The sequence below is a fragment of the Perognathus longimembris genome, chromosome 3 (genome assembly GCF_023159225.1).
Source record: "Perognathus longimembris pacificus isolate PPM17 chromosome 3, ASM2315922v1, whole genome shotgun sequence".
Taxonomy (NCBI): Eukaryota; Metazoa; Chordata; class Mammalia; order Rodentia; family Heteromyidae; genus Perognathus; species Perognathus longimembris.
The window spans coordinates 122,217,530-122,287,894 of record NC_063163.1 but is presented as its reverse complement, the minus strand read 5'-3'; the positions used below and the strand labels follow the sequence as shown (position 1 = coordinate 122,287,894).

Genomic DNA, 70,365 nt, shown 5'->3' with positions numbered 1-70,365 from the left:
GGTATCTCCCTTACCCATGGACCTTAAATTTTCTTGAAAATATTTAGCAAATACAATCCAAGTGTGGTATTTGTGCATGTGTGTGTGCGTGTGGTGTGTGTGCTTGTGCATGTATGCGTGCATGTTTGTGTGGTGGCGTGTTTGTGTGGTGGCGTGTGTGTATGTGTGTGAGTGTGTACTGTGGCCAGGATAAGTTTATCCCAAAGATACAAAGTTGTGTTTACATAGCAACCAATAAAACGACTTCATCATGTCGGTGGATACAGAAAGAAGCATCTGACAAAAACTAATGTTCCTCTCTAGACAGCTTTCAGGAAACTTGGAATATTGTGAAAAGAAATTGTCTTCACAGGGATACTTTCATTTGCAACCCGTTCAGCTAACGTATTAAATGATCAAAGGTTAAATGTTTCCTTAGAGGATGAGTGACTGAACTAGCAAGAGAATAGCCACACAATTATGGCTATGCCATGTATACACACATATATATATATACATACACATATACACATGTGCCAAATTCAATAATGAGCTAACAAAACACAAACAAGGTTGACTCTTGAGGGCATTTCAGCTTGAAGGGTGCCTGTGCCGCCCGATTCCGGAAGCACTTTAGAGAAGGCCAGGCCGGCCTCGCAGGGAAGGCCGTGGTGGGAGGCCCAGGGAGCCCAGTCCGCGGGGTGCACTGGGCTCGGTGGCCATCGGCATCATCCACCCACCAATAGGCCTTTGTCCGAGAGCAGCATTTCACAGCACACACGGGGGCCTCCCGTGCACAAAAACTCTAAAAACGCGTGGGAGATTAGATCAAGAAACAAGAGTGTGGCGAAAGAATCTCAATCTGTGACAAACAAATCTGCTGAAATGAAACGGCCCGGGGGTGAGGAGGACGCTGTGCTAACAAGGATGGACGGCCCGCAGCCTCCAGGCGGAAGGCTCTGCGAGGAGACTGCCTCCGTCCTCCAGCGGAGAAGCTCCTTTCCCCAGGAAGGCAGGTTAATGATTCTTAAGCCACTGTTCATTTGTACTAAATACTTAATAGTGCATGCACTATGAAGAGAGCTGATGTTGTTATAGAAACTGCTACCTTAGCTCTACAGAGGCGGTCTCAAAGCCAGGGGGAGCTGGAAGGACCCAAGGAATAACTCATCAGTGTGGATGCGTGCAAGGGGGGCACGGGTAGAGGCATTTAGAAGTGTGTGTGCGTGTGTGTGTGTGTGTGCACACGTGTGTGTGTGGGGGGGGCTTACCATATACACAAAAACCAAATGCAAAAAAAAAAGCAAACAATTTCTTTGTCTTCCCAAAGAAAATTCCTCCGGTTCCGTGCCCAAGCTACTTAAATCCCTCTGTCCCCACGAACCAAGCCTGACCCCGCCGGCCATCCCTGCCAGGATTCTAGTTAATGTACCAAAAGACAGAACTCTATGGCCCCTCGCAAGGGCAAAGCTGGTGAGTTCTGCTAAGTGGGGAGTCTTCCTAGCCGAAGGTTATTTCTTAACGTGCAGCTGCTCATGCCACTCTTGCTCTGAAGAGTCTCCGTGGCACCAATGAGAATGCAGAATGGCCCAGGAGACGTGGAAATGGGAAATCGGTGGGGTCCCTGCCGTTTCCTGTCTCCTGCCTCCCTCTCTGAAGGCCTCCTCTTTCCTCCCCACCTCGTCAGAAGTTTAGCGTCTCTGCAGTCCAGATTTCCCCATTCTCTGATACGCCCCGTGACAGTGAACGAATATCCCCAATTTTAAAATCAATTAGTGCATTCAATTTACGCAGTCTACTATAAAACACACACACACACACACACACACACACACACATATATATATATATATATATACTCTGCCTTTCCAAGCCCTTTATTATCTTACTTGTACATGTGTTTTAAAACATCTGAGATCTTTGGAAAGATGGCTTGAAAACTTCTTCAGAAATGAATTTATGTAATATTGTTCTTCTTAGATCACTCCTTTCCTACTTACTCAAAGAATTACTTTTATCAGCAAATTTTGTGCTTTTAATGGAAACATTGTAATTACCCGAGAAAGCCCAAATGCTTTGAAATTGATTTTAAATCAAAAGTTGAACCATATACATCCATGTAATGTGTGTGGTTATGATTTTGCAGAAAGACTCCATTTGTCATGGTTACATCCAAATAGCAGTATTAGACAAACTACTGCATTGTCAATATAACTTGCTGAATAGTTTTAAAGTGCTCAATAATTTACCCTTAGTTCACCCTGTTAGAAACGAAGTATCAGCTAAGGGTTTCGATTTCAATATAATCAAATTGCTATGATATATTTGTAAAAGAAAGTAGTGGTAAACCATTTTGTTCTTTAAAGATGTAAAAGCTTTTAAACCTATTTTTCTTTTTTTTTTTTTTTTTAGCGGAGGCGAAGTTTTCTGGCCGGGAAGAAGGTTCACTAGTCGGGTGAAGGAGGCCACCTCTGACACGGAAAGGCGTGAAGCCGCTGGCAGCTTGCTGCAGGGGGAAAGGAACTGCGTGCGTGTGTGCGGGTGAGCTCGCGCGTGGTGAAGCCTTCCCTCACTGATATCGCGGACCGGCGAGGGGTGGGGTGGGGTGGGGGGTGGGGGGGTGGGGGGAGAGCGCAGGGGTGGGGAGAGAAGCCTGCTCGCCTCACACCCCGCAAAGGAGGGGTAGAAAACCCGGAATTCTCCAAGACAAGGCAAATAACACTAGTTAGTGCTCACAAAAAATCAGGACAAGCGTGCGTGATCATTGAGCACAGTGATACATGACTTACATAAATCGCCTAGGTAGGTCTCATGACAGAACAATACACATAGTGTAATGCCACACTTAAGAAGGAGAGGCGTCAGTCACACCTAGGGGGGCTCCCGGCAGGTGCCAGGCCGTCTCCGGGGAGAGCCTGAGTGGCCACGTCCCATTCGTGGCCAAGGGGGTGGGTGGGGGGGAGGGGGGGCTCTCACCACACCCTCTGGCCACACCCACCCCTGCCCTGGATGGGGGCTCCCGGGGCTCTCTCCACACCCTGCCCCCGCCCTGGAGGGGGGGGAGGGAGAGGGGAGGCATGGGGGGGGCTGTCACCACGCCCTGCCTCCACACCTGCCCCCGTCCTGGAGGGGGGGGAGGGAGAGGGGAGGCGGGGGGGGGGCCTGTCTCCGCACCTGCCCCTGCCCTGGACCTTTGCTGTTATTTTTCACACAGTTGATTGTGGTCCTTGCTAGTGTCTTTCTCAGACTGAAAGCTAAGGCAGCAGTTAATGAGGTGCTCGTATAAGCTCAGCGTCTCCGTGAGCGGCTGCATGGGTGAACACGTCTGTGACCCGTGGTTTGGGGCGGAGCGTGAGCCTTGGATGGCAGTGCCCAGGGCCCACACACACCATGTCCTGGGCGCCTCGCGCTCCTCTCCCTCAGAATCCCGCTCGTTTCCACTGCGGTGACAAGACACCGAGCGCGTGTCCCGGAGCGGGGGCTTCCGCGGCTCGCGGCTCTGGAAGTCGGAGGCCCACGCTTGGGCATCGTCTTCACCTCTGGGTGACCGTGGGGGTGAGATGGGTGGGGTGGAGCCTGAGTGCTGGGTGGCCCGGCTGCTCTTCTTCCCTCAAACCCACCACTGCCCAAGAAAATGGCCCTGACCCTCCCGGAGACAGCCCCGACCTGGGGACCCCAGGGGCCAGCGGCCAAAGCGGCCTCCCACCCTCGGGGAGCCCACGGGCCCGGCGTAAACACCGGGGCTGCCGGGAACCTTTGTAAACCTCTCCTGGAAAGGAACAGAAGACTATGTTTAGGAGTCCAGGCTGTGAGTAGTTAAGTTTAGAATGTGCAACTAGTGCGACTTGGCCCTTGGGTCTTTTCTATCATGAGTATGTATAAAAAGTGTTATTCTCGAACACTGCTTTGTGTTGGTGTTAGCCTCAGCGAGTGTGTCGGGAGGAAGGAAGGCTTGGTGTACAAAGGTGAACTTCAAACCCCAAGTAAGCCGTGTTTCATTGATCTGCATCCTTCGCTGCGTTTTCCGTTAGGAAGAATGACTGGGACTTGGCTCTAATTTCTTTTCCTTACATTTTTGATGCTAATTTTCTCTTAAGACTTGAAGTGGATGTATGAAGCAGAGTGAGGTACCAAATAGAGTTTATGTCCTAAAACCATCCTTATACGGGGTTTGTGCCCTTGTTCGCTTAAAAAAACAATAGCCAGCTGAGTGCTGGCAGGTCATGCTTTAATCCTAGCTGTTTGCAAAGTTGAAGTCTGAGGACTGTGCTTCAAAGCCTATGAGACTCTTGTCTCTAATAACTGTCAACAGCCAAAAGTGGAGCTGTGGTTCAAGCGGTCTGTACAAAATAATAACGATGATGATGATGATGATGATGATGATGATGATGATATGATGATGATGATGAAGTTTTACTTGTGTTTGAATTCATTTCATTGTTAAAATTCAGCACTCATCAATAAAGAGCTACAAAAGTTATTTAACACTTGGAGTTAAATAACTGAATTTCTCTGTGAGGTTTCATAACTAGATATAACATATAGATTTCTCTGAATATTATTTTACAGGAAATCATACATCTTATGTATTATACCACACAGTAGCCATAATGTTACGAAGTTATGTATTTTGTATCAGGTGCTCCCATAGGTTCATGGAGATTGAAAAGGAAGAGGCAGAAGAGAGTTCTCACCGAAGTAGAAATTTGGAATTCAACTATTTTCAGGGGAAGGGCGCTGACTATAACTTTGAACTAATGTTTAGTCTGAGTACCTTGTAAAATAATCGTTGCTATTAGTCACGTTACATGAAAGAAGGGAAAATCAGACAGCTAACGCTCATGTAGAGATGATCTTGAGCTCAGTGCGTAAGCTCCTATCACACGCGGAGGAGACACGGGGACTGTGACCCGCTTTGTGTCCCCGAGGACAAACACGGCTGTGCCCAGAACAAAAGGACTGGGGCTTGAGTGTCTGCTTCAGAGCTGCATCTTCTGGGCTGTTCTTTTCCTGAAGGAAAGAAGGACCGGCCTGGTGCAGAGAAGCAGGGGTGTTTTGAAGATGTCAGGAAAGAGACGGAAGGAACTTGAGTTTCTCACGTACGAAAATGATTTGAACGGAACAGTGGGCCTCCGTAGTGAAAGCTGGCCAGGACTCCCGAGAGAAGCTAGACCTAGAAAACGCTCCTTTCCCAGACTTACGTGAACAAGCAAGAGTGCATATGGGCAACTTCCTATTCAGGGAAGATAATTTGCATTTTTATGCATCCAAATACTATTTTTCTTCAGTGTCTTTGGTTAGAAATAGGAATGAGAAGAGATGAGATTTAGGCAGATGAGAATGTAAAACTCAGATTAAGCGGATGAGATGAGTAGGTCTCAGTCATTGCCTCTGATAGAATGGTACACGGACAGAGAACATAACCCCCCTGAACTCCAGCGAGCCTTTCTCCAGTAGAGAAATCTCAAGTTGAACTCTCAGCCGTCACACCCCCCTCCTAGGAGCTGTGCTATCTCAGGCTGTGGAAGGAAGGACAGGCACTTCAGGAGAAAGCACATTAGTTAAGCATCAATTGCAACTTAATGGGCCAAGGTATTTGAATGATATTCTGCAATGACATTATAAATCTTTTCTCTAGGCTGTTGAGGGAATATGCTGCACCTCACTGAAAATCTCTGATGTGACTTTGATATCAATAACCCTTTTTCAGAAGAGCCAATTGAATAGATAGGTAGATTCTGAGAACAAATAGTCCAGAAGGAAAGCATAAATTCAGTCCTATAATGGGCTTCATATTGGGGCAAACATCGTCTGTTGTGAAAGAGATATGACAAAAAGAGGTAGAAAAGGGCAGGAGAGAGAATGAGAATTAACAGGAGCACATGAATCACAAGTGCTGTGTTATTTTTCTGCCTTCTCTACTAGATGCTCACATCATTCCATCTTCAATCAAGTGAATAGCAGGTGGCATTTTTATGTGACTGAGAGAGAAGACTAAATCAGCCAAGCGGGTAATAGCTAGCTGTAATCCTGGCCAGTATTACCGAGCAATGGAAGAACGGTGTCTGTATAACTAGGTTTAAATATGATGCACTCACCCCATTTTTCTCTCGGCTATCCTGTGCGGGGTGCTTGTGTGAGTGAAGGCATGAGACGAGGCAGGATCCACGACTCAAGGAGGAGAAGAGTGAGTTGTAAACTCAGAGGCACAGGAAAGAGGCATTGACATTCTCCTGTCCCCCGCTTAAGGCAGCACTGGCGTGAAATTTATGGGTAGCACTAAACATTTAGGGGAACGTGTCTTCCCACAGAAATGGAGTGGCTGAAGATGCTAGTGAGATAGTAATGATTAGTAGAAAATGTTTCTCACCATAAAGAGTTACTTATAAGTCAAGAGAGATAAATGGGCTATGAATGACGGGAGAGAAAGTTGCTTGCTCCTCTCATTTTATGTATGTATGTATGTATATATATAACTTTGAGTCAACCGGTAGTTCAGGTGTCCTCTGTGAATCAGATGCTTTAGTCAGTTCCTGCTGCTCTGAAGGAATGCCTGACACAGTAATTTATAAAGGAGAGCGGAGTGTGGCGGCAGATACATTTTTTAAAGCTTACAGAGTCACACAATCATGTAGAGTAGGATTGGAATATCGATGTCTTTTCTTCAAGGGATTTCTTCAGGGACTGAGGAAAGTCTAGGGTCCTGGAAGGGGAAGTCACAGAACCCAAATCTGAAGCAACCGACTCCATCACTGACACGAAAGAGGCTCGCCTGAGAGGGGGAGATGTCCTGCTGTGTCTCACACAGTGCTACTGGCAGGGGTACCACGGGCACCCCGACCGCCGTCCCCAGCAGAGACTCAGATGGATTTGCTACTGATACGCAGCCGTCCACCTGCTGGTGACCCTTTGCAGATCCTGAACCGTTCTGTGACTTTGCCAGGAAATGTCCAGGGGAGACCATTGCAGAAGCTTGGATCTACTCAGGAGATGATCTTGCCACTAAATACCTAATGGAGACAGTTACTGAGGCTGGATCTATTCCGGAGGTGATTTCTTAGGAGCCAGTCAAGGTTGGCTGTGGCTGGGGGGACGGAGGGGGGCATGTGGACGCGTGCTGTGTGGCATTTGTGTGAGCAGCCTACCCTTCACCTCACTGAAGTACCCATCCCAATTTGAGGAAGGGTATCATCTGTAGAGAAAGGACATATGAGAAAAAAATGATACAGAGTGACAAAACTAAAAGTAAAATACAGCAACTTCACAGAGAGAATCCTTGGGGTTTAACCCACGAGAGGCCGCCTCACAACGTGTACAGCGTGGCGGAGAGGGGGTTTGAAATGCACTGAATGCTAGTGTGCTTTGTAGGAGGCTTGCTCACTTTTGGATGTGCAGAATCCTAGGGCTTTAAATGTTCATTTTATCTTTGAATTGATCAGTAGGGAGGAAAGAGGCCTCCTGGCCGATCACAACTGTCTGATGTGTCCTATCGGAACTCTGAACTTGGTAGTTGGTGGCAAGTCACGCCACAATGAGCCGTGAGGCTGAAGGGCTCGGCTGTCAGGCGGGGACCAGAGGGCCGGTGCACTCAGAGGAACACAGTCACCCGCCCGCTTTGGAGTGGACGGCAGTTTATACAAAGCAAGCCAATTGCGTTTCTTTCCACTAGTGTTAAGTTTTTGAAACCTAATGTGCCAGATAGCAGTAAAAGAAGAAAAGATGTCCGGGTGCTGGTGGCTCACACCAGAAGCGTAGCTACCAAGAAGGCTGAGATCCGAAGGTCGTGGTTCGAAGCCACCTAGGCAGGAAAGTCCCTGCGAGTGTTATCTCCAATGGACCTCTAAACAGCTGGAAGTGGAGCTATGGCTCAAAGTGGTAGAGCACTAGTCTTGAGCACAAAAGCTCAGGGACAGCGCCCAGGTTCTAAGTTCAAACCCTAGGGCCGGCACATGCACACACACACACACACATGCACACACATACACACACACGCGAAAACCTTTGTGATGCACAGAATGAAGGTGGAGCTCTGTGGGGCACTTGGTAGATGACAGCCTAGCAGTGCCCTGGGTGTCGTAAGCCAGGGTCACCCCCGGTTTCCTTCATCACTGAGTTGCAAGTCGCTGGTGTACAAACTCACATTTGGGAATCTCTTACTGTTAGTGTGGGTGGAGAACTTACATGTAAGATCCCATCTAGTTCTTATTTGTTTTTTAATTAAATTTTATTGGAAAGGTGATGTACAGAGGGGGTACAGTTATGTAATAAGGTAGTGAGTACATTTCTTATCATATTTGTTACACCCTCCCTCATTTTCATTTAGTTTTTAAAGTAATATTTGGAAGGTGGCCACAAACCAAGTAGCCAGTCAGGGAAGAGGCAGAAATCCGAAATCAGGTGTAGCTGGACACAAAACACAGCTGTGCTTCTTCGCAGAGCTGTGAGAATGTACCAGGAAATACCATATGCACTTCGCTTCTTTCTAAGGGACTGATTGCATCTAAAATTATGCTCCTTTACGCCGTATCAGAAATTAAACATTTCCGAGTGTTAGAATAAATGAGAGTCCTTGTCTCTTTTCATAGGGGAGAAGTTGAAACCAAAAAATTAGAGGCTTTCCTTTCCATTTTCCCATCCCAGGCCATTCTCTGTAGTTCCGTGTTCAGTTTTAGATTTTCCCTTTAGATGTGTAGCGGAGGTGTTAACATGCACTTCTTCACGGTCACAATTTAGACGAATCACAGCTAACACCTCCCTTCACTTCGATGGCAGCCCTTCTAGTGGTACCTGGTTAGTGCTGTTAATACTAAGAAGAAACCATGAAGGTTTCAGGTGTGAGACAAATTGAAAATTTCTGCCTCCATTGAACGCTGTGGTTAATGGCACGTTTGTTCATTCATGACGAAGCCATCAGGAATTGCTTCATTACAGACAGAAACCTAAAAGTAGAATGGTGGAAATAATGTCAGCTGACAGCTTCATGTCGGGGGCAGTAACATAACAAAGGCATTTTACTCGGAGCATTGAAAGTTAAAATATTCAGGGCAGTGAATGCGAGAACCATGAGTTTTTATAGTCTGAGAGGCAGAAGAAAATACTTTATCAATGTAGCTGCTACTCAAATAACCAGGTCTTTAAAAGAGACAAGGTTTGCATACACCATGTTTTTTTTTAATACAACAAACTTCAAATGATACTACAGAAAGCAGGGTTTCATACTAATGGCATACTTTAAGGCATTTACAATATTTATCTAGCTTCTGACTGTTACCGTGGTTGCTTACATGATTTTTGCTTGACTCGGGTCAGTTAATACAAATATTATTGATTTGTAAAAGCTCACTTCATGTGAGAAATAAAGCAGGTGGATTTTAAAGGTGCTGGGAGGAAGAGTCCTTCACAAACATCCCCTGAGGCAGGAAGGAGCGACGTTTAGTTGACTGGGCCCCGACGTCGGTGGTCTTGGGGCTTCTACCGTCCTCTCTTGACTCCACAATCAGAGAATTCCCCCCAAATGAGGATTCCCCGGAGCGGAGCCCTGCTCTCCCGGCCTGGACTGGGAGGAAGGCCGCGGCGGGCGGGACCCCCCCCCCCCCCCCCGTGGGGACCCTCCCCCAACCTCGTCCCTCCCACTCTCCGCCACCGCAGGGCACCTGCGGGGAAGGGAAGGACCCGTCCCCATGGGACTTTGCCCGCCCGGTCTCGAGGTTCCCTCCTAATGTTGAGGTGGGATTCCTTTACTGCATTTGAGGGGGGTCAGGGGTGAATGCCACAGGAGGCTCCTGGCCGCGGTATATCCGGAAACAGCATGAGGGCGACAAGAGCCGGTGAGGCCACTGGAGAACGGCTGATAGCTAACCACGTGCAGAATGTCATTTCCAGCTTGGCTAGTTTAAGAAAGCGCAGTGGGAAGAGGGGATGCTGCGTCTCCAGGGGTCCCAGCCAGCGGCTTGATCAACCTGGAGGAGCCCATGGCGCTCTGTGTTTATCAGATACAAAACCGTAGAAAGCATCAGCGCCGGAGTCTAAGCACTGTCCATTCGTTCCTTGTGTCTCTGCCAGGTGTGGTTTCTTTCTGACGGCCCAGCTGCGCGGTGCTTCAGCTCAGTCAGCTCCCGAGCGCGCGATCTGATGAACCTTCACCTGAGTGGCTTCCTCAGGTAGTTGTGGCACGGCGAGGCGTCGCCACGTAAGGAGATAAACCGTCGTGTGGCCCGTGGGGGCTTGGAGATGGGGCACCAAGCGCCCACGTCTCGTCTGACGGTGCCACAAGGGCCCTGGGACCAGGCTGTGAAAGGAGAGGTGAAGGGACACCCCGTTCTCAGCGTGCAGAAGGGAGAGATGTCCCAGAGACCGTGGGGTTTGGTGCTCCATCCGAGGAAAGGCACAGATTGTAACTGGACGTGCTTAGTAGCATAAAAGTGGGGTTCCCCGGAGGACGGGGTGTGCTGTGTGCTGGGCCGGCGTTCTTCTGTGGGCGCAGGGTAGGTAACAATCCCTGGAAGCAATCCCGAGTAAGTTCTGAACCCTTGACGGACGCAGAAGAGCCGGGACTCTGCGGAAACGCTCCATGGGCCTCCCCTGCCCGCGTGTGCCCGGGGGCCCACCTGCGGAGGGGGACGCTGAACAACTCTGAGTTCACGAAGGCCCACCTGCGTCTCTCCAGTGGAACTGCTTGCACAACTGGATGTTATTAGGTCGGCTGGGGATCAAAGGGCAGGCATATGCAATTCGGAAGTTTGGTTTCTCAAACTTATTAATGAGTGTGCACTGCTTGTCAGTCTTACTGTCTGTGGCGTGGTGTGCACAGGTCCACCAGTATGCTCGCGAAAATACACTTTTTAAGGAAAGATAACGGGTTCGACTTGAATAAGGTGGTCGAGGCTCTGCTTCTTATGACCACGTCAATGGCGTGTGCTTTCAAAGCATGCATGCATTTTGTGTGTATATAAGGTACACACCTGTACACCAGCCCTCCCATTCATAGTAAGCACTTACCTGGCATGCTGGAGGCCCTGGGTTTGTTCTCCAGCATCACAAAAGTGTGTGTGTGTGTGTGTGTGTGTGTGTGGTGTGTATGAGAAAGACAGAGAGACAGGGACAACAAGAGACAGAGAGAGACAGAGATGTCTTTAAGAGAAGGAATTTTACACACGGAAAGCCCACTTCCTGTTGAGATAATTGTATTTCTCTGGGTTTACTACAGCTACAAATGGACAAGCCATTCAGAACCTGCACTAGAGACCAAACCTGACGTCTCACAGAGAACAGGGCCTCTCGAGCTGCCTGCCCTGCCAGTCATTTAACGGCTGGCCCCCGGCTGCACTGTCCCTCAGCCTAGGACGACGAAGCACAACAAATCAGCCCATGCTAGCTGGCCGCATCCCAACTGAAGAAGCAGATTTGTTCTGTGGGGTGTTCATTCTTGAGGCACATCTGTCAGGCAGGTCAGCCCCATTTCTTTGGGCCTCCTCAGTTCCAGATTTCCCTCTTGCGTGCCTCTTGATTTCTGCATGCATTAGTGCTACAAGGAGACAAATAATTTTGACTTTGCAGTTCTGCAAAATTTATGATGATCAGATGATCAGTATTCTTAGATTTCTGGCTGTAGGCAAAAAGTAGCTTATTAAAGTTCTTTTTTTTTCCTCTACATTAAGTCAGGCAAGCACTTTGTCTCCATATAGAACTTACAGAATTCTGCAAGATCTCCAGACGTGTTGAGGATTGCATATATTTCTAGCACATGTCATAAAGTTATTGCTTCCAAGTAATGTGCTCCAGGTGGTTTGTATGAGGGTGAGGCACTGCTCAGAATCTATGTAACAAGGTGGAAAATCATCTCTAGTATTGTTGGTCATTTGCCATGCACTGAGCAAGATGATGAATTAATTTTTCAGTACAGGTGGACAGTGACAGACAGACCTCTTCAACTCTCTTCTGACTGCATTTCAAAGCCCTTTTCTCCCTGGCTGGACCTCGGGCAGGCAGAACCCTCATTCTGATCAACCATTATTTCCCGTGCCCCGTAATCAAGGGAAAGTTATCTGGGGTCATTTTTAGCTTCTTTTTACCCAGAGAAAATGATCAATGTTGTCTGTGAGAAAAGTAAACATCTGAGTTACTCTCCAGAGACCCAGAATGCAATGTACTTTGATATGAAATTCTTGTATTTCTGCCTAACAAGGATATTCCAGAGCAGTAAATCTTGATAAACAGCAACAGTAGGCACAGAAGCTGTGTCAAGCAGAGAGACTTCTTTCAGAACAACCCTTTACCTTCAGGCGAATAACACAGGTACAGTCGAAGCGCTGGACACTGAGGCCGCCCCCCCCCCCCAGCCCCACACATCCCTGCAGAATATCACCTTCAAAGAGGGGCTTCAGCAAAACCCAAATGATCCCAACGAGTGCACATGTTCCAGCATTTGAGGAGGAAACGGCGTAGCACAGGCCTTCTGGAAATGAGTTCTTTAAAATTCTGCCTGCTTTCTTATATTCCTACCTGTTTCCTTCCTTCCTTCCTTCCTTCCTTCCTTCCTTCCTTCCTTCCTTCCTTCCTTCCTTCCTTCCTTCCTTCCTTCCTTCTCCTCCTCCTCCTCCTCCTCCCCCTCCCTCCTCCTCCCCTTCCTCCACCTCCTCCTCCTCTTCCTCCTCTTCCTCCTCCTCCTCCTCCTCCCTCCCTCCTCCCCCCTCCTCTTCCTCCTCCCCCTCCTCCTCCTCCTCCTCCTCCTCCTCCTCCTCCTCCTCCTCCTCCTCCTCCTCCATCACTGGTTCACATAATCTCATGAAGATCTTGTAAATCAGTATGCAGAACTGGTTCGATGCCGGCTGCCCAAGGACTTGGTGATCACACGGGGTAGATCCCGACGCCAACTGCTGTGCTGATCTGTGCAGGGCAAAGTTTGTTACTGTCACACGGACGCTGGCGGCAGCCGCACCTCATGTCTAGGTTCATGATATTTACTGTGTTTCTGGGAGAATTGGGAGATGCTGAAGCATGCCTTCAGAGCTGCTCTGACTCCGTAACTAACGGCTGTGGTTCTAAGCAGCCTTGTGAGGCTTGCTGGGTCGCCGAGGACATTCTTCGGAGTCCCGTGAGGCCCTGCGTAGCTCCTCCCCGCCTCTCCTCGTGAGGAGGGCTGGCATCCGAAGATCAGTGAAGCTCTGGAGAGGGACAGAGCGAGCTCCAGTCTTCTTCTCTGACCAACCCGTCTCCCGTCCCCTACGGACGAGTCTCCGGGAGTTTTAGACGTGAGCGATGAGGTTTAGGTTGGTAGTAAATCCAGATGTCCGCCTGGGTGGGCAGGCATGGGAGGAGGGGGGCGCTGCCGGCTCCGGTCACGTTCTACACTCGAGGAGCAAGGACCCGCGGCGAGCAGTTCAATTCCGCAGCACGGATTCCTATCCAAAGCTCTGCAGCGGAGATCAGAGATATAGGAGCCGGTGATGGAGCCAGTGAAGGTCGCGTGAAGGTCGTCATTAGTGAGACCGGCGGAGTCACCTCTCCCACCCCGTCACACTGGCTTTCCTGTGTCTAGAGAACAGACAGAAGTCCATAGCGGGCACTGTCCCACCGGAAGGCCCCTCTTCAGAGGGGCGCCCATCCCTCATTTGACCGTCCCCACGGTGTCCCGCACACACGCTTGATACCGTCCTGGGCGGTTTCGTGTCCGTGTGCAGGGCTAGCCCACCCAGGCAGCCAGCTTCCCGCGCCACACTGGCGGCATGGTGATGCGACACTGCTTTATTCCGCGTGGCATCGGACGGTGCTTACTCTGGACGCTGATGTCCTCCCTGAAAACAACATGTCCATCGGCAGACCTGCAGAACGCCGCGAGTGAGGAGAATGTGACAGGTGAACAACATAAAGCAGTGCTTCCGATTTGCTTTCTCCAGTGGGCGGCACGGGGTCTGGAGCATGGTTCTGTCTGCCGGTTCCTCACGGTACACCCGGGACCCGCGCTGCCCCGGAAGCTGGGATCACGGATGGATACACAGCTAATGAATGGGTCTATGCATGCTACCTTAGAAACTTGACGTGAACGTGGACCTTTGCGTGGGAAGCGAACAGAATTTGTAGCTAGACAGATTGGCATATTTCTAATTAATTTAAATGTTAGAAGAACAATTTGTTATGAAGGGCCATAGGTACGTATGTGAATTTAAGTGTGCATCGGTATCTGGGGGTACAGAATAGTTCTGGACATTGCCTGATCTCGTGCGGTTCTAAGGTAGTGTACAGCTGAAGAAGAACGCTGGAGTGTGCCGGTCAGCGGACCCCGAGGAGACCCGGGGCGATGGATGTGATCTGCTGGACTGGAACTTATTCTAGGATGCACAGAAGGCAAGGTGGTGTCGCACGCCCCGGGAGGGGACCGGGTGACTGGTCAGAACCACAGCATCGTCCCCACAGATGTGGGGGTCACCACCCAGAAAGATGTCCGTGGAAAGCCACGGCAGCACCGCGCAGGGAGGCGGGTGTGGCTGTGGCGGGCCTGAGGGAGTGGAGAGCCGAGCCCCGCAGCGCAGCCAGCGGAGGGACGCGCTCGCCCAGTCCAGCCCACGGCAGCAAGGCGACAAAGGAGAGACAAGCCAGTCACTCCCACCCGAGCCACGCCAAGAGGGGGGGCTTGTTCCAGGGTAGCAGGGATTCTAAGGGGGCCACAGCCAACAGCCTGCGAGCCCACAGTGCAAAGAAACGAAAAGACGGGGAGCGAACCGGGCCTTCGAGACAGGTCCCGGCCTTGGCTTTTGGTACTGGAAATGAGTAACGCTCATCGAAGACAACAGATTCAGAAAACGGGTCCACTGATGAGGAGTTTCAGAGGAAAAAGTTATTGGCTGAAGAGCATCCTAGTTGCTGTTTATCTCCTCCAGAATTCTCTGTGTTTCTTTCACAGTCATTCCTTCGACGAAGGTTGAATAAACCATAGAACCTACCTCTAACATCGACGTCACCGGTGTTACTATTTTTCTTGACCTTCTGGGGAGTTCATCAGTTTCGCTCCCATTTGCCTGGTCCGAGTTGGGGAAGCACTGGCCTGCGGCCCTGTGGTCTGATGGCGGGGGCGCAATGCCTGACCTAACGCCCGGTCGCTCGGAGGCCTCCGGGCACTGCACTTTGGAGGTGTCGGTGAACATCTGGTTAGCGCTCGGCCCAGAGCTGGGCACCCGGCTTTGTCCCCGCGGTCCCCAGAGGCAGGTCTGGTCTCCCAGGGGCTTCCTGCAGACCCCCCTGCTGCACACAGCTGCTGCTCCCTGGGGAGCCGGGACCAAATCGCAAGGAGGTGAGCTGCGCGCCTGCTTCCGCCTGACAGTGAAAGGCACTGTCGGGACTGGGAAGCGTGACGGAGTGGCCCAGAAGGTGACGAGATGGACGCTGGCGGTCCTGGGGCAGCGGGCTGCAAGACGTCCTTCCGGAGCCCACCTCCTCCCCGCAGCAGATGGGCTGGCGCGTTCGGACTTCTGGCTAACTGGACGGTCTCTGCGTGATCCCCGGGCATGGAGGTCCCTGGAAAGTTAGGCTGCCCGCTTTCCCTGTGCGTGTTCTCCGGGGTCAGCCCCCTGGCTCAGTTCTGTTTAGGAATCCTGGAGCAGTGCTTGAGTGACGACTGTTCAGATGGGGGACGGAGAGCATGCGACACACAGAGGCCCCTGCCTCCATCTCCAGTTGTTGGATTTCCTTCCCACGATGTGACCAACGTCGAATTCATCAACTTTGCTTAACTCATGCACCTGTTGGAATCCAAGTTTCACTTACACGCCCGAGTACTTTGCCAGCGCACCTGATTCCCAGCCCTGCTTCATCGCCAGCACGCGAAGCGGGTTTGTGATTATGATACCCGGGCCCTGTGCGCCTCGGCCCTGGGCACCGGAGGGCAGGGCCCGTTGGTGAGCAGGAGGCGGGGGGAGGGGTTGGACAGGTGAGCCACCCCTGGAGTAACCGTTCTCCTCAAGTCCTGTGTAGAGCCCCAGCCCCAGAGACACTGGCAGACTTCGCGTTGGCGGAGGGTGAGGAGTTTGCAAGGGGGCAGGGTTTTATGAGCAAGACAATAAAAGTTGAGATTTCATCAAGTAGCAACTTAATAATGAGGCCCTGAAGTACATCATACTTGAAATACAACAAGGGAATAAGCCAAGGAAGCAAACCCATGTTTTCTGCAGGAAAATGCCGGAATTGTTCTCCTAATGGAAGGCAGGACTCGGGCTGAGGAACCCAAGTTTTCCGAGCAAAGCCTAAATTTCCTCATCTCCAGTCACTTCTTATTACAGCCCTACATAACCTTCAACTCTGCTTTATTCACGTCTGCTCTTTGGGGGATCTTAAAATAGACTTTGGTTAAGCCAGCTGTTCGTGAATCCGAGGAGGGAAAGTAGCAAGCTCAGGAAAGCAGTGTCTGGCTTTGGCTTTGCATAGTTGCTATACTAATCAATATCATAGTAATTAAAATCACCCATGATAAATGGGCTGGCATTGTTGTTTGCAAAGGCATTTCACAATCTATTTTGTCTAACGGCCCACGAGGAGCCAGCCCCCAATCACCAGGCCGCCTTCTGTCCTCACTTTCCTCGGAACTATTTCCGTCTACAGGAATGCCTTGGCCGCAGGTGCGGATTTCCCCTCCTGGGGGAAGGGATCCCCTCTCTCTCCAGCACCAGGGCGGGGGCCGGCGTCAGCTGTGTGCCCGAGTCCCCTCTACGCGGAGCTCCTGCGGGCCGGGTGCACAACCCTTGCCGTTCTGCGGGGTGATGTCCTTATGAGACAGAACAATCAGCGCTATTCTCCTCAGCCTGCCTCATCCCCTATCAACCGGGGCTCTAAACTTGGGTTCAAATCCTGGTCTTTCATTAATATAGCCATGGAAAAATGACATTTTGGACCACTCACAAAATAACCGTACGTTTGAGAAAGGCAATTTTCCTTAAGGAGGCAGTAAGACAAACAGTCACTTAAATAGGCCAAACTATCCAAATGCTCCTCAGATAGTCCATTGTGTTTCTGATAGCTCTTTAATGAACATGGATTTCAGGAAGGAGTTTTGCCCTTATAACTGATGGACTTTAAAATGACTGCAAAAGTTCTTGGGGACTTTTTGAAGTCTGTCTCTAGTTGTCCGGGAAACACTTCATAAAGAATCTAACGGTGGAGTCTCAGACCCGTTTGCTTCTTAAAAAGTATCACTGAGTTGTCAAAACCCATCAATTTCAATTCCAGCATTTGTCTGTAAAATATGTGTCCATTTCTGTCTCCCTTCAGAATTATTTGAAATACTCTTTAAGGGAACAATAAAAATATTGGGAAAGGCTCCATCTTTAAGAGTGCTATTTGTATGATTCTTAGTAGTCTCCTGTTGTTTTTTTTTTTATACTTTAAGTACGATACTATGAAGTGTAATCTATTAGAATCTTTAAAACAACCGAACCTACAAAGTGTGCGTCCATCCACCAAAGGTATCCAGGGGCGCTCCCTTAGAATCACCGCGGCTAAGCTGGTCCTCCAGAAAGATGCCACCTCAGCCACCTCTGGAGGCAGAGCTGGCAGGGACAGTGACGACACTGGCCGTGTCTTGGACGCACTTCTGAGCAGGAAGGGCAAAGTCAGACGCGTTGGAAGGTGTGGGGAGAAGATGAGTGAGTTTCAAGCCTGGAATCGTAGCTTCTCGGGAGACAGAGACCGGAGATGGTTGGTTCAAGACCAGTCCAGGCTGAAGGTTCATGAGACGCCTTGATCTCAGCCAACGGCTGGCTGGAGTGTTACGGGCTTGTCACCCCTAAGGAAGCGCCAATAGGAGGATTTCAGTTCAGGCCTGTCCAGTGTTGCTAGAGGCAGAAAGAAGTTAAGGGGTTGTGGGAGGCTGAACACAATTCTGGAAGTGTATTCTAGGGAGATACAGGAAGTGACAGCGTGCAGAGTACAAGGGAGGAGGTTTTGAAGGAAGCTGTCCTGGTCTCTGAGCACCACTGCAAGGACCAGTAACAGTTATTTCTTCGTAAGTGCAGCCTTCTCTGGACTCTGCCTGCCCCGACTCCTGTGGGCGCTCACTCCTTTGTCCCAAGGAGCAGTAATCCATGCGGGAGCCCCCAGCTTTGCCCCTGGTTCCGGCCGTCAGTCAAGGATGCCGGTCCGTGAAGGCAGCCGGGTGCCACGGAGATATCGCCTGCTTCTGATGCCCAAACGTGTATTACAAGTTTTCTAATAATTTAATACAGTAGATTTAAAACATCGCATTAATGGAACGAACACCAGCCAATTCCTAAATCGTCCTAGCCACATTCGAGATGTAGCCACACGGAGGAGGCCTGGTGCTCTGGCCTGGGGTTGAAGCTGGACTGAGGAGTCCACCTCCTCGCTTTGCTTCCGTTTCCGCCTTGCTCTGCCTCCCCCAGGACTAACCCCTCAACTAACCCCAGGTCCCCGCCTATCCTGCCCAGCCTCTGCTTCTAAGCGCCTGAGAGTAAGACTTAAATCTACCTCTTCGATGGTACTGAACGAATACACTTCTCTTTCATTTAGTTCTTAATTTAAATTAGCAACAGATTTCAATACATTTCATTGCAAACAAGAAAGGATTTCTAAATATTCTTACTTTTTTAGAAAAATATGTAACAGTTATTCATCCTTAAAATAATAACAGTTAGTCTGAAGGTCTGAGAGCCATTTTACTACAAACATAAATGCGAGTTTATATGTTTTCATTTTTGGTGTATTATATTTTCAGAACTTATCAATCATGACATTTTAGATATTTACTAAAAGTAAATGTTATTGCTATATAAAACGTATTATTGCCAGCAATAACGTTTTGCGGCCCTCAGAGCCAGGAAGGTGCACATTGGCACTGCTAAGCATCGTTTTGAGCAATTGGACCCAAAATGAATTCAAACAATGAAAACTCAAAGCCGCTTGGCCTGGCTCTCTTGCTGCTAACGAGAGGAACGGCAGCCTTGGTCAAGGTGGCTCAGAACTGACAGAGGGGGCTTCATTGCTGGGAGTTACACACACACACACACACACACACACACACACACACACACGAAAACCCAGGGCCCAGCGCTTGCCCGTGCCTGCCCAGGAGCGTGGCCACGGCCAGCAGAACACACTGGGCACTGTGAGTGTGCACTCGCCACTGCCAGGAGAGGCGGCGTGGGCACACTGTGGCTGGGGGAGCGTGGCGGGCACACTGTGGCTGGGGGGGCGGGGCGGGCACACTGTGGCTGGGGAGGCGGATTCGGTGTGGCGGGCACACTGTGGCTGGGGGAGGCGGAGTTGGTGTGGCGGGCACACTGTGGCTGGGGGAGGCGGATTCGGTGTGGCGGGCACACTGTGGCTGGGGAGGCGGATTCGGTGTGGCGGGCACACTGTGGCTGGGGAGGCGGATTCGGTGTGGCGGGCACACTGTGGCTGGGGAGGCGGATTCGGTGTGGCGGGCACACTGTGGCTGGGGAGGCGGATTCGGTGTGGCGGGCACACTGTGGCTGGGGGGGCGGATTCGGTGTGGCAGGCACACTGTGGCTGGGGGGGCGGGGCGGGCACACTGTGGCTGGGGAGGCGGAGTTGGTGTGGCGGGCACACTGTGGCTGGGGGAGCGTGGCGGGCACACTGTGGTTGGGGGGATGGATTCGGTGTGGCGGGCACACTGTGGCTGGGGGGGTGGGGCGGGCACACTGTGGCTGGGGAGGCGGATTCGGTGTGGCAGGCACACTGTGGCTGGGGGCGGTGTGGCGGGCACACTGTGGCTGGGGGGGCGGTGTGGCGGGCACACTGTGGCTGGGGGGGTGGATTCGGTGTGGCAGGCACACTGGCTGGGGAGGCGGTGTGGCGGGCACACTGTGGCTGGGGGGGTGGATTCGGTGTGGCGGGCACACTGTGGCTGGGGAGGCGGTGTGGCGGGCACACTGTGGCTGGGGGGGTGGATTCGGTGTGGTGGGCACACTGTGGCTGGGGGGATGGATTCGGTGTGGCGGGCACACTGTGGCTGGGGGGGCGGTGTGGCGGGCACACTGTGGCTGGGGGGATGGATTCGGTGTGGCGGGCACACTGTGGCTGGGGAGGCGGTGTGGCGGGCACACTGTGGCTGGGGGGGTGGATTCGGTGTGGTGGGCACACTGTGGCTGGGGAGGCGGATTCGGTGTGGCGGGCACACTGTGGCTGGGGAGGCGGTGTGGCGGGCACACTGTGGCTGGGGGGGTGGATTCGGTGTGGTGGGCACACTGTGGCTGGGGGGATGGATTCGGTGTGGCGGGCACACTGTGGCTGGGGAGGCGGTGTGGCGGGCACACTGTGGCTGGGGGAGGCGGATTCGGTGTGGCGGGCACACTGTGGCTGGGGAGGCGGTGTGGCGGGCACACTGTGGCTGGGGGAGGCGGATTCGGTGTGGCGGGCACACTGTGGCTGGGGAGGTGGATTCGGTGTGGCGGGCACACTGTGGCTGGGGGGGCGGATTCGGTGTGGCGGGCACACTGTGGCTGGGGAGGTGGATTCGGTGTGGCAGGCACACTGTGGCTGGGGGGGCGGATTCGGTGTGGCGGGCAGGGGGCCAGCCTGGTCCACCTGCTACTTGGCCCGGGGATGTGACGAGGACAGGGCGGGCGTGAGCCATCGCCAAGGGTGGAAATCCTACAAATGCAGGGCAATTCCGCGGCACGGGCGTCTCACTGACAGCTTATCCAGCGTGAGCTGCAGTGGATGAAGATCTGCTTGCAGTGACGCCAAGTACCCCGGCCAGCAGGGCCCGGACCAGGGGGCCCCTCCCTCCCGCAGGCCTCCAGGGGGCCCCCTCCCTCCCGCAGGCCTCCAGGGCGCCCCCTCCCTCCCGCAGGCCTCCAGGGGGCCCCCTCCCTCCCGCAGGCCTCCAGGGGGCCCCCTCCCTCCCGCAGGCCTCCAGGGCGCCCCCTCCCTCCCGCAGGCCTCCAGGGCGCCCCCTCCCTCCCGCAGGCCTCCAGGGGGCCCCCTCCCTCCCGCAGGCCTCCAGGGGGCCCCCTCCCTCCCGCAGGCCTCCAGGGCGCCCCCTCCCTCCCGCAGGCCTCCAGGGCGCCCCCTCCCTCCCGCAGGCCTCCAGGGCGCCCCTTTCCCTCCGGCAGGCCCCCCTTGAGCCCCCGGTCGGTTCGGAGAACGCCCTTGACGGTGCCATACTTTCTCAGCCAAAGCCAGCGCTGCCTTTCACGCACCATCTCCAGAGGTCGGCGAGCCGCACCGGGCACTTGGGCTGCGCTTCCAACGCACGGCGAGTCCCGGGCTGACGTGGATGGAAAGCGAAGAGCCCATCGCGCTGGGGTCTGTGAGGGGGTCGCCATTGCCGGACACGACTGGAAATCCCCAGACCAACGCCGCGCCTGCCCACTCCCGCCCACGGCACCCACGCCCCCCTCCCCTCCCGCCCACGGCGCCCACGCCCCCCTCCCCTCCCGCACACGCCCCCCTCCCCTCCCGCCCACGGCGCCCGCGCCCCCCTCCCCTCCCGCCCACGCCGCCCGCGCCCCCCTCCCCTCCCGCCCACGCCGCCCGCGCCCCCCTCCCCTCCCGCCCACGGCGCCCGCGCCCCCCTCCCCTCCCGCCCACGGCGCCCGCGCCCCCCTCCCCTCCCGCCCACGCCGCCCGCGCCCCCCTCCCCTCCCGCCCACGGCGCCCACGCCCCCCTCCCCTCCCGCACACGCCCCCCTCCCCTCCCGCCCACGGCGCCCGCGCCCCCCTCCCCTCCCGCCCACGGCGCCCGCGCCCCCCTCCCCTCCCGCCCACGCCGCCCGCGCCCCCCTCCCCTCCCGCCCACGCCGCCCGCGCCCCCCTCCCCTCCCGCACATGGCACAGAGGCTCACAGCCCCCCTCCCCCGGACTCCCCTGGCCGAGCTGACTGGACCCTGTCTGCTCTCTCCAGACGACAAGCACCGCACAAGGACTGGCCGGGTCTGGGCCGCGACCTCTGCCCCCACGAGCTGTGTCCGGCTCATCATGGACCGTGGCGGTGTGGAGAGTCAGTGCACACACACACTCACCGTGGCGGTGTGGAGAGTCAGTGCACACACACACTCACCGTGGCGGTGTGGAAAGTCAGTGCACACACACACTCACCGTGGCGGTGTAGAGAGTCAGTGCACTCACACACTCACCGTGGCGGTGTGGAGAGTCAGTGCACACACACACTCACCGTGGCAGTGTGGAAAGTCAGTGCACACACACACTCACCGTGGCGGTGTAGAGAGTCAGTGCACACACACACTCACCATGGCGGTGTGGAAAGTCAGTGCACACACACACTCACCGTGGCAGTGTGGAAAGTCAGTGCACACACACACTCACCGTGGCGGTGTGGAGAGTCAGTGCACACACACACTCACCGTGGCGGTGTGGAGAGTCAGTGCACACACTCACCGTGGCGGTGTGGAAAGTCAGTGCACACACACTCACCGTGGCAGTGTAGAGAGTCAGTGCACGCACACACTCACCGTGGCAGTGTGGAGAGTCAGTGCACACACACTCACCGTGGCAGTGTGGAGAGTCAGTGCACACACACACTCACCGTGGCAGTGTGGAAAGTCAGTGCACGCACACACTCACTGTGGCAGTGTGGAGAGTCAGTGCACACACACACTCACCGTGGCAGTGTAGAGAGTCAGTGCACGCACACACTCACCGTGGCAGTGTGGAAAGTCAGTGCACACACACACTCACCGTGGCAGTGTGGAAAGTCAGTGCACACACACACTCACCGTGGCAGTGTGGAAAGTCAGTGCACACACACACTCACTGTGGCAGTGTGGAAAGTCAGTGCACACACACTCACCGTGGCAGTGTGGAAAATCAGTGCACACACACACTCACCGTGGCAGTGTGGAAAGTCAGTGCACACACACACTCACTGTGGCGGTGTGCGCACACACACACTCCCTTCTCCCGGCACTGACCAGCTGCACACGTGTTCGCTGATCCTTTATGACAAGCATTGGGTGTGTCTTAGCCTGGCGAGGGGCGTGCAGAGCTTGATGCGGGCACAGGAGACTGATAACAGCCGGTGAGGTGGCAAGGCGCTGGTGACCGCGTCCGGGCCCGGAGCGCGGCTGTTCCGCTCCCTCTCCGTCCTTCCGTGTGGTGGACGCCGCTGATCTTTTGTGCACAAGGACTTGGGCCGGTGTTGTCATTTGTCTTGGTTTTCATATTTCAGTTGTGGGGAATTTGAAAAGGTCCGCCTGCCCAATACCTCATTGAATTAATGAAAAAGTCTCTTCTCCCAGGGAAACATGGCCGAGCCCTTCTTCCCACCCCTCCCGCCTCTGACTGCACTGCTGTCGGGGGCCCGGGCTCCACACCCGCTGACTGGCTTGCTGGAGACGCTCAACTTTTGCCAGTCACATGACGCTGCTCCTCTGTGAGCTTCGCTCCTTGACTTTCCATTTGGAACTCAGTGTGGAGGCGCCGAGGCCTCTCAGGTGTGCTGAATGGGGCGCTGGGGCCTCTCAGGTGTGCTGAATGGGGGCGCTGGGGCCTCTCAGGTGTGCTGAATGGGGGCGCTGAGGCCTCTCAGGTGTGCTGAATGGGGGCGCTGAGGCCTCTCAGGTGTGCTGAATGGGGGTGCTGAGGCCTCTCAGGTGTGCTGAATGGGGGCGCTGAGGCCTCTCAGGGCTGAATGGGGCGCTCGAGGCTGGGGACAAGGAGAGTGCGGGGCAGGTTCCTCTTCAAGCTCAGGCTCATATTGGTTGGACGTTCTGTGAGGATTCTGACACCGTGAGGGGGGTTCCCTGAGGGGGGCTGGGTTGTCACAAGGAAGGGGTGCGCTGACTGAGGACAGCGGACACGGCACGGGCCGGGCGGCGTCCCTGCCCCCTGTCTGGTGCTTTCCCATCGGTGCGGTGGCCCCAGGCATGACAGGGCGGAGCTTCCCTGCTTCCGCTGGGGTCCTCGTTAGAGACCGTCGCCCCTGTGTCGCGCCTTGAGCGCCTGTCGCCACCTCCCAGCTCCTAACTCTCATCTCCAGATGTCCTGACTCAACTCTGTGCATCTCGGATGCTCAGAGTCCGGGTCGAGCTCATCACGACACGCACTGCCCGTGGACGGATTGCGTAAACGAAAGGTGGTTGTTTTCAAGGAGTTTGTTTTGTTGGGCCAAGCAAAATTTCAGGATGCGGTGGACTTGGGTCTTTCTGGATAAGTGAAACCATCCTCTCCGCCCCTCCACCGGGCGCTGCACGAGAGACACTGCCTGGAAGAGCTCGGGCCTGACACTCGGGGGCCTGACTCGGGATACGTGTCTGCCTGCCGGGGGCCTGTGGCTCTCTGTGCCTCTGACACACACACGCGCGCACACACACGTGCGCGCGCACACACACAACGCTCATTGTGCTTATTGAGATGGGAGTGGTCAGTCTAGGACATCGGCCTCCGTTTCACACGTGGGCTTCAGTGGCTGCTCCCTCTTTCAGACTTCTTCTTATCTTCCTCCTGTTGATTACAGGAATGCCCAAACCAAAGCAGCAATCTCAGTAATACAACAGAAGAGGTACTATTGAGAAATAGAACAAAAGAAGCAACCATTTGTCTTGTTTTTCATGGACAACATGCAAGTCTATAATTTTCTTCTGATTCTTTTGTTATCCTCAAGTGTGTGTTTATTGTCTAGATAAACACAGATGCAGTTAGAAGGATAAGGCCAGCTTCAGGTGAGGATGGGCAGAGTCAAGTGACCAAAGAAAGGTTGGGCCAATGTTTTCTGCGAGCTTTGAGCGTCAAAAGAACAATAGAAGGGAGAAAATGTACCTTATTCCTATTATACTTCTGGATTAATTGGTTCTGTTCTTCTACTTACCTTTATTTATTTTTTAATCTCTAAAGCTCTCTCTTACTTGGTTTCATCAAGGAGTCAAGTTTACCTACAACCTTTTACTAATTTCTGCTCTGTAGGTACAAGGTTGCAGGTTGAGGATGATTGTAGACAGGAAAATTAAGGTGTTAAAAATGTAGCAGAGGGCTGGGAATATGGCCTAGTGGCAAGTGTGCTTGCCTCCTACACATGAAGCTCTTGGTTCGATTCCCCAGCACCACATATACAGAAAACGGCCAGAAGTGGCGCTGTGGCTCAAGTGGCAGAGTGCTAGCCTTGAGCGGGAAGAAGCCAGGGACAGTGCTCAGGTCCTGAGTCCAAGGCCCTGGACTGGCAAAAAAAAAAAAAAAAAAAATGTAGCAGAAAGTAAAAGAAAACTTTTTTTTCCCCAATGCAACTCATATTTGCTTCAAACAAAAATAAATTCTGAAAAGCAGAATAGAAAAGTAAATGATTCTCCAGAGAATAATCGGGAGATTCAGATCCATTTAGGAGTGACCCTCAAACTCCCCGCCATGGCTTGAAGTTACCACACGCGTTGTAGAGCTACATGGCGAGGATGCATTCGGGTTACAAAGGGAGGTGGGCGGTTTGTCAAGCCGCTGACTTGAAGTTGGAATCCCATCCCGAGCTGGGCAGGAGGGCTCGGTGACCAAGAAGGGTCTTGTAGGTGGGGTGGGACTTAGAGGGAGGCAGGGAGCTAGAGGTAGGCTGTGGGAGGAAGCTCTCTCGAGATCCCTGTGGAGAGATCTTGTTCATTTCTGACCTACAGAACTGTGAGGTGATAGAGTTGCATTAGTTTAAGACACGAGCCCTGGGGAGCTTTGTTTCAGGCATGAAAGAAAACCAGCCCCACCTCCGAGCTGGGTGGGTGGGAGGGACGTCCTAATCCACCCCTGTGGGGCTTCCATTCCGCGGCACCCAGCCTAATGGAAAATGAAACCCGCATAGCCAGTGTTATAAGAACAATACTGATCTTTGCATGCGTTAAATTCTTAAAATTCTAATTATCAAATTATTTTCTCAAGATGTGGACTGTTTTCCTGGTTTGCTCAGTGTAAGGTATGGTTTCATCTCCTCTGCTAGATGGGCTAATTTTATGAAGTGTTGTGAATCTTCTCCATCAGAATTAACTGTATTTTCTCCATCAGAGTCAATTGTATATTCTCCTGTTTTGTTTATTTGTTTCGGCAATACTGAGGTCTGAACTTGAGTCTCCCTGGTGGGGCAGTCATTCTAACACTTGAGCCGCACCTCTGTCCCTTGTATTTCTAATAGTTTACCTGGTCAGTCTTACATTAAACTTACCCAGTATCTTGGAAATATTGATGCTGGCATCATCCAATGGCAAAGAGAAACCGAAATGCATTAACCAAGTGGTGCTGTGTTGCACTGTAAACTACTGAACCTAAGCCTTATTACTTTTCTTCTGATATCACAGCTCGAATTCAGGGTCTCAAGTTCTTGCTCAGATTTGATTGCTTAGCTGGTGCTAAGCACCAGAGTCAGGCCTCTGACCAGTTTTTTATTTTATTTTATTTTATTTTTACTGGTTAGTTTGGACATGGAGTTTCCCGGACTTTCCTGCTCTGGCTGGCTTCAAACCACAACTGCCCTGGATAGGATGGAAGGCACGAGCCACCAGCACTCGGCTCCGCGGTGTGCGACAGACAAGGTTTACCCCTCCGTCTCCCTGAGCTCCTCCACATGGACGCACGGCCTCCCAGGGGGAGGGGAGCCACAGCGGTGCCGGCCAGCCACTCCTCAGGGCTGCTCCGAGCCTGCTGCCCTCTCATGACCCGCAGCCGTGGGCAAAGAGAGCGTGGCTCAAGGAAGCGCGTGACCAGTCAGTCCACTCGCTCAGGAAAACAGTGTCTTCCTTTCACAGGCGCCAGAAACGTCCCCAGTGCTCACTCCACCTTCCGCAGGGCTCTAGGCCCCCCTGGGGGACGACGTGGAGCGAGCCGGTGTTCACACACAGCACGTGTGTCCCAGCACGTGGCCCCGGGGGGCTCAGGCCTGCCGAGGCTGCGGGAGAACGAGGGCTCGGCAGTTTCCGTGTGTACACGGCACACTGGTGGCCGAGATGGAAGCATCCAAGAGGGGCGTGCACGGAGGAAAACTGTGACTCCACAAGTGTTCCTTTAACAGTCTGCCTCAGAGAGCCACCGGAGTGAGATTGCTGCTCCTCTGAGCCTGTAACACGCAGAAGCCAGGCTGCGCTGAGAGGCTCCCAGTCACTGCTCCTCTGAGCGTGTAACACGCACCTGTAACACACAGGCGCCAGGCTGGGAGGCTTCCAGTCACTGCTCCTCTGAGCGTGTAACACGCACCTGTAACACACAGACACCAGACTGGGAGGCTTCCAGTCACTGCTCCTCTGAGTGTGTAACACAAACCTGTAACACACAGACACCAGGCTGGGAGGCTCACAGTCACTGCTCCTCTGAGCGTGTAACACGCAGATGCCAGGCTGGGAGGCTCCCGGTCACTGCTCCTCTGAGCGTGTAACACGCAGATGCCAGGCTGGGAGGCTCCCGGTCACTGCTCCTCTGAGTGTGTAACACACACCTGTAACACACAGACACCAGGCTGGGAGGCTCCCAGTCACTACTCCTCTGAGCGTGTAACACGCAGATGCCAGGCTGGGAGGCTCCCAGTCACTGCTCCTCTGAGCGTGTAACACGCAGATGCCAGGCTGGGAGGCTCCCAGTCACTGCTCCTCTGAGTGTGTAACACGCACCTGTAACACACAGACGCCAGGCTGGGAGGCTCACAGTCACTGCTCCTCTGAGCGTGTAACACACAGACACCAGGCTGTGCTGAGAGGCTCCCAGTCACTGCTCCTCTGAGTGTGTAACACACACCTGCAACACACAGACACCAGACTGGGAGGCTCCCAGTCACTTCTCCTCTGAGTGTGTAACACACACCTGTAACACGCAGACGCCAGGCTGGGAGGCTCCCAGTCACTGCTCCTCTGAGCGTGTAACACGCAGATGCCAGGCTGGGAGGCTCCCAGTCACTGCTCCTCTGAGTGTGTAACACGCACCTGTAACACACAGACGCCAGGCTGGGAGGCTCCCAGTCACTGCTCCTCTGAGCGTGTAACACACAGACACCAGGCTGTGCTGAGAGGCTCCCAGTCACTGCTCCTCTGAGTGTGTAACACACACCTGCAACACACAGACACCAGACTGGGAGGCTCCCAGTCACTTCTCCTCTGAGTGTGTAACACACACCTGTAACACGCAGACGCCAGGCTGGGAGGCTCCCAGTCACTGCTCCTCTGAGCGTGTAACACGCAGATGCCAGGCTGGGAGGCTACCAGTCACTGCTCCTCTGAGTGTGTAACACACACCTGTAACACACAGACGCCAGGCTGGGAGGCTCCCAGTCACTGCTCCTCTGAGTGTGTAACACACACCTGTAACACAAATGCCAGGCTGGGAGGCTCCCGGTCACTGCTCCTCTGAGTGTGTAACACACACCTGTAACACAGATGCCAGGCTGGGAGGCTCCCAGTCACTGCTCCTCTGAGTGTGTAACACACACCTGTAACACAGACGCCAGGCTGGGAGGCTCCCGGTCACTGCTCCTCTGAGCGTGTAACACACACCTATAACACACAGATGCCAGGCTGGGAGGCTCCCAGTCACTGCTCCTCTGAGTGTGTAACACACACCTGTAACACACAGACGCCAGGCTGGGAGGCTCCCAGTCACTGCTACTCTGAGCGTGTAACACACAGACACCAGGCTGTGCTGAGAGGCTCCCAGTCACTGCTCCTCTGAGTGTGTAACACACACCTGCAACACACAGACACCAGACTGGGAGGCTCCCAGTCACTTCTCCTCTGAGTGTGTAACACACACCTGTAACACGCAGACGCCAGGCTGGGAGGCTCCCAGTCATTGCTCCTCTGAGCGTGTAAGACACACTTGTAACACACAGATGCCAGGCTCGGAGGCTCCCAGTCACTGCTCCTCTGAGTGTGTAACACACAGACGCCAGGCTGGGAGGCTCCCGGTCACTGCTCCTCTGAGTGTGTAACACACACCTGTAACACACAGACGCCAGGCTGGGAGGCTCCCGGTCACTGCTCCTCTGAGTGTGTAACACGCACCTGTAACACACAGACACCAGGCTGGGAGGCTCCCAGTCACTGTTCCTCTGAGTGTGTAACTCGCAGATGCCAGGCTGTGCTGAGAGGCTCCCAGTCACTGCTCCTCTGAGTGTGTAACACACACCTGTAACACAGACGCCAGGCTGGGAGGCTCCCAGTCACTGCTCCTCTGAGTGTGTAACACACACCTGTAACACACAGACACCAGGCTGGGAGGCTCCCAGTCACTGCTCCTCTGAGTGTGTAACACACACCTGTAACACACAGATGCCAGGCTGGGAGGCTCCCGGTCACTGCTCCTCTGAGTGTGTAACGCACCTGTAACACACAGACGCCAGGCTGGGAGGCTCCCAGTCACTGCTCCTCTGAGTGTGTAACACACACCTGTAACACACAGACGCCAGGCTGGGAGGCTCCCGGTCACTGCTCCTCTGAGTGTGTAACGCACCTGTAACACACAGACGCCAGGCTGGGAGGCTCCCAGTCACTGCTCCTCTGAGCGTGTAACACACAGACACCAGGCTGTGCTGAGAGGCTCCCAGTCACTGCTCCTCTGAGTGTGTAACACACACCTGCAACACACAGACACCAGACTGGGAGGCTCCCAGTCACTTCTCCTCTGAGTGTGTAACACACACCTGTAACACGCAGACGCCAGGCTGGGAGGCTCCCAGTCATTGCTCCTCTGAGCGTGTAAGACACACTTGTAACACACAGATGCCAGGCTCGGAGGCTCCCAGTCACTGCTCCTCTGAGTGTGTAACACACAGACGCCAGGCTGGGAGGCTCCCGGTCACTGCTCCTCTGAGTGTGTAACACACACCTGTAACACACAGACGCCAGGCTGGGAGGCTCCCGGTCACTGCTCCTCTGAGTGTGTAACACGCACCTGTAACACACAGACACCAGGCTGGGAGGCTCCCAGTCACTGTTCCTCTGAGTGTGTAACTCGCAGATGCCAGGCTGTGCTGAGAGGCTCCCAGTCACTGCTCCTCTGAGTGTGTAACACACACCTGTAACACACAGACACCAGGCTGGGAGGCTCCCAGTCACTGCTCCTCTGAGTGTGTAACACACACCTGTAACACACAGATGCCAGGCTGGGAGGCTCCCGGTCACTGCTCCTCTGAGTGTGTAACGCACCTGTAACACACAGACGCCAGGCTGGGAGGCTCCCAGTCACTGCTCCTCTGAGTGTGTAACACACACCTGTAACACACAGACGCCAGGCTGGGAGGCTCCCAGTCACTGCTCCTCTGAGTGTGTAACGCACCTGTAACACACAGACGCCAGGCTGGGAGGCTCCCAGTCACTGCTCCTCTGAGCGTGTAACACGCAGATGCCAGGCTGGGAGGCTACCAGTCACTGCTCCTCTGAGTGTGTAACACACACCTGTAACACACAGACGCCAGGCTGGGAGGCTCCCGGTCACTGCTCCTCTGAGTGTGTAACACACACCTGTAACACACAGATGCCAGGCTGGGAGGCTCCCAGTCACTGCTCCTCTGAGTGTGTAACACACACCTGTAACACAGACGCCAGGCTGGGAGGCTCCCGGTCACTGCTCCTCTGAGCGTGTAACACACACCTATAACACACAGATGCCAGGCTGGGAGGCTCCCAGTCACTGCTCCTCTGAGTGTGTAACACACCTGTAACACACAGACGCCCGGCTGGGAGGCTCCCAGTCACTGCTCCTCTGAGTGTGTAACACACACCTGTAACACACAGATGCCAGGCTGGGAAGCTCCCGGTCACTGCTCCTCTGAGCGTGTAACACGCAGATGCCAGGCTGGGAGGCTCCCAGTCACTGCTCCTCTGAGTGTGTAATGCACCTGTAACACACAGACGCCTGGCTGGGAGGGTCCCAGTCATTGCTCCTCTGAGCGTGTAAGACACACTTGTAACACACAGATGCCAGGCTCGGAGGCTCCCAGTCACTGCTCCTCTGAGTGTGTAACACACAGACGCCAGGCTGGGAGGCTCCCGGTCACTGCTCCTCTGAGTGTGTAACACGCACCTGTAACACACAGACGCCAGGCTGGGAGGCTCCCGGTCACTGCTCCTCTGAGTGTGTAACACGCACCTGTAACACACAGACACCAGGCTGGGAGGCTCCCAGTCACTGTTCCTCTGAGTGTGTAACACACACCTGTAACACACAGATGCCAGGCTGGGAGGCTCCCGGTCACTGCTCCTCTGAGTGTGTAACACACACCTGTAACACACAGATGCCAGGCTGGGAGGCTCCCAGTCACTGCTCCTCTGAGTGTGTAACACACACCTGTAACACACAGACACCAGGCTGGGAGGCTCCCAGTCACTGTTCCTCTGAGTGTGTAACTCGCAGATGCCAGGCTGTGCTGAGAGGCTCCCAGTCACTGCTCCTCTGAGTGTGTAACTCCCAGACACCAGGCTGCGTTGAGAGGCTCCCAGTCATTTTCTGGAATTGTTAATTTATCTAACCCATGTCATAAAATTGTACATGCATGGACATGGGTAAGAGAAATAACGCCAAACAAAGTAGGCAACGTGGGATCAAAATGGCAAAGTCTTTTTATAGCAACAATTAAACATCTGTAAAGACATCTCTAACGAAAAGTTGAGAATTGTGTCTGATATTTAACCAGTAGCTTATAGTATACACTAAGGAAAAAAGAAACACAGGAGAACTGAAAATAAAAGCACACAGAAAGGAACGTCAAGAAAAGAGGAAGCAAACGTCAACCCAAAGAAAGAGTTGAAATTTAAAAGGTTTCCTCAATAACCAAGTTACCCAGGAACCAGCTGGTCTTCTGTTTCAAATGGAGGATTGTGAGTAAAGAAAACTGGTGGCCCGACCCTCTCTGTTGGAGAGTGTTGAGGTGCCGGACTCTCAAAATCCTGTGCCCACTAAAGATCTACCTGCTTCCTCGTTTTCTTATGAGACTGAGAGAACCACGGAAAGTGTATTATTTTGTCAATGTTCTATAAAAGGGACAGAAACGAACTTGAGTTACTCTCGGGAGTATGGCAACTATCATTTGAAAAATGACTAATAAGAACACAAAGATATAATATTCACTCCATCAAAATAGTAATTTCTTCAAGGCAGTTTCTCATTGTTGGCAGTTAGAGAAGCCCTGGAAATTACAGTACATGTTGTTTGTTTTTTTAAACTTGTTTACCGATGGCATTCTGAGAAGAGAGTATTCTTCTAATGGTTGAAGCATTTCTAAATAACTATTTCTTTGCATCTCACAACTTTCCTTTATTCTAAAATGTTTTATTTCTGCACAAAGGTTGCATGTAGATGCAAAGATGAAAGACGCTGGTATGTTTCAGTCACTTTGATTCAATAATAGCTTTGTGAGAACCCTGTTGAACTCAGCAAGGATAATTTGAGGTTTATCTTCAGAGTTTGTTTTTCGTTTGTCTTTGTATGGGCTCTTCAAGTGTTTATAGAAATGCCACAAAACTGAAGTCTAGGAATAAGAAATATCCTTGGCTTACTCACACTGGCAATGAGATAAAATGGTTCATAGTAGGACAGTTGAAAGAATAAGACAACGAATAGATCACAGACTCTTTGGACCTTGTTTGGTCCCCTCCTGGGTCTTTTTATTCTGCGAATCTACATGTTTTCAAGTACACCTAGAAGAGGGTTATGACACTGAGTGTCTGTGTATGAAGACGACATGAGGAAATGCAGGGAAATCTGTTGGATAATAGAGGGCTGGGGAAGATGGAGAAGAGCAATAAAGCAAACAAGTCTGACTAAACTGTAATTTATGAACAAATGAAGTACCACAGTGACACTGTATATGCAATTAATATGCACTAAAAGTGAAAATAATTAACGACAGAAAAGTAAAACAGGTGGATGGAGGTGATCGAGCCAACAGAGATGGCGGGGGAGTTTGAATATGGTCAGAGAACATAACGAGCGTGAGTGAAGATGGAGGCAGGAAGTCTGTGAGGGACGAGGGCGCGAGAGGGATGTGGGGGGTTGCATTGGGGGATCGTGTGTGTGTGTGTGTGTGTGTGTGTGTGTGTGCGCGCACAGATGTAGTAGGTATGGATAGAAATATCACAAGGAAACCCCAATGAGAGTTGGAAGCATGCTCAATCCTGACTACTTCTATGCTCCTTCGATGTGTGTATTTACTATCTATGTAGGCATAGAGGTTTCTGCTTTTCCAATTATTTAAAGTTCATCGGTCTGTTTATAATGACTTGATGTCCAGATTAGCCTACATGTCACTGGTGTGTTTCCTTCAAGCTAGAACCTGTGTCTTGTGACACACTCCTATTCCAGCTTGAAAGAATTCCTACAAGGAATGCTTTGAAGGGAAGGAAAATGAGCCTGGACTTGTGGGATGGCCCATGTCCCCCGGCGGTGCACAGTGCGCAGGTTCACAGTTCCTCCAGCTTCCCGATCCTTTCCTTCATGCGTATGAAGAACTTCTTCATCTCTTCTGCGCAGCTTTGCTTGAATCCTGCTTTGCCACGCCACAATTATGTCTGTTGATGTTCCCATGCCATTTTCTTGGAACATCTTCTCTAGAATGCATGAGGCCTGTGCTTGTTTGTGCCAGGGAGGTGAATTTCTTACAAATAACAAGTGATCAGGTCTTGTGTCCCAACATCAATAGACACCTTCCAGAGCAAAGACATTCAGGATCATCTTAAGAATATGGGTTGACTTGTTGACTAATATTCTTTTTCCTGTCAGAATATTACGTCCAGGGAAAATGATTGTGGCACGCTATTTACAGGGAGCAAATCTCTGTATGATCTATAATTATGAGAGATAGCATTAAATTTTGGTTCACTGCCATGAAAGCTATCAGCAATTATTTCTAATAGGTTAAGTAGTTTCTTTGCTGTCGCTTAATTTTCACCTTATCACTTTGAGTAATTTCAAAGGGTTCAAGTGAGCAGGAAGTCACACCGCTCCGGAGAGTCAGACTTGGCAAGGAACTAGAAGTGGCGTGAAATTATGGCGTAAAGGAAGCTTTTGGAGGAAAGAGAATAAGTAGAAGTCAATTTAGTAGAAGAAGAAAAGTGACATCTTCTGTGAGTGTCTGCTGTAAACACTTAACGACGTCTGCTATAAAAACCCAGAACTCAGAACAAGGCTTCTTTCACCTTCTCCGGGGAAGCGGTGTCTGTGGGCTGGGCTGGGAGGTGACGGGCCAGCCTCAGGCACTGTGAAAGGGCTCCTTTTACCCAGGAAGAATTAGCAAAGTAAAGGCGGAGGCTTCTGGTTTAGGAGACAATGACTAGCACCAGCTAGCAAGTGATACAGCCAATGCTGACATACTCGGCTTACTTGGGAATATTCTCTTATTAGTCGACTAGAAACCGTCACCATGGCCAGCTGGTATACACCTTGCCGAACAGTAATTTGAAGTCCACTGGCTTCTGAAACTGTCAGGCACAAGTTTTGCGATGAGTTTGCAAGAAAACACTCAAAATGGAAACATCAGCTCATTAATGAGAGCGTTAGGGGGTTGTTGGCTTCCGCTCTGTTGAAGGTCATGGAGCAGGGATGGAAAACCCAGCCAGCTCTCCCCAAACCACTCTGGCTCACTGTCAATTAACCTTGCACTGCCGGGAGCCCTTCCAGCCCAGCCCCCGCGGGCAGGGACCCCAGACCCAAGCCCGCCGGTGGCTGCGCAGGCTCCGGTGGGGGACTCCACCTCTCCAAGCATGGACGGGAAAGGCCATCTAGACCCTCGGCGGGCAGGATCTTCTTGGACATGTTGCGGGAGTTACTTTTGGAAACTGGTTCATTTAAGATTGAACTTCTCTTTTTCAGATAGTTTGTAGGAAAAAAAAAGATGTGGCAGACAAATTTCCTGTCTATGCTTTCTTCTGCTATACAAGAATGACATTACAAAAATGTTCATTAATTAAAGGGAATAAAGGTTCGTGTAACATGTCTCTGCACACGTGTCTATGTGTATCACATACATATCACATGTATCAGGCTTTTGTGCATGTGTGCGGCTGGGTATATGTGTATTCTTTATAAAATGTTTATGATCTATATGTATGTCTGTCATGTATATACACATTTATGGAAATGTGCTAAAACTGGAGATAATCATCACTGGGTGGTAGAATGGCTGATTTTAATTTTCTTATTTATGTTGACACTTTTATACCTTTTAGAAATGCTTATATTGCAGACAATGAAAAATTTATAGTCCATGTGCTTGGCTTTCATAAATTTTGTCCTCGGGTCTGTTCCACTTGTCCTCTTTTTCCCTTTGGAAAGGATCTACGTATGATTCACGTCCAGGGACTTTCCAGGCCCGGTGGCCGTGGTGTTCCACGGGCCCTGCTTCCCACGGGCTTCCTCCAGCTGAGAGTCCCTGAGTTCTCTCTGGCGATGTGCGCGTCCCACTGAGGCAATGCATGGTGGGGAGAATCCTGCAGGAGTCTACCTGTGAGCTGGGCGGGTCACGCGAGCGGCGGCACCCAGCTGCGCTGCCTTTTCCTGAAGGTCTATGACCGACGGCTGTTCAAGTCCAGCCCCGTTGCAAACAGGTTGCCATGAGCAGCGAACACGGATTCCTCCACCGGCTGATGCCAGTGTTCTGGCCGGGATGACAGAGACCGTGAGCAAAGGGACAGCACGGAAGACAGAGCCTGGGCCCGCGTGCAAGCCGGACACGCGTTCTCCCACCCACGCCATGCCCCCAGCACTTTTGCTTGTGTTTTGTGTGTGAGACACACTGGCCTCGAGCAGGGAACCTTCTGCCTCTGCCTCTCGGCTGGATCGCAGATTTGCCACATGGAACACTCCGGTGTACCAAGGAGAAAGGCTGGGGCCGGGGCCTCGGGGAATCAAGGTTCATGTCCATGTGCCGTGTGCACCTGTGCACAGAGCCCCACGTGGGGGTTTATGGGGTGATTTTCGTGCACCTGTGCTTTGCCTGCTCCCGCAGGAGGTCATTGTGTGAGAGCTGAGAGGGTGTCAGGCCTCGGAACCGCTCAGATCTGCGTGCTGTGCTCGCTCTAGAGGTTGGGGACACTCAGTCGGGTCTCGAAAGCCCTCCTAAGGGTGGCCGTAGCTCCCGGTGACAGCAGCGCTTCAGCCCTTTCCTCTTCACCTCACGCAAGCAAACGTGCCACCTCGTCAATCTCCTGAGTTAATTGCACACAGATAAAAATGTTTTTCAGAATTTATGTTTGCTATTTGTTAAAGAGTAACTATGAGTTTCTAAACTAATGGCTTCAAGTAATAGAAAAACAACTTTGTGAAGCCTCTTTAATAATTTATACACGATATGGAAAATGAAAATGAAACCAACACGGTTTCCCTCAAACTCCCAGATGCTACCGGCACATTCCTGGGCAGCCCCGCTTCACGGGGTTCATCGGGACCCTCGGCGGTGACCCCCATGCCGGTGCCGCGCAAAGCGGTGCTGTCTGCCCGAGGCCCCTGGCTCCTTTCAGAAACCGTGACCTTATGCGTCTTCCTTTCCTTAGCAACGCTCTGTCGTCCTACCGCTGGGTTGTTCTTCTTGTTGCTTCTTTTGTTTGGTTTAAATGCCAAGAAGTGAACCCAAGTTCTCAAACACCCTAAGCGTATACTCACCCAGTGAGTGTGCCTCCTTTCTCTTCTCTTTTCCCTCCCTCCCTCCCTCCCTCCTTCCCTCTCTCCCTCCATCATTTTTGCGTCTGCTCGGCAGTCTGGCTTGTTCGCTGTCCTCTTGCCTCTACCTCCCAAGTGCAGGATTCCAGGTGTGCAGCCTTGGTCTCCTCCCACGTGACAATGGGCACGGCCAGTAAGGGCTCCGCGCCCTATGCCCGCCCTGCTCTCCTCTCTAAACTGTGTGTTAGGGACATGTATTTCTCTCTTTGGAAGGGAGGAGGAGAAACAGGCTTACAAACTGACTTTACAGAGCAGCAGCTGGGAATCTTAAGGGTGCTGATTCAAGTTGGAAAATTGATAGGCTAGAAATAATGCATTTAATTTGGAGTAACATAAAAATCAATTTTAAAAGCAGCAGGGTAGGGAAGCTTTTTAAGAAGAATTGGCTTTAAGAACCACTAGGGAACAAAATAGCCCAAAAGGCTATAAAAATACTTCAGTAATCAGTGAAATCATAGATTAACAAAAATGATTTGGAGTGATTTGGTTACATATGAATCATTGAAATTCCTATTTTGAAATAAGACAAAAGAACTAATTGTAGGTAGGTTGATCTAAAAGCTAATCTAAGTAAATATTTATGTATCTATATTTATATGTTAGGCTACTCCCATAAAAGCAATGTCACATTAAATTATTACCCTAAAATTTTCAAATATTGACAGAATATGAAATAATAGCACAAGGAACATGATATATATATATATATATATATGTATGTATCTGCCCATTAGATATAAAGATTAAAATTTGAAGCGGTAACTGCTTTACAACTCTACATAAAAGTATAAACAAACACACACTCTAGATTTAGAAATTTAAGCAGCTGGACCAATTTCCCTTCCTCCATTATTCTTCAGAGTAGTTTGAGATGCCTCTCCGTTTCACCTCGGAGTTCTTTATCATGTATCTCCTGTTAGCACCGCTAAGAAAATAAATAAATAATAATAGTAATAATATCAACCCACACTGTGCGTTCTCCGGGCCCCACGGTGCAGCGCGTGCCGGGCGTGGGGCTGACGGGACCGTCTGGCCGCTGCGGCCTGGGAGGCGAGCCCGCCGGTTGCTCCGCTCTCTGCAGGTGGGCAGGAAGTCCTGGAGATGGGCTGTCCGGAGGGGCACGGAAGCCGACAGCCTCCGGTCTGCACGTCACCTGGGTCCCTAGGGAAGCCGTGGCCCGCGTGGCTGCTGCGGCCGGGGGGTGTGGGTCCTGGGCGGCCTGCGCTCCTGGAGCCGTGGTCCAAGGCGACGGTCGCCCACGCGGGGCCGCTCCCGCCCCTCGTCCGCCGAGCGAGCCCTCGGCGCAGCCCCTGGTTCAGAGGCTGCCGGCGGCTCCCATCTGGGACGGCCGGGAACACCGGCTAGCCGAAGTTTCCCAGCCCGGGCTTCACCCGATGGCAGGGGCCTGGCCGCTGCAGTGGCAAACCACGCCGTCTCGCCGTCTCTTCTCCCTCCCGCCCCCTCAGCTGAAACAACACGCTAAGTGTCTCTCTGTGGGCGGAAGCTGTCGTTATATAAATACGAATATATTCTCCATCAGCCAACCTTGAGCGCGCGGGGGAGACCCGTTCGCCGCAAGCCCTGCGCCCAGCATTTGGTTCTGGGGTTCAGTCATGCTGTAGCTGAAAGCCGGTAGCCTCTGCCCGCAGCTCCCTGTGCCGCAGACCCCTCTGTGCGGCCTCCATCCTGCTTAGTGGGCGTTCCTTCCCGAGGCCGACCCCTTGACGAGGTGGCTTCCCGTTTGCATGTGTGTATAGGAAATGCACGCAGACCGGCGGCATGCACATGGGGGAACGCCAGCAGCGAGCACTGCGGAATATTGATGGTGCCCTTCAGCACGTGTTTTGCCATTTGCGCCGTCCTTGTGGAAAAGCAAACATAACTTAGGCAGATTTCAGTATTAGCCTCACCAACACTTTGAATTCGTTTCAAGTCTAAAAGAAATGGATGCTATTTCCTTGGACTTTAAAGAATCCTGTTGTTTCTCAGCGTATCAGTGGCTGGCGGAAGCATTAGCACCCCGTGAATCAGTCATGATGGGGAGGCGGCCGTGGCGGCTCCCGAGGGTGAACCGGACAGTCGACGGGCTGCCCGCGACTTGAGGACTGGAGGGAAGGGAGGACGGATGGGTGGTTCCCTGTGCTCCTCGTTTCGACTGCTTTTCTCAAACACGAGCTTTGTTTGCATGTTAAAGGGGGGAAGCGTGCTGATTGTTGCTTATGGAGGAAATGCCTGACAACAGTAAATAGTAGTATTTCTGTGAGCAGTGCGGTGTCAATTAACAGAAGTGTAAAATCCTGCATTACTGACAGATGGCAGCGCTGGGCTGCCAGAGAGGGAAGGGCCGGGTCACCGGAGCTGCTGCCTGCTGGACGGGGCCGGAGCAACTTGCTGGACGGCGCCGGAGCTCCCTGCCGGACGGGGCTGGAGCTCCCTGCCGGATGGGGCCGGAGCTCCCTGCCGGATGAGACTGAGCTCCCTGCTGGACGGCGCCGGAGCTCCCTGCTGGACGGCGCCGGAGCTCCCTGCTGGACGGGGCCGGAGCTCCCTGCTGGACGGGGCCGGAGCTCCCTGCTGGACGAGACTGAGCTCCCTGCTGGACGGGGCCGGAGCTCCCTGCTGGACAGCGCCGGAGCTCCATGCGGGGACTTTCTGAGTAGTTCAGAAGTAGCTCCACATTGAGCTACGAAAGAAAGCAGGGCATCCGGTTTTACCATGAAAACCTTCTGAAGTGGGTGAGGATTTGGAGGAAGAGGACGAGGACTTGCGTGCGTCGTTTATTTAGTAGCGACGAGCCTTTCTGGAAACCCACCGGGCGCGCACACAGGGGTCACAGAGCTCTTCATACAAAGCCACCGGGGAGAAGCAAGGACCGGACGCGCTCTGCTGCCAGGCGTTCCCACGCGGTCTGGCCGTCACCTCTCGGCGGCAGCGCTGTCACACGCCCAGCGTGACGTCCGCCCTCCGCGCGCGTGAGAGCCGCGTCTGGGCAGGCCGGGGGCGGCTCGCGCTTCGCCCCGTAGGGCAGGGCTCGGGGTGTGGGAAAAACCTGCGGCACTGTGTCTTACACAGAAAGCAAGCTTGCAAATGATGCTTATTTTAAATAAGCATTAATAATTAGAGCTGTTTATTATTATCACGTTAGCATGCAGAGACTCAAAGCTTCACGAAGTCGACATCATCTGCCCTCTGCAATTCTCACCTAAGGTGATAGAAGATAAGCAAGTTGATGAAAACAGTAGTGCTGATTTTTTTTATTAATCGCCTAAGGTTATAGAACCCATAAGTGGAAAAACCAGAATGTAATTCAAATCTTCCTTTCTATGAGAGAAATGAGTTGTAATTTATAAATTTCTTAATGTCTCTGAGCCTTGATTGACTAATAATGCATTTGTAGACAATTAGATAAATAAGACTCTTTGAGAGCCATGAGCAGTATCGAGGCTGCAGGTGGGGTGCTTTCTGTCCCCCGCTGTCCTAGAGTTGAGGAGGAAACGGCAGCGAGTCTGCCCATGGTCGGAGCAGAGGGGGCGCCTTCACTCCGAGATGGGCAGACCCGACAGCTTTTCCACCAACGCCCTCTCCGCTGCTGTGAGCGGAGCCCCAGTGTGGGGTTCAGGGGGTTCCTGACGGGCAGGTGGGGTGCCGTGCGCATGAGTGCCGGGCCGGGTGCTCGCCCGGGCGGGGGCGGGGGGGGAGGGACTTGTGTTCAGACGGGCGCAGGCAGGGCTCTGCACCCCGGTGGCCGCAGGGGGAGACTTCGCTTGCCTCGGCAGGTCTTCGTTGGCCTAATCCCTAGCCCAGCTTCCCACTGAAGTGTACCCTCGGTGCACACATTTTTCTTTGTTTTTGCGACCGTTTTCCCGGCGAGATGAGGTTGGTGGTGGTATTTTCGGTGCCCTCCACGAGGGCAAGTGCTCACAGAGCTGGTCTGCTGGCTGGCCTTTCACTGGTGGGGTTTTCAAAGAACATGCTGGCTTGTTGTTTTTTGTTTGTTTTTTGTCTATTTGCTGGGCTTAAGAAAGGTGTTTAAACATGAGTGGACGAAGTGGTCATGAACGGAAGATTCCTGGCTCCCAGTCTTCAAGGAGCGCTGCCCTGCTGAGCGCGCCCTGCCTTGCCTTCGCAAGGCCACCTAACCCGCAAAGAACGCAGACGCGGGCGTCTGATTCCAGGTCATTTGAGCTGATGGGGTGAGGTGAAACGTCCCAACTGAAGGGTGATTCCCAGCAAGCACTTCACAAATCCACCGCACGCGGGGTCCGTGGTGGATGACAGCGGGCCTGAGTGGGGGCCTCGGGGTCCTCGCTGTTGGGTAGTGCCGAGGGCAGGGCGCGAAGCGACCAATACGCAGGCGAGCAAGTGGACAGGGAAAGCGTTTTCCAGTCCTCATTTCACAACAGCGGCCGCTTTCCAGGCACACACCACAGCAGGTCCCGGTCGGAAGAGGAGAGCCGGAGGGAGAAGGCCCCCCCCCAGGTGCTGGGGGCCTCCGCGGGAGAGGCCGGGCCTCACCGTTATAGGTGTGCACTCCATCTGGAAGCGGACAGGACGAGGGACACCACGCCGTCCACCCCGACTGGCTGTGACCGTGCTCTGTAGGGAGGGAAACCATGCCTTCCTTTAACATACGCAGCAGAACACACGGCCTTCTCTTCTGCTCCGGAGACAGAACGATTCCAAGGTGTTTCAAGAGATGAAATAGTTGCCAATACGAGCTTTGCCATCAGCCAGGTCCGCGAGGCCCCCGATTCCTGTATTTCTCATCCAAAAAAACAAAAAACCTGCTTAATTTTCCTGAGGATTATCATTTTTCTCCCCTGCATGGTTAGGGTAATAACCAGCACAGGATTGTTGGGCCCTCAAGGAGATGCTGTCTGTAAACGTCCCGGCAGCGTGGAAGGACGGGGATGGTGGAGAGGGCGAGGCTGGCAACTCTGGGTCTCACACCCCTCTCTGTGAGTGACAGCGGAGGGGGGCGCGTGGAGGGCAGAGCTGAAGCGCTGGATGGACGTGCGGTGGCGGCGGTGCGAGAAGAGGGGCGTGAGGCAGGCCTGGGGGTGCTGGGAGGGAGAGGTTGTCTGGCCCAGGTGAGTAGCACCGACGGCTTTTGAGGCAGACGGGTGTCTCTGGGAATCGCCCGCAGGTTGTGCTGGGGGGGGGCAGCATCTGGAATGTTCCGCTGGGATGAGCCGGCCATGGGCCTGCGTCCAGCCAAATGCCACCACATCCGAGAGCGTGGATGCGAGCGCGACGCAGGGGTGGGGGGACTTTCACGCCACCGGGCCACGCCCCCCTCCCGGAGGCCCTGACCCCCTCCCTGCTGAGAACGTGCCTGCCGTCACCCTCCCAGCGTGGTGCTCTTCCCCCCCCGCCCCCCGCCCCGGGGTCAGCTCGTCATTGGCACGGGGTCAACACACTCTGCTGTTGGAGTAAGGAAAGCACCCTCGGGGGCCATTCCAGGGCGCCATGGCTTGTTAGCATGGCGGAGGGGCTGACATTCTTGCTTGTGTTTTGCCTCTAACCTATTCTCATAGCAATTTGGGATGAAGAAATATATTATTGTATGAGCCCCAGCAGAAGGGTCCAGCTGGGCTCCATTTGTGATGAGAGACTACCTGAATACGGTCACATCTCAGCCTGGTTGCCTTCTTCAGAAGAGGGATTCTGTCGGCAGAATTTCTCTTCATTAGGCCTCTTTAACACCACCATTAATTAGTATCTATGCCATTGCATGATCTTGCCCGTACTGATTTCACGTTGACTGTACATTACCAATATGTATATAGATAAAGCACATTTCTATACATAGAATCCTCATCAGTATTTTACACATGCATAGTAGAGTCGATAACATGTAAATTATACACCTATATTTCCTATTATACATGTTCTCTTGCCAACCTAGAGAAGCGGTATCTTTAATAATATGAAAACATATTTCTCTCTGTAGACATCCCTAACATTTTTGGTACATTAAAGGATATGTTTCTGCTGATGAGGAAAAACGTTGAGCATCCTGGAGTATTCCTGGAATATTTACATACACTCTCTAACTCGGTGGAAAGGTCACCAGGATTTAATTAAGATTCCCTCGACGTTCTTGGCGAGCCCCAGGGAGCCGAGGTCTTCGCAGCCGCACGGTGGTCGTGGTGGTCTGGAACTCCGGCTCGGGACATTTCAGTGACAAACGCTCCCACTGGAAACGCAGGCGTGTGCGTCGTGAGCGACACGCGTGCCAATCGTTTGCGTGTGCGTCGTGAGCGACACGCGTGTGAGTCTTTTGCGTGTGCGTCGTGAGCGACACGCGTGCGAGTAGTTTGCGTGTGCGTCGTGAGCGACACGCGTGCCAGTCGTTTGCGTGTGCGTCGTGAGCGACACGCGTGCGAGTCGTTTGGGGCGATCGCTAATTTGATGCGTCTCATCTTCAGTGCTTTTAGAGCTTCTGTGCTGGTGGATGAGGAGGCAAAGCCAAAGGCAGATTGAAAAATCTGGACGGCATACGTGCTGGTGTGGCCTTGAGAAACCCCAGCGCCGTGTCCTGCAGCACCGTGTCCCTCAGCGCCGTGTCCCTCAGCTCCATGTCCCTCAGCGCCGTGTCCCGCAGCACCGTGTCCTTCAGTGCCGTGTCCTGCATGAACCGTGTCCCTCAGCGCCGTGTCCCTCAGCACCGTGTCCCTCAGCGCCGTGTCCCTCAGCGCCGTGTCCCTCAGCGCCGTGTCCCTCAGCACCGTGTCCCTCAGCGCCGTGTCCCTCAGCTCCATGTCCCTCAGCGCCGTGTCCCGCAGCACCGTGTCCTTCAGTGCCGTGTCCTGCATGAACCGTGTCCCTCAGCGCCGTGTCCCTCAGCACCGTGTCCCTCAGCGCCGTGTCCCTCAGCGCCGTGTCCCTCAGCGCCGTGTCCCTCAGCGCCGTGTCCCGCAGCGCCGTGTCCCGCAGCGCCGTGTCCTTCAGTGCCGTGTCCTGCATGAACCGTGTCCCTCAGCGCCGTGTCCCTCAGCACCGTGTCCCGCAGCGCCGTGTCCCGCAGCGCCGTGTCCCTCAGCGCCGTGTCCCGCAGCGCCGTGTCCCTCAGCGCCGTGTCCCTCAGCGCCGTGTCCCGCAGCGCCGTGTCCCTCAGCGCCGTGTCCCTCAGCGCCGTGTCCCTCAGCGCCGTGTCCCGCAGCGCCGTGTCCCTCAGCGCCGTGTCCCTCAGCGCCGTGTCCCGCAGCGCCGTGTCCCTCAGCGCCGTGTCCCTCAGCGCCGTGTCCCGCAGCGCCGTGTCCCTCAGCGCCGTGTCCCGCAGCGCCGTGTCCCGCAGCGCCGTGTCCCTCAGCGCCGTGTCCCTCAGCGCCGTGTCCCTCAGCGCCGTGTCCCGCAGCGCCGTGTCCCGCAGCGCCGTGTCCCTCAGCGCCGTGTCCCGCAGCGCCGTGTCCCTCAGCGCCGTGTCCCTCAGCTCCGTGTCCCTCAGCTCCGTGTCCCTCAGCGCCGTGTCCCGCGCGCCGTGTCCCGCGCGCCGTGTCCCGCAGCGCCGTGTCCCTCAGCACCGTGTCCCGCAGCGCCGTGTCCTTCAGTGCCGTGTCCTGCATGAACCGTTTCCCTCAGCTCCGTGTCCCTCAGCGCCGTGTCCCGCAGCGCTGTGTCCTTCAGTGCCGTGTCCTGCATGAACCGTGTCCCTCAGCGCCGTGTCCCTCAGCACCGTGTCCCTCAGCGCCGTGTCCCGCAGCGCCGTGTCCCTCAGCGCCGTGTCCCGCAGCGCCGTGTCCCTCAGCGCCGTGTCCCTCAGCGCCGTGTCCCGCAGCGCCGTGTCCCTCAGCACCGTGTCCCGCAGCACCGTGTCCCTCAGCGCCGTGTACCGCAGCGCCGTGTCCCTCAGCGCCGTGTCCCGCAGCGCCGTGTCCCGCAGCGCCGTGTCCCGCAGCGCCGTGTCCCTCAGCACCGTGTCCCGCAGCGCCGTGTCCTTCAGTGCCGTGTCCTGCATGAACCGTGTCCCTCAGCGCCGTGTCCCTCAGCACCGTGTCCCTCAGCGCCGTGTCCCGCAGCGCCGTGTCCCTCAGCGCCGTGTCCCGCAGCGCCGTGTCCCTCAGCGCCGTGTCCCTCAGCGCCGTGTCCCGCAGCGCCGTGTCCCTCAGCACCGTGTCCCGCAGCACCGTGTCCCTCAGCGCCGTGTACCGCAGCGCCGTGTCCCTCAGCGCCGTGTCCCGCAGCGCCGTGTCCCGCAGCGCCGTGTCCCTCAGCGCCGTGTCCCGCAGCGCCGTGTCCCTCGGCGCCGTGTCCCTCGGCGCCGTGTCCCGCAGCGCCGTGTCCCTCAGCGCCGTGTCCTGCAGCGCCGTGTCCTGCAGCGCCGTGTCCCTCAGCGCCGTGTCCTTCAGCGCCTTGTCCCTCAGCGCCGTGTCCCTCAGCGCCGTGTCCCTCAGCGCCTTGTCCCTCAGCGCCGTGTCTCTCAGCGCCGTGTCCCGCAGCGCCGTGTCCCGCAGCGCCGTGTCCCTCAGCGCCGTGTCCCGCAGCGCCGTGTCCCTCAGCGCCGTGTCCCTCAGCGCCGTGTCCCTCAGCTCCGTGTCCCTCAGCGCCGTGTCCCTCAGCGCCGTGTCCCTCAGCGCCGTGTCCCGCAGCGCCGTGTCCCTCAGCGCCGTGTCCCGCAGCGCCGTGTCCCTCAGCGCCGTGTCCCGCAGCGCCGTGTCCCTCAGCGCCGTGTCCTTCAACGTTGTGTCCCTCAGCGCCGTGTCCCGCAGCGCCATGTCCTTCAGCGCCGTGTCCCTCAGCGCCGTGTCCCTCAGCGCCGTGTCCCGCAGCGCCGTGTCCCTCAGCGCCGTGTCCCTCAGCGCCGTGTCCCTCAGCTCCGTGTCCCTCAGCGCCGTGTCCCTCAGCGCCGTGTCCCGCAGCGCCATGTCCCTCAGCGCCGTGTCCCGCGTGCCGTGTCCCGCAGCGCCGTGTCCCTCAGCGCCATGTCCTTCAGCTCCGTGTCCCTCAGCGCCATGTCCTTCAGCGCTCTGTCCCGCAGCGCCGTGTCCCTCAGCGCCGTGTCCCGCGCGCCGTGTCCGTCAGCGCCGTGTCCCGCGCGCCGTGTCCCTCAGCGCCGTGTCCCGCAGCGCCGTGTCCCTCAGCGCCATGTCCTTCAGCGCCGTGTCCCTCAGCGCCATGTCCTTCAGCGCTCTGTCCCGCAGCGCCGTGTCCCTCAGCGCCGTGTCCCGCGCGCCGTGTCCCTCAGCTCCGTGTCCCTCAGCGCCGTGTCCCTCATCGCCGTGTCCCTCAGCGCCGTGTCCCGCGGCGCCGTGTCCCGCGCGCCGTGTCCCTCAGCGCCGTGTCCCTCAGCGCCGTGTCCCTCAGTGCCGTGTCCCGCAGCGCCGTGTCCCTCAGCGCCATGTCCTTCAGCGCTGTGTCCCTCAGCGCCATGTCCTTCAGCGCTCTGTCCCTCAGCGCCGTGTCCCGCAGCGCCGAGTCCCGCAGCGCCGTGTGCCGCAGCGCCGTGTCCCTCAGTGCCATGTCCTTCAGCGCCGTGTCCCTCAGCGCCGTGTCCCGCAGCGCCGTGTCCCGCAGCACCATGTCCCGCAGCGCCGTGTCCCTCAGCGCCATGTCCTTCAGCGTTGTGTCCCTCAGCGCCGTGTCCCGCAGCGCCATGTCCCTCAGCTCCGTGTCCCTCAGCTCCGTGTCCCTCAGCGCCGTGTCCCTCAGCGCCGTGTCCCTCAGCGCCGTGTCCCTCATCGCCGTGTCCCGCGCGCCGTGTCCCGCAGCGCCGTGTCCCGCAGCGCCGTGTCCCGCAGCGCCGTGTCCCTCAGCGCCGTGTCCCTCATCGCCGTGTCCCGCGCGCCGTGTCCCTCAGCGCCGTGTCCCGCAGCGCCGTGTCCCTCAGCGCCGTGTCCCTCAGCGCCGTGTCCCTCATCGCCGTGTCCCGCGCGCCGTGTCCCGCAGCGCCGTGTCCCGCAGCGCCGTGTCCCGCAGCGCCGTGTCCCTCAGCACCGTGTCGCGCAGCGCCGTGTCCCTCAGCGCCGTGTCCCGCAGCGCCGTGTCCCTCAGCGCCGTGTCCCTCAGCGCCGTGTCCCGCGCGCCGTGTCCCGCAGCGCCGTGTCCCGCAGCGCCGTGTCCCTCAGCGCCGTGTCCCTCAGCGCCGTGTCCCTCAGCGCCGTGTCCCTCAGCGCCGTGTCCCTCAGCGCCGTGTCCCGCGCGCCGTGTCCCGCAGCGCCGTGTCCCGCAGCGCCGTGTCCCTCAGCGCCGTGTCCCGCAGCGCCGTGTCCCTCAGCGCCGTGTCCCTCAGTGCCGTGTCCCGCAGCGCCGTGTCCCTCAGCGCCATGTCCTTCAGCGCTGTGTCCCTCAGCGCCATGTCCTTCAGCGCCGTGTCCCGCAGCGCCGTGTCCCTCAGCGCCGAGTCCCGCAGCGCCGTGTGCCGCAGCGCCGTGTCCCTCAGTGCCATGTCCTTCAGCGCCGTGTCCCTCAGCGCCGTGTCCCGCAGCGCCGTGTCCCGCAGCACCATGTCCCGCAGCGCCGTGTCCCTCAGCGCCATGTCCTTCAGCGTTGTGTCCCTCAGCGCCGTGTCCCGCAGCGCCATGTCCCTCAGCTCCGTGTCCCTCAGCTCCGTGTCCCTCAGCGCCGTGTCCCTCAGCGCCGTGTCCCTCAGCGCCGTGTCCCTCATCGCCGTGTCCCGCGCGCCGTGTCCCGCAGCGCCGTGTCCCGCAGCGCCGTGTCCCGCAGCGCCGTGTCCCTCAGCACCGTGTCCCGCAGCGCCGTGTCCCTCAGCGCCGTGTCCCTCAGCGCCGTGTCCCGCAGCGCCGTGTCCCTCATCGCCGTGTCCCACGCGCCGTGTCCCGCAGCGCCGTGTCCCTCAGCGCCGTGTCCCTCAGCGCCGTGTCCCGCGCGCCGTGTCCCGCAGCGCCGTGTCCCGCAGCGCCGTGTCCCTCAGCGCCGTGTCCTTCAGCGCTGTGTCCCTCAGCGCCGTGTCCCTCAGCGCCATGTCCTTCAGCGCTGTGTCTCTCAGCGCCGTGTCCCGCAGCGCCGTGTCCCGCAGCGCCATGTCCTTCAGCGCTGTGTCCCTCAGCGCCGTGTACCGCAGCGCCGCATCCCACAGTGCTGTGTCCCGCAGTGCTGTGTCCCGCAGCGCCATGTCCCCCAGCGCTGTGTCCCGCATGGAGGAGAGCCAATACTGATGTCTGGCCGTCCGGCCCGAGGAGGGCAGCGCCGTTCCCTGACTCCATGGTCGACTGTGGACTGCAGGGCGCCGCGGCCTCTGGACCACGAGCCGCCTGTCAGCAGCGTCCGTGATGGAAGACGTCATCCAGGAGCAAAGCCCAGCACAGAGAGGCGCCGCCGCCCCTCCAGGGGATACGCACTGTCCTGCCTCTGCTTTTCCCCTTTGATCTAACTCGTCAAGGGCTCTCAATGCTTCCTCGCACATAGAAAATTCTGAGTGGCTTCCGAACGGCCTGTCGCTGAGCAGACTTCCTTTCATAAGACGATCACTTCCTGGTTCTGCTCCATGTTATTTTCGTCGTCATCCTGGGCATTCCTAAACTTCTGAGTCTACTCACGCATTGTTTTGGTTTCTTAATACCAGTGAGTTATTATGCCCATTCATATCAATTTACTATTTTTAATGTAAGGATAATCTTTTATTTTGGTATTCTGGGATACTTCCATGTCAGTTGTCAATTATGCTTAAATTTAATTTTTCCACACTGATGATTTTTCCCAGTTAGCATAAAATGAATTATGATAATATAAGAGAATTTACAGCATTTGTACTAACTGCCAAGATTAACATTTTCTTACTAAATTACATTTTGGTGTGCCTGGAGACGGGGATGTCATGATTGATTTCTTTATGTTAAGCATAAAACCAGGAAAAATGTAGGGAATTGCAAAGTATATCATCCATAATCTAATTGGAAATTTTTTATTCATAATTTATAGGTGGCATTTTGAGAATTGTGCTTTTTGGTCTGACCTATTTTTGGTGAGGTAAGCCATGTTTATGATTTATGAAGATGCCATCCTCACACTGTCCATCTTTGGCTTAGGAATCTTGTGGAAATGTGGACAGAATGTCGTTGGTATAAAAGTTTCAGTGAGGGGCTGGGGATATAGCCTAGTGGCAAGAGTGCCTGCCTCGGATACACGAGGCCCTAGGTTCGATTCCCCAGCACCACATATACAGAAAACGGCCAGAAGCGGCGCTGTGGCTCAAGTGGCAGAGTGCTAGCCTTGAGCGGGAAGAAGCCAGGGACAGTGCTTAGGCCCTGAGTCCAAGGCCCAGGACTGGCCAAAAAAAAAAAAAAAAAAAAAAAAAAAAAAAAAGTTTCAGTGAACTGGGACGTATCACTGTTTCACGGCTGAGCTCGCCGAATGCCTGGGAGCAGCAGGCACGGGGCGCGGGCCGCTCTGGTGAGCGGCGGGCAGGGCGGGGGCGCAGCGGGCAGGGCGGGGGGCAGGGCGGGGGGCGCAGCGGGCAGGGCGGGGGGGCGCGGCGGGCAGGGCGGGGGGGCGCGGCGGGGAGACGGCTCCCTGTCCCCTTCGCACGGTGGTAGCCGGAGCTTGCGCTTCTTCTGCCCTTGCCGCTGGCTCCTGTGTGATGGAGGCTGCAGAGGGGGCCCCCGCCCTCGCGGCTCTGTGTGCAGTGATAGCACGCAGCCGAGGGGAGACGGGTCCATCGCTGCCTGCGCCACGCTGCCCCGCAAGGCGATACAGGACAGCACAATTCGTAAACTTCCTGCGGTGAGATCCCGCGTCTGCACCTCCTGCAGGGCAGGTGGTTTAGTGGAGGAAACCCACTGCATGCTGGTGGCTCTTCCATGAAACCGAAGAAAGGGGGCAAAACCCCAAAGGTCCTTTACGATGAGTCAGACTCCATACTCCTGATTCCTCCCCCTCCCCTGAGATCCCCCATCCCTCCCCTGAGGTCCCCCATCCCTCCCCTGAGGTCCCCCATCCCTCCCCTGAGATTCCCCCATCCCTCCCCTGAGGGCCCCCATCCCTCCCTTGGGGTCCCCCACCCCTCCCCTGAGATCCCCCACCCCTCCCCTGAGATCCCCCACCCCTCCCCTGAGATCCCCCATCCCTCCCCTGAGATCCCCCATCCTCCCCTGAGATCCCCCATCCCTCCCCTGAGGTCCCCCATCCCTCCCCTGAGGTCCCCCATCCCTCCCCTGAGATTCCCCCATCCCTCCCCTGAGGGCCCCCATCCCTCCCTTGGGGTCCCCCACCCCTCCCCTGAGATCCCCCACCCCTCCCCTGAGATCCCCCACCCCTCCCCTGAGATCCCCCATCCCTCCCCTGAGATCCCCCATCCTCCCCTGAGATCCCCCATCCCTCCCCTGAGATTCCCCATCCCTCCCCTGAGATTCCCCCATCCCTCCCCTGAGGGCCCTCATCCCTCCCTTGGGGTCCCCCATCCCTCCCCCTCCCCTGAGGTCCTCCCATCCCTCCTCCTCCCCTTAGATCCCCCCCATTCCTCACCCTTCCCTGAGGTCCCCCCCATGTCGGGGTCTTTAGCCTCCCGTGTGCACCCCTGACCCATGGGAGAGACAGGGAAGGCACGCCCCGGCCGGACGAGCCAAGCAAGGAGAAGGGTCGGCAGGCCGCCCGCACCCAGCCCTCCCTCACTGAGGACAATCAGACGGCCTGGGAGTCAAGTAGGCGCAAGATCTCGTTTACTGAGGAAATAAGTGCCACTCATATAAGGCACAGGAGCCAATCAGGTCTCAGATCGGCAGGAAGGGGCGGGGTGAGCTGTCCATCAAGGGCAGAAGAGCCGGGGTCACCTCCCACAGCACCGCCTCCGGGTTATCACCAAAGACACTTGCAGCAGCAGTGCGTTGTTGTGAGGCGCCGCCATCTTAGCCACACGTGGCCCCCAGACTGAGAAACAGGTGGGGCCAGCTTGTCGACTTCCAGGTGTGCCCCACACCCCCATCCCTCACCTTCCCCTGAGATTCCCCCATTCTTCCACCTCCCCTGAGGTCCCCCCATTCCTCACCCTCCCCTGAGGTCCCTCCATTCCTCACCCTCCCGTGAGGTCCCCCCATTCCTCACCCTCCCCTGAGATCCCCCCATTCCTCACCCTCCCCTGAGGTCCCCCCATTCCTCACCCTCCCCTGAGATCCCCCCATTCCTCACCCTCCCCTGAGGTCCCCCCATTCCTCACCCTCCCCTGAGGTCCCCCCATTCCTCATCCTCCCCTGAGATCCCCCCATTCCTCACCCTCCCCTGAGGTCCCCCCATTCCTCACCCTCCCCTGAGATCCCCCCATTCCTCACCCTCCCCTGAGGTCCCCCCATTCCTCACCCTCCCCTGAGATCCCCCCATTCCTCCCCCTCCTCTGAGGTCTCCCCAGTGCCTCCCCCTCCGCGACGTCTCCGTGGCTCTGCTCCCCCCCCGCCCCCCACACAGCTGCCCACAGCCTGCAGACACTGTGGTTCACAGAGACTGAACAGTGCCTGCCGGCTGGCACAGGAGCAGGAAGGACAGACTTCCACATGACAAATGGGAAGGCTCACAAACGTGTTTTAACTTTGGCACAAACTCAGCTGGACTGGATTCCCGCCACCATCACCTACCAAACAGCACACATCCTGAGCCCAAACCCATGTCGTTCCCAAGCCAAGGATGAATGCTTACTTAATTTTAGCAGAACTTCCTTCCCCTGTTCCTATTTTCATTCCCTTTTATGGCAACTGACATAGAATAAACTCCGCTACGGCCACACACACAACACCGAGGAAAAAGAAGTTTCCCTTTTGTGTTCCCTTGTATTTTTACTTAGGAGTCCAGGGGCTTCTCGTGGCCTTTTCTCTCCTGGAAGGCGGTTACAGATTCTGGAGTACAGAATCTGTGTACCCCAACTTTGGCCCTTCACCTAGAACTAGGTCAATCCAGGGTGCTCGTCATTCCTAACAGATCCCAGCATTCAGCACTGCTTCCAGCCTTCCGGCCCAGGCTGGGGACTCACCAGGTGGCCTGGGCATGTCCTGTGGTGCCCAGTGTCATCCGTGAACATGGCGTGATGGTGAAGGTGGTGTGTAGAGCAGGGGGCGGAGCCCAGCTACCGGGTGCCGTCCTTTCCCCAATTCCTGAATCTGCAAATATGCTTTACCACCTGTGACCAGGAGGAAATAATTACACAACACTCAGCCATGGCAGATACTCAAGTTAGTGTCGATGAAGCAGAATAAGATTAATGTCTGGTGTTGCCTGCCATCTCACCCCGCCAGATGGGAGTCTGATTGTGCGACCAGCTAAAGCCAGAGTAACTGGTGCCATGAACGTAGAGACGCAGCCCTGCGTTCTTGAAAGGGCTGCCGTGTCTCTGGCTGGCTCCTCCTCCACTGCTCAAGGTGAAAAGTCATCTGGTACCACGAGGGCTGACTCAATTCTCTTAGCGTGTGGAGACCAGCTGTTATTGACTTTTTTTCCAGTCCAGGGACTCAGGGCCTGGGCACCGTCCCTGGCTTCTTTTTTACTCTACGCTAGCAGTCTGCACTTGAGCCATAGCATCACTTCTTCCCTTTCCTGTTTAGGTGGTACTGAGGAATCGAACCCAGGGCTTCATGCATGCTAGACAAGCTCTCTACCACCAAGCCACATTCCCAACCCTGTTATTAAATTTTTGATACTGCTGACAATAGATTTTGGTTACAGCCATGCATAGCAATGTGCATAGTGTGTGTCACAGATACATAGACATATAACCCAGATGCCAGCAAGATGGTGAAATATCAACATTGGTGCCTTGGTCCCAGGTCTTTCTTAAGTGCCTATGATATGCAGTCAAACGATTTATTACAGTTTGGAGTAATAATCTCTTATGGATCGTTGTTGATCATTATAATTCTAAAGTGAAAAATAGACTGCAGTTTAAAAGATTTATTTCCCCTTAGATCTCATTTGTTATATACAATTTCCATATATATTTATGATATATACTTCTACAGATATTCTGTAACGTGAAAGTAGAAGTATTGGCTAAAGTTTGCTTTTTTCCCTTTAATGAGAGTTTTAAAATATTTATGAGGAGCAATGCATATAATACACTATTTTAAGGGTACACCAGCTGTTCTTCACACAAACTGCTTATAAATACTTATTTTTAGTACGTATTGGAATACATTATTATGTCTGGTAAAAATTAAGAGGATAATTTGGGATGTTATTTAGAGCAGAAAAAAGTTGCCTGGGTGTGGTTCTCAGTTTATTGTATAACAATTGGGGGGTGTCCCTAAAATTTATTCCCAGGACATTCTCCATCAAGCAGCAAGGGTTGCAAATGGAAAATTATATCCTGTGTTATGGCTAAGTTGTTTATTTGTATTCTGCATGTTAGAGAGGGACACATGTGCCAAGTGCTTCCTTGAAGCACCTTGATATCTGGGCTGATGCGGAACTAACTTGGTCAGGTGTGCGCCTAGAAGGTGAACAGCGTCAGGTGGACTTGTAGAAGAGGGTGAAACAGGTGGGACATACTGCTAGAAAGGGTGACTTGAGTCCTGCGTACTTCTAGGAAACGAGTCAGTTGACCTCCGGGCTGCCTCTCCCGCCTGGGCCTCAGGCCTCTGCATTCGCACTGGGCTTCTGGAGCTGCACCAGATGTGTTTAGTGCTACGCCTCCTTGTGGCCATAGGACTTCTCTGGGTGACACACAGTCCGAGAAGATGCATGGCAGGATAGCAGCTAACGCAGGAACTCGGCTTTCTTCAGGGCTTTTCCAACAAGGGAGAGCCCAGTATCGCACCGGGGTCCGAATCCGCGCAGGCCACTCAAACATCACAGCCAAGGAGCAGTGAGGTGGGTGCTCAGAGTCCTGCGGAGTCCAGGATGAAGAGGACTGTGGTGTGACCACCTCCTAGCCAGCCAGGACCGCCCCCGACCAGCCAGCGCCGGGGAGGGGCGGGCACCGCTGGGCTCCAGCGGGTCGGGTGACTCCGTTTCTGCAGCGTTTGGGCTAAAACAAGGTGTTAGCCGAAAGGGAAGAATGGGCGCTGGGCGAGTCAGGAGCCTGACTCGAGTTCAGTTTCAGAAAACACAGAAACAACAACGAAACCCCCTTTATCACTATGTTGTAGTTCACAAAACGTTAAAAATAATTTCCCCGCACTTTATGTTTACTGAAATCCTGCAGAGCATTTTAATTTTTGGTGGAGGACATTGACTGAGAAGTAAACGATGTTCAGAACTTGGGCTCTGAGGCGGCGCTGCCCGGGCCTCCGCGGGTTACCACGCACCCACGAACACGCTGAGACCGCAGAGGCCGTTTAGGACGCACGGTTGGTGCTCTCGCTTCTCCATGTCGGAGGAAATCTGTCTTCTAGCAATATTTGTATGTTGCTAAAGCAAAAATAAAACGTCCCGATACGTCTATGGCTCATGAATTTATTTTTGCCGGGCACCGAGCAGACGAAGCGTGAGCGTGCAAGCGGAGCGAGGAGCCGCCCGCCCTCCGCAGGGCCCTCTCGCGGGGGTGGCGCCGGCGAGCATCCCGGCACGAGCCCCTGGCAGGTGTGCGAACACCGGGAAGAGGGGACCGCCGTGTGGAGGGCCGGGACCGAGCCGCGCACCCAGCGTGGAGCCAGGGGACTGAGGTCCCGGGGCCGGTACCCGGGTACCCTGGCCCCGGAGCAAGGCGGCGGCCGGGCCCGGGGTGGTGCCGGCTGCTCCCACGTCCGTCACGGGCCTTCAGTGAGCCACCGAGGTCAGGACGACAAGGAGACGTCCAAGAGCATCGGCGCTGACGGATGACGTAATTATCCCGCTCCCCTGGTGAATGCATCGCGAAGCAGTCCCGGGAGACGCTTCCCAGTCTCTAAGTTGACGATGGCTTCGTTACGGGGGACATTACGGCCACCGTCTGATAAGGTGAACGCATTCCCCCAGCCGGCGGTGCGCTGTTCTCCCGGCGGGAGGAGCTGGCCAGCTTCGGGCGGGGGCCGGACGCCGCCCGGCCCCGCAGAAGCTCAGGGGGAGGCAGCCCTGTCGCCGCCCGGCCCCGCAGAAGCTCAGGGGGAGGCAGCCTTGTCACCGCCCGGCCCCGCAGAAGCTCAGGGGGAGGCAGCCCTGTCACCGCCCGGCCCCGCAGAAGCTCAGGGGGAGGCAGCCTTGTCGCCGCCCGGCCCCGCAGAAGCTCAGGGGGAGGCAGCCTTGTCACCGCCCGGCCCCGCAGAAGCTCAGGGGGAGGCAGCCTTGTCGCGGGCCGCACGCTCCAGCAGACGGGACTGATTCACGGAGTGCGTCACGCCAGTGCCCCCCATGCGCACAGGGGCGACCGAAGCTCACAGGAGGAAGTAAATACTCCCGCAAGCCCCGTGCATCCCGTCAACACGGAGACGCTTCAATTCGCTTCCAATAAGATGGAAATCTAGTGTCTGGAAATGCTCATTCGATCACTCAAGGAAGGCTATATCATTCACTCATTAATGAGATTTTTGGGTTCGATTTAAATCAGAACTTACAAAAGTGTTCCACAGTTGTAGCAACCGACCTTGGCTGACCTTGTATGCTTTGGCTTTTCCTTCGAGTCAGTGTCCTGACCTCTTCCTTAATCAGTCTGGAGCCTGTAGTTCTTCGGGCCGCAATGTGATGTTATTTTACGAGAGCCCTGTCCATGTCCTGGTGGGGTCTGTGACTCCCTGATGACCCATGGCCCGAGGGGCTGACCTTCACTCACAGTGCTTCCTCGGGTGGTTCGGGGAGACTGGAAGCTGATGGCGGTGGCTAGGTGCTCCCCCCCGCCCCCCATCTCTCCCTCCCCCCCGTTACCAACGGCCCTGCTGGAGAAAGCTCTGGAGCTCTGGGCCTGTTTGAAATGCATGGTTTATTTTCGGGTAGTATGATATTGATGATTTCTAAACTCCCCATTTCTGGAACCGATCCATGCAGGGTTTGTTTTTAATGAGACAAAAATGTGTTTTGTTACAGCATCTTAAGTATTAGCCAGACGTTAACCGTTAAACTTCCACCCAACACAGAAAGTATTTTTATTTATGTAGTTTACGAAAGGTCTGAATGAAAGTTAGTTTAAAGGGGCAGTATACTTTGTAGCTCTTTTGGATCCCTTATTTTCTTGCACCATCTGTTCAAGGCCGATGTGGGACGAGGCTTGAGCAAGGCCGTGTGAATTCCTCAGCGTGGTAGCAAGCGGAGCGGAGCCGGGGTGCCTCTGTCACGGAGGCCGTGTTCTTCCCACGGCCCTCAGCACCCCGCAGTCTGGTGAGCACTGGCCAGGGGCGAGGCAGGCCGGGGGCGTGGCGGATGCTTCTCCTCCCTCTGAGGGACGGGATTCTCCTTTGAAATGTAGCCGATTCGTTTTCATTCAGGTGTGATGAAACGAGCGCATCAGGAGACCACTGTCGTTGAAAAGGTCCTTGGTAAGCAGTTCCCAAGACACGGGTCCACTCTGCTGGCCCACACAGGGCCTCGGGGCCCAGACTCAGCCCTGGCTGGGCAGGTGCAAGGGCCCGGGGAGGGGAAGAGGCAGAGCCGGACACGGGAGGTTTTGCGCAGCCTTGGTGGAGCCGTAGCCGTCCGTCTGTCCTTGGCGGAGCCGTAGCCCTCTGTCCTTGGTCCCGGGCAATCCTTTGGGGAACGGCCTCAGGAGCCCTGGGACTGAGACTGGATGATTTTGCTTAAGAGGGGCGCACAGTGGTTGCTTGGTGCCGAGACCCCCAGTCTCTACTGTGATAAGCAGGCGCAGAGGAGCTGAGAACAGAGCACAGAACACCGGAGGGCCGGGGTGCACAGGCGAGTAACACGGGGGCCCGCAGCCAGGGCCGGCTTTGCTCACGCGGTGAGTGACGGCCGCCCGTCCAGACGCCGTGTCCATCGGAGTCCTCGCAAGTCCTCGCGGCAGCTCGCGGGCGCCTGCGTCATGGTGCGGCCAGCTGTGAGGCCTCGGCTTTCAGAACCGATACTCACCTGTTAAAGCACGTGTATTCCCTCCAGTAGCCAGTGCCCACGGCTGCATGATTCCCCACTTCGCTTCTCGTGTGTAATTCGTGGGCAGGCGCAGGGTAAATACTCTTTCCCGTTGGTAATGTTGTTGACGTAAGTAGTGCATCCAAGACAAGATGCACAGCAGGACTATTTCTGGAATCGCCCCTGTTATGGGGCTTTCTGGATAATTAGCTTAATGCCAATGCATTCATGAGATGGAAGACAAAGTCTGTTTCATCGTGGGGGGAAAAAAACCCATGACACAGCCTCGCATAGCTATGAAGCTCAGGCTGGAAGCCGTATTGTCTGTTCTTGAAAGTGATTCTAACAACAACAGCATCCATGAACATTCAGCCCAGTGATTCCATAGGTGTTTTGTTTCGTTTTTACTTCCCTACAATGAAACATAAATTATACTTTACCACGGCAAATTGTATGGTCAGGATATGAAGAGATCCTTCTGCAACTGGATCTCCGGTTTGTGTACTGGGCTCAGCGCAGCTCCCCGGCCTCTCGAGGGTTCTCGTCTCTGCGGTGGCCTCTTCCACGACACGCAGTCACTGAGTCTGCTCTGAACCCCGAGCCCCCCCATGAGTTCACTGTCACACGAGCCGCGTTCATTCATCGTAGCTTCACATTACATTGAAATTTGTTTTCATTAATATGGGGAAATCTCATTAGCAAAGGCTCTTCTTGGCATTTTGTCACGGGAAATCGTTTCTGCACTGTCTGACAACGAATGCCCATGGACAGCTCTGCCACTCCTCCGCCTGGACACAGGAAGTGGGAGGCCGGCGGGGGTGCCGGGGGCTCGGTGGGTGCCGGGGGCTCTGTGGATGGGGGCTCTGTGGATGGGGCCTCTGTGGGTGCTGGGGGCTCTGTGGATGGGGGCTCTATGGATGGGGCCTCTGTGGGTGCTGGGGGCTCTGTGGGTGTTGGGGGCTCTGTGGGTGCTGGGGGCTCTGTGGATGGGGGAATCTCTGTGGGTGCTGGGGGCTCTGTGGGTGTTGGGGGCTCTATGGGTGCTGGGGGCTCTGTGGATGGGGGCTCTGTGGGTGCTGGGGGCTCTGTGGATGGGGGCTCTGTGGATGGGGGCTCTGGGGGTGCTGGGGGCTCTGTGGATGGAGGCTCTGTGGGTGCTGGGGGCTCTGTGGATGGGGGATCTCTGTGGGTGCTGGGGGCTCTGTGGATGGGGGCTCTGTGGGTGCTGGGGGCTCTGTGGATGGGGGCTCTGTGGATGGGGGGCTCTGTGGATGGGGGGCTTTGTGGGCACTGCGGCCCGGTGGTGCTGCCGTGTGCACCTTGTGCTAGCACCTGTGTAGGTGGCAAGTCACCGCCAGGGACTGAGCAGCACCCGTGCTAGCTTGGAGTGGAGTTGTCCTTTTCCACCATTTTTAAAAGGGCTCAACTTGGACTCTAACAGCCCAGGATTAGACTTGACAAGGGCAAAACAAACAGGGGTGAGTATTTTTATCAGGCTCTGAAGCGAGCATTTCTTAAAGATCTTTTTAAATTTCCTTCTATTCCTAGTGTGCCATTATTTTTCAAACATATTTTCATTATATTGAAGTAGTTGTCATTCATTCAACAAAGCAGATGAGTGGAGCTGAAGCCTCAGGGAGCCAGGAAGGAACAGGAAGCGTGTGCCAGGCCTGCAGAGGTTATTTGCTGCCTTGCTTTCTCCCATTTCCCTCTAATGACATGTTGCAGAGTATCTTTCGTTAGCTACGAAGCACAATTAAATATTCTCTTATTTATGGTTTCTGAATTTGCGAAATAGTTACAGTCTAGATAGTTCTGGAATGTTGCCAGTCCCTTATGGCACTCATTTGAGTGGTCTGATGGTATAGGCTCGACTTCCATAAAACCACCAGGGGGAATGCTGAGCTCTAGAGCTCTGCTTTCACCTTCTGGTCTTCCTCTGCAATGCCACCACTCCTCCCCTGTGATCTGTTCCCTGAAGATCCGTGTGACACCTGCCGCTCGCTGCCCGGCCCACCAGGCCGCCTCGAGCCTTCTGTGGGCACAGAGCCGGGGGGGGGGGGGGTGAGGGGGAGGGGTGCAACCGTGTAACTGCAAGTCAGAGCAAGGAGCAGAAAACACTCGCTTGTTCAAGAAGAAAGGTGAGAGCAAAGAGCCCAAGTCGTAGCACCACAGAGGGCTCAGTTCTTAGGGGACCGAGAAATAAAACGGTGAGTTCTGCACAGAAGCCAGGTTGTGATGGCACATTGGGTGACTTACAGGGAGAGAGGGGTGCCGGGCTGGTGTTCCGGTCTGTGTCTGTCGAGGGAGCTGTCCCCCCTTGGAAGGATGGAGGTTCCGAGGGTGTGGTGGTCACGGTGGGGGTGTTCTTTGCCTGGTGCCTTCTCACGAATGCAGAAGCTAAGGGAACGCCGCAGCCCTCATCAAGATCCGTGCAGATGCGGAAGTAGGTGAAATGGAGCTGAGCTCAGGAACACCTTCATGCGGACAGCTTGTCGCACGCCAGGCAGGTGAGCTAACCAGGGCTGTGCTTTAAAGTACCAAAACAGCAAGCCGTACCTCAGTGGGCCTTTATGAAGCATGCTCAGTTATGTCATAAAATCCTACCCAGAAATCAATACTTGTGTGTTACACCAAACCCTTCCTACGCTGTAGGACATATTGCCTCGTTAGCCACGTGTGAATCTTTATAACAGTAAAAGCAAAATCTAATTTGGGGTTTTTATATAATGTATTTTTCACTTGTAGATGAAAGACCTGTATGCTAATTACAAAACTTGATTTAATGATGTAGCCCCTTTGATAAGAACATTATGCATAGCCAACTCACGTCAGGGCTGATGGAACTTTTTATCTAAGTTTTATCCTGACTTCTGATCTTTGAGCTCTCAAAATACAATATCGATATTTAATAGTGGAAATAAATACCAATGCTGATGCCACCAGATATAGTGAGAAAATCCCTCCATTCCCTTTCCCGTTTCTCAGCGATCCCTGACTCCGCATCACCGGGGATGGCCTTGGGGATGGTAATGTTAAGATGCCACCGACTCTCCCGTTGAGGACGTTCTTGCCGCCGACCAGTGCTGGGAGCAGACTCAGCTAACCGCAGTCCAGGGAACGCGGACGCCTTTGTAGAAACGGAGGCCTGCGTCCACGGACAGCGCCCGGCGGCTGGGCTGGGGCGGACCCTGCACCCCGGACCGCTCCCACGACTGCCCAGAACCTGCTCTTCTCCACCCACTTGGCTTTTCATGAAACTCCACGTGAGATGTCCTGAAACGAAATGCTAAGAGTTAGCATGTCGTAGCTGGACATCTCTCCTCTCATTATACTTTAACCGTGGAGTTTATTTGTCCATTTGTCACAGAGGATGATTTTTAAGCCCCTGTATACATTTTCTCATTTGTAACAGCCTCACCAGGTGGATATTACTTCGTTCTGCTGTTCTTCAGTTGAGAAAACTAGAAATTGAAGACTTCAGTCTGCATTGAACTTGCAGAAGTTGGATTCAGAATCTAGTGTTTAACAGATTCATAGTTCACAGTGGAGACCCGCTTGACTGACTCAGGAAATTTTCAGGGAAAAGTTTAAAATTCATCTGAAATAATGTGTGACAGAATTGAGGATAAATTAAAACAATAGAATTTGTGATTTAAAGGTGAAGTCCACAGTGCTCCTCTCTGTGTTGATTCATCATGATACCGTGTTTCGCTGCACTGAGGCATCAGAATAGAGCATGCTGTTTGTGTTTGTTTTATTGGGTTCAAGTTACTACATCTATTTCACAGTATACATTTGCTCCTTCACAAGAACATGCTGTTTTTTAAAAAAGTGTTGTTTGTGGATGAAATGGCTTAATGCGGCCACTGCACAAAGGGAACGGTTCCATCCCAATCTGATTCTATAAAATAGGCCAGAAACAAACTGAGTTTATTTAAAGCACAAGCCACGCTTGGCAATCTGTGTTCTGATTTCCTAGAACTTTCATGGCGGTGAGAATTCAATAGGAATAACGGGACAGGATTCTCCAGAAGCGTCCACAGCCAGCGGCGTGCGGCTTGGAGAGAAGCCTTCCGGGTCTGGGGCTGCGGCTCTCTTGCCTCGCGCGTCAGCGTGCAGAGCAGGCCGGGCTCTGAGCCCAAACCAGCAGGTCAGAGCGCACCAGAGTCCTTGCTCCGCGTAAATGACTGGACCCGAACTCCTTCATCATGAGCTAACTGACTTTCTACAAAACGACCGGCGCTGGCCCCTGGCATTCTATGGCTCATTTGCCACACTTGTACAGGGAGAAAAGGCCTTCCAGGTGCAGGCTCGTTTTCCGTTCTGGTGTGCATAGAGCCAGCACCCTGATCTGTATCCCAAATACATTCCGGATAAACAGCTCCATAAACGAGTGTCTCCGCACTCTGGATAGAAAATGAGCACAGGTGAGTTTGCATTGGATCATATATTTAACATCGAGTCTCTACACATTAGGTAACTGTGAATTCTTTCCATTCGCATCCAGAGAGTGAAGACTGGGAACAGAGTTCATGTCTTTAAGAAGCAAGACATGGCTGACTAAATAGATTATTCTAATCTCAAATACATAAAATTGGCCTAATAAATTCTACAGATATAAAAATATGACTTTTTAGCTAACAGGTACTAGGCATATGTGTTTTTGACTGACAAGGAAAGAAAGAAAGAGGGAGGGAAGGAGGAAGAGGGAACATGTTCATAAGCATTACAGACATTTAGAAGGATATTCATTTATTTTGATTGTTTCGGGAGTGCGTGCAGTGGCACGGTTGTCCAGTGGAGGGAGCGCGTGCAGTGGCACGGTTGTTCAGTGGAGGGTGTGTGTGCAGTGGCATGGTTGTTCAGTGGAGGGTGTGTGTGCAGTGGCACGGTTGTTCAGTGGAGGGAGTGTGTGCAGTGGCACGGTTGTTCAGTGGAGGGAGCGCGTGCAGTGGCATGGTTGTTCAGTGGAGGGAGCGCCTGCAGTGGCACGGTTGTTCAGTGAAGGGTGTGTGTGCAGTGGCACGGTTGTCCAGTGGAGGGAGCGCGTGCAGTGGCACGCTTGTTCAGTGGAGGGAGCGCGTGCAGTGGCACGGTTGTTCAGTGGAGGGAGTGCGTGCAGTGGCACGGTTGTTCAGTGGAGGGAGCGTGTGCAGTGGCACGGTTGTCCAGTGGGGGGAGCGCGTGCAGTGGCACGCTTGTTCAGTGGAGGGAGCGCGTGCAGTGGCACGGTTGTTCAGTGTAGGGTGTGTGTGCAGTGGCACGGTTGTCCAGTGGAGGGAGTGCGTGCAGTGGCACAGTTGTTCAGTGGAGGGAGCACGTGCAGTGGCACGGTTGTTCAGTGTAGGGAGCGCGTGCAGTGGCACGCTTGTTCAGTGGAGGGAGCACGTGCAGTGGCACGGTTGTTCAGTTGAGGGTGTGTGTGCAGTGGCATGGTTGTTCAGTGGAGGGTGTGCAGTGGCACGGTTGTCCAGTGTAGGGAGCGCGTGCAGTGGCACGGTTGTTCAGTGGAGGGTGTGTGTGCAGTGGCACGGTTGTTCAGTGGGGGGAGCGCGAGCAGTGGCACGGTTGTTCAGTGGAGGGAGCGTGTGCAGTGGCACGGTTGTCCAGTGGAGGGAGCGCGTGCAGTGGCACGGTTGTTCAGTGGGGGGAGTGCGAGCAGTGGCACGGTTGTTCAGTGGAGGGAGCGCGTGCAGTGGCACGGTTGTTCAGTGGAGAGAGCGCGTGCAGTGGCACGCTTGTTCAGTGGAGGGAGCACGTGCAGTGGCACGGTTGTTCAGTGGAGGGTGTGTGTGCAGTGGCATGGTTGTTCAGTGGAGGATGTGTGTGCAGTGGCACGGTTGTCCAGTGGAAGGAGCGCGTGCAGTGGCACGGTTGTTCAGTGGAGGGAGCGCGTGCAGTGGCACGGTTGTTCAGTGGAGGGAGCGCGTGCAGTGGCACGGTTGTTCAGTGGAGGGAGCGCGTGCAGTGGCACGGTTGTTCAGTGGAGGGAGCACGTGCAGTGGCACGGTTGTTCAGTGGAGGGAGCGTGTGCAGTGGCACGGTTGTTCAGTGGAGGGAGCGCGTGCAGTGGCACGGTTGTTCAGTGGAGGGAGCGCGTGCAGTGGCACGGTTGTTCAGTGGAGGGAGCGTGTGCAGTGGCACGGTTGTCCAGTGGAGGGAGCTCGTGCAGTGGCACGGTTGTTCAGTGGAGGGTGTGTGTGCAGTGGCACGGTTGTTCAGTGGAGGGCGTGTGTGCAGTGGCACGGTTGTCCAGTGTAGGGAGCGCGTGCAGTGGCACGGTTGTTCAGTGGAGGGCGTGTGTGCAGTGGCATGGTTGTTCAGTGGAAGGAGCGCGTGCAGTGGCACGGTTGTTCAGTGGAGGGAGCGCGTGCAGTGGCACGGTTGTTCAGTGGAGGGAGCGCGTGCAGTGGCACGCTTGTTCAGTGGAGGGAGCGCGTGCAGTGGCACGGTTGTTCAGTGGAGGGAGCGCGTGCAGTGGCACGGTTGTTCAGTGGAGGGAGCGCGTGCAGTGGCACGGTTGTTCAGTGGAGGGAGTGCGTGCAGTGGCACGCTTGGCCAGTGGTTCACAAAGGAACGAGGAAGGCCAGCCAGAGGTGAGGACGCACGTCGCTTTATTGTGACAGGAGCCTTCCAGGAACAGCAAGAGCAAGGGGCCTGGGGCAGAAGGGCGGCCAGCGTGTTGGGGACGGGAGCCTGGGGGTGCGGGAAGCGGGCGGGGCTCCGTGGAGCTGCAGAGCTGACTGTAAGGCCTTCCCCTGTCAAGTAAAGCCGAAGATGTAATGATTTGAGGAGAAGGAGTGATGGGGTGTGAATCTGTGAGAGTCACCTCCCTCCTCAGACAGCCAGGTGTGGGGGGATGGTCTGCGATCCCAGCCAGAAGAAGGCAAGGTTTCCTCTTCTGTAGACGCCTGTGGTGAGCAGGGCACGGTTCTCAGACCCCGGGCCAGTGTGTGTGCGGTGGCACAGCTTTGGGCACAGGGTTTTCCTCTGGATCTCAGAACTCTTACAAAGAGAACACCGTGCAGGCACGGAGATGGCCTTTCTTGAAGGACGAGCAGTGTCCATTCCACAAGGCGGAGGGAGTCGGGTGTCGCCGACTCGGGAGCGGTGCAGGGGCTGATGGGGGCGTTCTTGGCGGGTGCGTAGCATGACTAACTCCAACGGGGCGGCGGGGGGGGGGGCTTCCCAGACGCAAGGGCAGCGAACAGCATCGCCTCCAGGGCAGGTGATTCTATTATTTCAGTCTTGGTCGAAAACAAGGAGGAGGGTAGACTAGAAAAGGTCCCCTGTAATTGCCTCTTAAAGGAAAATCCACTCTCCTTGGCCATATGTAATTTCCCCTTCGGCTTCGCAGCAGGGTTCTTAGCGTTATATCCCCTGAGTTAATGCACGGAGCAAATTCTCAAACTACTTCTCATTCTTAATTCTAATTATTTCCATTTATGAAAAAGCACCATTGCCATTACCTGCAGTTACTTTTTTTCTTTATGTGGGCTTTAATCCTAACATAGCAAGGGTATACAATTAAATTCTGTTTACACCAAATTTCACAAAGGCAAAGACCAGTGAAAGAAAATCACGCAAGGCGAGAGCTGGAAGGACGGGGTGGTCTCGTGGGAGACACCGAGGGGCCGTGGAACGCGACGGTCCTAACGAGAAAGAGGGGTGGAACCTCCCCTTCTGGGTTCCGCGTGCAAACACTGCTGTCGCTTCCAAAACAACATCCGAATTCCCTCTCTGCAGCAGGCAAACCCGCCAGCCTGCAGGGCCGGTGTGAGAATCGACGTGGCGTCTGTAACGAGCTTCCTTGCTGCTTTCCCGAGGTAGCTCAGCTCTGACATCCTGCTGTCGAGGAGCTCACCTCTGGAGCTGGAGAGGACGGCGCCATCTCAGGCACTGACGTCCCTCCTCCGGCTCCTGAGCCCTGTGCAGGGGACCATGGCCCTGTGGCACACGAGTACCACCGAGAAGGACCCGGGCTGAGCTGCCGTTTCCAGACGCGGTGCCCTCCTTGGAGGTGGGTGGCGGGAAGCTGGGGCTCACAGGCCCGGCCACGCTGCCCTCCGTGGTCAGCCCGGCCACGCTGCCCTCCGTGGTCAGCCCAGCCACACTGCCCTCCGTGGTCAGCCCGGCCACGCTGCCCTCCATGGTCAGCCCACCCGTGCTGCCCTCCATGGTCAGCCCGGCCACGCTGCCCTCATGGTCAGCCCGGCCATGCTGCCCTCCGTGGTCAGCCTGGTCACGCTGCCCTCCGTGGTCAGCCCGGTCACACTGCCCTCCGTGGTCAGCCCACCCGTGCTGCCCTCCATGGTCAGCCCGGCCACGCTGCCCTCGTGGTCAGCCTGCGGACACTCCAGGCGTCAGCAGTGAGGAGACCCGATGGGCAGCGGAGCCTGGGCCTCTCCATCCTCACTCCCGCGCACGGAGACCCCAGGACGACCCCTACGCAGCAGACCTAATTCCAGCACGAGGGAGAACCATGTTGCTTTTATTTGGTTATTTTCTCATACTAAATTTTTAATTAAAAATAAATGAAATGCTAATAGAGATAGAAAGTCTCAGCTGCTACTGTCAAAACCCAATAATTCATCTCATCGAGTATGCTAATGTACATTAATTTGAAGGTATTTGGAATATATTAATGGGCCAAAGGCAAGCTAGACCAGGTGTGCTGGGCGCCGTCTAGGGCTGTGAGGTTGTTTCCACCTGGAGCCGCACTCTGAGCTCGCGGACCGCACGCGCACCCTCCCCACCATGTCCCGGTGCTCCCGCGGCCGGCCCCACGGGGCCAGAGGGGCGGCCCGCCCCGCCCCGCCGCGCCCCGCCCAGACGGCTGCCCTCCTTGCAACCTCGCCATGCTTCCGGTGCGGCCTGGGCCTTGGGGGGCTCCGCTGGTTGGGTCCAAGCGTCCGTGTGGGTGCCCCCACCCCCCCAGCACCCTACAATGCCCGCACAGTGGCCCCTCCATGCCGCCCCACCCCACGACGCCCCCGTGGCTCACCATTTCCAATCACCAGGACCTGCCGAGGAGTGGCTGAGGCCCGGGGTCTCCCGCGTGGCCCATCTCCAGGGAGGATTCCACGCCGTGCGTGGGCAGACACACATGTGCGTGAGCAGACACACTTCCCTCTCGTTGCTAAGCCCGCGCCGCACCCCGTGAGCCTCCCACGTGTCGCCGTGACTGGACACCTGCGCAGCTTTAGGAAAAGCTTGTATTTAAGCAGCGTACAGCCTCAGTTTCCCTTTCGGTGAAACAGAGATGGTCACGGCAGCTTTCCGGGATTGGTTGGTGGAAGACCCAGAGCCCTTCCATGTCCTGAGCGACCCCAGGCTGGGGGCCGGGGTCACCCCAGGACCCTGTCACACCTTGTGCGTTCCTGGGTCGCCCCGGGGCTTCTGTGTTGTGTCCTCTGGTCCTCCAGTTCACACTCCTCAGCCTCACAATCGTGGATGAGGAGCAGAGTGCCCACGCGCCTTCCTTCCCGCCACAACATAATCACAGAGACGAGAACTTCCGATGAGACTAGAAGCCACTTCCATCGGGGGCTGGTCAGCAGGCTTTGATGCAAAAGGAAAGTATTTCTTTATCGGAACACCCACCTTGAATTTGTCACAATCTGTCACGCACTTTTAACTTCCATTTGCTAACTTGAAAAGCAAATGATAATAATAATAATAACCAGTGACAGCAGGAGACGCCCACGCATGACAAGCTCGCGTGTACATACACTGTGTACCTGGAATGACCAAGTGCCAGACCAGAAGTCACGCCGTCTGCTGGGCGGCAGGTGCAGAGTCATAATCACACAGAGAAAGATGCTGTCTGCCATCCTTTAGTCGCTACATTGATTAGATTGGGAATAATGAATTGCTTATGCTAATCGTACTTGGGATTTGCTTATTTAAACACCTATCATTACTAATTTCAGTTTCAATAATGGGAAGTTAAGATTGTGCAATTAAGTGGATTTTAACCAAGCTTTCTTTATGGAGAAAAAAACCCCCACATTCATTCTACTATGAAAACTGTTTTAATGCCGGCTTGTGTTCTAAGCTAGCAGGTTTATTTTTAAATTAAGAGAGAACTATAGTCAGAGCACGGCTGCTAAGCAGTGTGCGCAGGTCTGGCGTGGACTTAGTCCCACAGGGGCGCGTTGACAGGGCTTGGCTTCCCCCGGTACCCCATGGTTTCCCAAGGTAGACTGACGGGCTACTCAGCGCCGCGGGCCTCTGTGCCGGGGTGCTGATTCCATTTTGCATCAGGCTCCTGGGATAACCGAGGCACAAGGGGGGCTCTGGGCTGCAGGACAGCCCTGTGGTGGGCTGGCGCAGTGGGGTGCAGACGAGGTGGTCCTGAAGACCCCCCCTGTGGTGGGCTGGCGCAGTGGGGTGCAGATGAGGTGGTCCTGAAGACCCCGATTGCTGGTGCAGTTTCGAAAGGAGCAGTTGAGCTCCTGTCTGCCGAGTGGAAGGGGGATCTTCTGGGCTCTCCGTGGCCAGTGAGGTCTCTGTGTAGACTTGATCTGGGTCACATCAGACAAAAGTAAATCAGCATTCTGGCCCGGGCCAGTGTCTCCCTTGGCCCGTCCAGGGCTAGTTACAGATCTGAAAACTAGTTCTGGGCATTATAATACTCTGGCTCTGTTTCTTCACCTACAAGATGTGACTTTCTTTTTATTTATTCTGGGGTGTGGCTCAATGGCTCGTGCACTAGACAATGAGTGAGAATATCAGGTGTGAATTGGAGTTCCAGTCTCCAGCCTTAAAAATACAAAGTTTTTATTTTGTGTGTTACAATATTGTGGGAATTAAACGCCAATACATTCAATAGGTAGTGTTCCCAATAAAACTCGGTGATTAGAAACATATATAAAATTGCATGACGCAACATCTTAATTGTGCTAGTGTATGGATTCAACAAAAAATAGCTACAAGATGTACGCTTTTCTTTTTTTTTTTTTTTTGGCCAGTCCTGGGCCTTGGACTCAGGGCCTGAGCACTGTCCCTGGCTTCTTCCCGCTCAAGGCTAGCACGCTGCCACTTGAGCCACAGCGCCCCTTCTGGCCGTTTTCTGTATATGTGGTGCTGGGGAATCGAACCTAGGGCCTCGTGTATCCGAGGCAGGCACTCTTGCCACTAGGCTATATCCCCAGCCCAAGATGTACGCTTTTCAATGCAAGCACCATTATTTATTTCCCAGCATTGAGCAGATGACACGTTGAGAAGTGCTGTTCAGCTGATGTGCATTGTGAACATCTGGAGAGACGCCGTGGCCTGGGCCCGAGCGCTGCCCTCTGTGACTTGAAGGTCGTCCGTGGTTTTGAAGCTCCTGCCTCTTCGTATGTGGGATGCCTCTGAGTGATTTGTCCTTACAAACTTCCTCAAGGATCCTGACTGAGTCATCAAAGCAAATGGATTCTCTGCAGGAGCTTTGGTGCACCTCGGGGCTGATTTCCTGGGCGGTGCCCCCGGGGTGTTGCGGTTACAAAGGCCAGCGTCTTAGGGAAGACGCGGTGCGTGGATCTGATGCTGCGGGACTCTGCCCTTTCGTGTCCTAGGTGGCGTTTTTATCTTGGTCACATGGGATTTGCAGGTAACTCCACGCGTGAACGCTGCTCTGTCGTCTGGAATAATCAACGTAATTCATCCAACTTTTGTTTTTCGATTTGTGAGCTTACCTCACTGGCTCTGGCAGACGGTCTTCCCCGCGTGGTCAGCAAGCTCGTAGGTGTGGTGCTTGCTCTAGAGCGAGCGACAGAGGCCTCTCGTTTGCGGTCCCCCTCGGGGTCTCCTCTTCCCCATCCACCTGCACTAGCAACGGCCGGGCTTCCTCTGCTTTCACGCCTGGACGGGTTCAAATGGGGGGGGGAGGACCGGCCCCCGGGGCCTGGGAGTACCTCGTCCTTCACTCCAGCCTCGACCCCTGGGCACCGGAGTGGCAGTGTCATCACCCCCCCCCCCGTGTGGCCCCTGGCTCCTGGGGAGCCGTGGGGTGCACTGACAGGGGCCCCGTCCTGGCAGCCCGAGAGCCGGTCAGCCTGAGACGGGTGGAGTGGCCTTGGCTCCTCTGTGGGGCGCACTGACGGCCGAGAAGGCGACGCGAGGACTTCCATTCCCCGGAGGCGGGAGAGGAGGGGGTGCCCGCGCCCCCGGAGGCGGGAGAGGAGCGGGGTGCAGCCCCCCAAGGCAGGAGAGGAGGGGGTGCCTGCGCCCCCCGGAGGCAGGAGAGGAGCGGGGTGCCCGCGCCCCCGGAGGCGGGAGAGGAGCGGGTTGCCCGTGCCCTGGTCCGGTGCCACCTGGGGCCTTCTCTGCATTTCCACCTCGTCCTCCCCACGCGAGGCCAGTGCTGCACGAGGGCACCCCGCTCCCCTCGACGTGAGCGATGCTTGCGTTGGACAGGAGCATGCGCAGATGAAGTCCCGCCCGCTCTCCTAGCAGGGCCCAGCGTCCCGGGGCCTCCTCCACGCGGGGGCCTGGGGACTCCCACAGAGCACGCCCCCCCCCCCCGCACAGGCCTGGGGACTCCCACAGAGCAAGGCCCCCCCCCCCCCGCACGGGGCCTCCTCCACGCGGGGGCCTGGGGACTCCCACAGAGCACGCCCCCCCCCCCGCACAGGCCTGGGGACTCCCACAGAGCACGCCCCCCCCCCCCCCCGCACAGGCCTGGGGACTCCCACAGAGCATGCCCCCCCCCGCACAGGCCTGGGGACTCCCACAGAGCAAGGGCCCCCCCCCCGGCACGGGGCCTCCTCCACGCGGGGGCCTGGGGACTCCCACAGAGCACGCCCCCCCCCCCGCACAGGCCTGGGGACTCCCACAGAGCACGCCCCCCCCCCCCCCGCACAGGCCTGGGGACTCCCACAGAGCACGCCCCCCCCCCCCGCACAGGCCTGGGGACTCCCACAGAGCAAGGCCCCCCCCCCCGGCACGGGGCCTCCTCCACGCGGGGGCCTGGGGACTCCCACAGAGCACGCCCCCCCCCCCCCCGCACAGGCCTGGGGACTCCCACAGAGCACGCCCCCCCCCCCCCCCGCACAGGCCTGGGGACTCCCACAGAGCACGCCCCCCCCCCGCACAGGCCTGGGGACTCCCACAGAGCAAGGGCCCCCCCCCCCCCCCCCCGGCACGGGACCTCCTCCACGCGGGGGCCTGGGGACTCCCACAGAGCACGCCCCCCCCCCCCCCCCGCACAGGCCTGGGGACTCCCACAGAGCACGCCCCCCCCCCCCCCCCGCACAGGCCTGGGGACTCCCACAGAGCACGCCCCCCCCCCCCCCCGCACAGGCCTGGGGACTCCCACAGAGCAAGGCCCCCCCCCCCCCCCCGGCACGGGGCCTCCTCCACGCGGGGGCCTGGGGACTCCCACAGAGCACACCCCCCCCCCCCCCCCGCACGGCCCCTGTCCACAAACACGGCGGTGCGAGGCGGGGCAGGCGAGCCCTCCCCTCCCAGACCCGCTCGGCGCGAGAGCAGGCTTCCCGTCTCACCACCGTCGCGGTTTCTGCGCGGCTCCGACGGCCCGCGCTGCCCGGTTGCCTCCTCGGCGGAGAGAACCGAGAGCCAGCCTCTCCGCGCCAGCCCAGGTGATAGAAATCAGTCGCTTCCTAGTTCTCGGAGCCCCGAGTGTAAATTGCGTTCCTGGTTTGTTTGTCGCAGGCGTGTGGGTCTGTGTTCTGTCCCGCCGTCCTTCATCTGCGTGCCTCTGCCCCCTGGGCGCGCGCTCCAGCCGGCGCCCCTGAGCGCCCCCGAGCGCCCCCGAGCGCCCCCGAGCGCCCCCGAGTGCTCCAGCCGGCGCCCCTGAGTGCTCCAGCCGGCGCCCCTGAGCGCCCCCGAGCGCCCCTGAGCGCCCCTGAGTGCTCCAGCCGGCGCCCCTGAGTGCTCCAGCCGGCGCCCCTGAGCGCCCCCGAGCGCCCCTGAGTGCTCCAGCCG

The 70,365-nt window shown here is 55.5% G+C and overlaps 1 protein-coding gene across 1 annotated transcript; it reads right to left on the bottom strand.

Annotated features, from left to right (window-relative positions):
- Positions 1–17,779: 17,779 nt before the first annotated feature.
- On the bottom strand, positions 17,780–21,243 carry LOC125347833 (extensin-like). The gene is made up of 3 exons (XM_048340788.1): positions 21,147–21,243; positions 19,038–20,595; positions 17,780–17,798 (listed from the first exon to the last, which is right to left on the bottom strand). Exons 1-3 carry the CDS (start codon positions 21,241–21,243, stop codon positions 17,780–17,782), a joined length of 1,674 nt encoding a protein of 557 aa, XP_048196745.1.
- Positions 21,244–70,365: the final 49,122 nt, after the last annotated feature.

What these genes read in the sequence shown, in the direction of transcription:
- LOC125347833 (XM_048340788.1), bottom strand. Translation starts at nt 21,243, where the DNA reads ATGGGCTCTTCGCTTTCCATCCACGTCAGCCCGGGACTCGCCGTGCGT. An exon ending in CTCGCCGACCTCTGGAGATG is followed by an intron (nt 20,596 to 21,146) that starts GTGCGTGAAAGG and finishes CTGCATTTGTAG; the next exon opens with GATTTCCACCCTTGGCGATG.